The 60,948-nt window shown below is 43.6% G+C and overlaps 2 protein-coding genes across 2 annotated transcripts in view; one reads left to right on the forward strand and one right to left on the reverse strand.

Annotated features, from left to right (window-relative positions):
* LOC113406542 (excitatory amino acid transporter 5-like) overlaps positions 1 to 4,823 on the forward strand; it is an 88,960-nt gene extending 84,137 nt beyond the window's left edge. Inside the window, exons 10-11 of the mRNA XM_026651819.1 lie at positions 1,492 to 1,591; positions 4,587 to 4,823. Of these exons, the coding sequence (XP_026507604.1) occupies positions 1,492 to 1,591; positions 4,587 to 4,823 (337 nt within the window). The remainder of the gene's footprint in view (positions 1 to 1,491; positions 1,592 to 4,586) is intronic.
* A 19,078-nt stretch (positions 4,824 to 23,901) lies between these two features.
* LOC113406538 (podocan-like) lies at positions 23,902 to 60,678 on the reverse strand. The gene is given in 12 exon segments (XM_026651811.1): positions 23,902 to 24,615; positions 26,449 to 26,639; positions 32,158 to 32,306; positions 34,932 to 35,589; positions 37,427 to 37,542; positions 39,687 to 39,843; positions 42,805 to 42,914; positions 49,759 to 49,823; positions 51,384 to 51,477; positions 54,119 to 54,381; positions 60,575 to 60,642; positions 60,644 to 60,678. Coding segments are annotated over 11 exon segments (1,878 nt in total). The 3' UTR covers positions 23,902 to 24,615; positions 26,449 to 26,476.
* Positions 60,679 to 60,948: the final 270 nt, after the last annotated feature.

Below are 60,948 nucleotides of genomic sequence, written 5' to 3' on the forward strand. Positions count from 1 at the left end.
AAAGCAGTAAGTTAAGGCTAAGAGGGATAGACACATCTAGGTCCAGATTTTCAAGTGCAGTGGACCTGCAATTTTCATGTGTAGTTACTGTAACTGTAGATGTAATTTGGATAACTGCATGCAGGTGCATCTAATTAGGCATGCAAATACACTTGCAAATTAGGCATACAAATTAAGCATGCATAAAGTGTATGAAAAGTCTGGCCCATAGAGTTTAAATCCACTGTGTTCTATATGCTTTGAAATCTGAGTAGTATGATAGTGGACCTTCATTCACTTTTATAAGCCAAACATCTGAATGATTCTGAATCTCAGTTTTATTATACAAATTCATAAATTAAGTTACCAATATGATAAAGTTTTCAATGTATTTCACACACAAAAGGATACGGTTAGTTTGAAATACATGCACTGTAGTTGTAGTCATATTGGTCCCAGGATATAACCGAGACAAGGTGGGAGAAGTATTACCACACCTACCTTGTCTCTCTAACTTGAAACACACCTCTACCCCGATATAACGCTGTCCTCGGGAGCCAAAAAATCTTACCGTGTTATAGGTGAAACCACGTTATATCGAACTTGCTTTGATCCACCGGAGTGCGCAGCTCCCCCACCCCCCGGAGCACTGCTTTACCGCGTTATATCCGAATTCGTGTTATATCGGGTCGCGTTATATCAGGGTAGAGGTGTATTGTCACTTGGAAATAATGTATTAAAAGTAGTTTCAGATACTACCCTTGTCAGTGAGTCCCATCAATATTTGTGGTTTTACAATCCATTTTTAAAAAATATTTTTTTCTTAGCATTGCTGTGTTGTGAGAGACCTGTACAAACAGGGAGAAACAGATTGATTAACTGACTAAACAGGGAGAACACTGAAATTGATCCCAGGATATGAGAATCGCGAAATCTATTATACACAAGATGCTGTCAAATGCACAGAGTCAATAAACTGAAAATATTCTCTCTCATTTCTTTCTGTCCTAGTCTTAAGTGTTACTTGTAACAATAGCAGGTAAGGTGTATTCAGACAGGAGTGTGATATGAGTTGACTGTTTCCCGTTAGTTTGATATTGCTAGGAAAGCATTGTTATTTGGGTATGTTGTTCTGGAAGACAGTAAGAGGCAAATTGCAGACTGTACACACAGTGATCTCCTTATCCAGCATTCTGGGTGCTGTGATTCTTCATTTATCAGGGACCTGCAAGATATTGATTGCCCTCAACTCACTTGAGTTGAGGAACTTGGCATTTTGCAGGATCAGTCCCCAAATCAGACAATATTCTGAATTTTTAATATCTAAATACTCAAATACAATACTATTAATAGAGGCAAATAGCTCACAGATTGTGGAGAAAACAGCAATGCTTATACTTGAGTTGATTTTTTCTAAATATTTAAAGTGTTTAATCAGTATGTACCTGTTGCAGGTATGACTATTTCCAAGATGGAGCACCTGTCACCTAACACCACTGTTTTGTTTGTCAGAGACAGATTTAGAACAATGATCAATGTCTTGGGAGATGCCCTCGCTGCTGGAATCATGGCTCATGTCTGCAGAAAGGAGTTCACCAAGGATGGTGATGAGGTAAGAACAAGACAAAATGATTCAGTCTGGAGCAATGAACTCCTTGTCAGTATAAAAATATTTTAAACATCAACTTCTCACATTCATTTATTCTGGATTAAATTTATATTAATGGAAAGAACAAAATTAGGCTATGGATCAAAATGCAAAAGTAGGTAATATTTGTAGCATTCGTGTAAAGGATTTACCTTTTTTTTAGGAAAGTACAGAAGATACATTATGGAGTTTAAACAATTGATTGTTGCCCTTTAATGAGGGATGATATTTTAAACTCTGGAGGTGGGGAAAGGAAGTATCTCCAAATATAGGATAGCAGTTGGATTTCATCACTGTGCACCATCACCTAACTAAGCAGGTAGTGTCAGAGTCATGGCTTTTTAAAGTCATTCGCAAGAGTATGACCCTACAGTGCAAGGTATTTGTTTGAATACTGTACCACTAGAGAACCCAGAACACTATGTTGTGGGCTCTATAGCGCATTGCACAAAATGCCATGTGCCACATGTAGGACCCTCAGGAATATGTATATAAGAATTAAATGGGGCCAGGGGTGTAAATAGAGCTCTACAAAAGTCAGAAGTTTTTTCCATGAAATTTTATCCTTGACATTTCTCTTTCCATTTTGGGTGAGTTCACAACTCCCAACATTTTGCTTTCTTGTGAAGTTTTGGGACAATGCTTTTTAAAAAAAAAAAATCAGATCATGCAAAAAGCCACTCTGGCACAAAAAATCAGATTGTGAAATTATGACCAGAAGCAAGATGGCAACCATCTTTGTGCATGTGCAGAAAAGGGCAAATGAAGAGTATGTTCATGATCACAGTGAATATGGTAGAACTGCTCACAACACCCACTGCTAAAATAATCTTCCTCCCTCCACCACTGCGAACATGTTACTCCCTTCTAAAATCCCTCCACTGGCATCTTCACCCCTCCTACATCACATACAAGCCCCTGCTTACATCTCTGGTTTTCTTTCCTCTTACTTCTTCTCACAGTCCTTGTGCTCTACTCCCTTTGTTTTCTTCCCCCACTCTTCTCTTGGTGTTTTCTTCCATGCCTCTCCTTACACCTGGAACGCCCACTCCTGGTCCAAAAGGTGACCCCTGTTCATTCAAATCCCTTTCTAAATCAGATTTCTTCTACCAGCCCTACTGCTACTAGTCCACCTAAGTGTTAGTTCCCAATCACGTCTGTTAATTGGAGTGCCCCCAATAAACTTCCTCTGCTCAGCCAGGACAGCTTGTAACTGAGTGGTTCTCTCTCGCTCTTCATGGGGCAGGACTGTGTGTTTTTCTAGGTCTTGCATAGCATCCAGCTCATGCAGAGCTTAACTAAATAATACAAATAAGAATAGTAAATTATTATGGGATCAGTTCTCCCATTTTACTGCCTAATCTTTCTGGAGAATCCCATTGTCACTGCTTGATACAATGTGCTCAGAACATTCAAACTTTCATGTTTTGTTAGCTAGGGTCTTATACTGAGAGGTGCTGAGCACCCTCAACTCCCATTGATCACAGGATGGAGCCCTTAAAACCTTGGCTAAACTAGGAGCCTTTTTGAAGCATACAGACTAACAGAAACATATTTAATCCATTATAAGGCCAGAAACAAACATTATGATCATCTAGTCTCACCTTCTGACTAATACAGGACTCCTGACATTTTATTACAGTATTTAGTACTATTATTTTCCTTTGGAGGAAGGTTCTTAAAACTCTGTCCTGGAGCATCGTATTCCATTCAAATATATAACCCAATTCCCCTGAAGGATTGTAAACTTGTTTGCAGGGAGATTTATTTTCTACTTGGCACTCAATAACCATCTTAAAACATACCATTAGTCGTCTTTATGTTTTGGCTGCACATTTAGTGTAGTTAGTCATATATACCCAAAGGGCAGGTTGTCTCAGCTGCAAGCCCACCTCCTCCCTCTGCCAATATTTGCGTATTGTTTTCCCCATCAGACCATCTTGGTTTCTATTTTAAGGATATTTCAACACATTACTTGTGAAATCAATCAATAAAATCCTCTTTTCCTTTGAAACAGCACAGAGGGAAAAGCTTATGTTAGCTCAGAGGTCTAGTAGGTTGGTAACAGGGAGGCAAGGAGGTACCAAAGCATAGATAGACCAATGGTCTATTCAATCTGGTGTCTTGGCTCAGCAGTAGCCTCTACATTATACTTCAGAGAAAGACAAAACCCCTCATAGCATCAGTAGACAATAAGGAGGAGCCCCATGATAATGCAGTATTGTACATGACTCCATCTGGCCCAGACACATTAGGGTTTGTAACCCTTGTAAGTTGGTAGTCTAACTGTGGGCGTTTTCCCTACTCATCTCTTTTGAGGATCTTACTAAATTATTTGCATTGATCAAATCCTATGACAATGAACACTGATTGCCGGTTGATTATATGTTTCATAAGTAGTTTTTCCTTTTTTCTTCTTTGCATTTGTTTACATTTAAGTTTCTTAGCTGTCTCTCGTTCATGCAGGAAGGAATAGGGAGAGACAGATTTTTAAAGATATTTAGACACCTAAAGATGCTGGTAGAGCTTCTGAAAATCCCATTAGACATCTATCTGCATCTTTAGGTGCCTAAATATCTTTAAAAATCGGGCCCAGGGTGAATATAAATAGCCATTCACTTAGCCATTCATCCCTTTTCTAAGCAAAGGGACATATACTGCCTTGAAGAATGGTTGAACTTCCAGTGATAACAACAGTTCTGCTGATGGACCAAGGGCCAGATTTACTAAAGTATTTAGGTGCCTAAAGATGCAGATAGGCAACTAGGGGAGGGTTGGGGAAAAGTGCCTATGCAGGTTAGGCACCTAACTCCCATTGACTTTCACTGGGAATTAGGTGTCCAACCTGCATAGGCATTTTTTGCCAATTGCACTAGGTGCCTATCTGCATCATTAGGATGGGATTCATTGCCTGTGTTTAGCAGTGATAATATGCAGCATCTTGCTGTTTCCCACACAGGTGCCATTGATCTGTGAAACTAAACCCATCAGCATTCATCAAATCATGGCTTACCAGAGAAATGGTTGTGTGAAGAACATGAGTGAGTCTCATGGACCAGAAACAGTGAAAGCGTTTCAGCACCACATACCTATACAAGTGGAGCAAGAACTAAACCCAGCGGAGAACCACACAAAGAAATCCAACAGTAAAGACCACTGCGCTATTGAAATCAATGAACTGGAAACAAATGTGTAATTGCTACGTTTGATGGTATCTGTTACCCAGTGACCTGGTACCCAATCACTACCTCACAGCTGGAGGGAGGACTCTGTCTTATATGGAAAAAAATGTGGAGTTATGGTCAGCATGCTTGTACTGGAGCTAGGTGACTAGCTGTGATGAGAAAAGATACAAGGCTTGAAAGAGATAGGGGGCTTCTTTAGGGGGATGATTTTAATACTGGGAAATTAACCAATGGACAACTTTGGTTCTCCCTGGGCAAACTGATTTGATTCCAGTATAGTATCTGACACTCCTTTTTTGCTTTTTTTTTATTTAACCCCTTTTTAATTATTTCTGACAAAAGCCTTTTTTTGCATCTCACTAATTATGAACATGGTATTTATGTAGATGTATTGCTGCCAGAAACGAATTTACAAAACGTACTGAGAGTGTACTAATTTTGTCTTCTCTTCTACTCCTTAAACAAAGAGTTTACGCTTAGTTTTAGAATAGCACTAAGAAAATTGCACTGATCTCAAGAGGCAAATCTTTTGTAACTAATAATGCCACAAACTGAAAGCAAAGCAAAATATTTATCTTTGCAAGAAAACACATTTAAAAAGCTATTCTGTTATACACACTTCAAAGATAGGCATCAAACTGCAATATATGGTTCAAAGATGTCTAGATTCTTGCAAAGGACGGTTTGCCTTCTAAGTGCCAGATCCACACAGAATTTTGTAATAATCTATCTCTGCAGTAGAATCAGTACAATATACCTGCAATGGCAGAACCATGCAAGCCCTAACACATAAGCACTGGTGCTAAAGAGTGTTCACTGTTCTCTTTTCATTTATAGACTGTTTCACTGTATATGTATAAGCTCAATTCTCAAAGCTCTTGACAAATATGCTTCATTCCAAGGGCAGACTAAACACAGACTGGAATCCAATGCAGATGAGTAATATTTGGGTTTTGTAGGGAGTTTGCTGTGGAAACTGGCTTTTTATTTTTCATTATACCATGGGTTGGACTACACTGAATGTTGTCTCTTTTTTTAGCCATTACTGAATCTTTGGTTACAATAAATTCTGCTGGGTGTGTTACCAATGTTTGCAATGAAGAACATTTTAAAATAAACCTGACATTGTGAAAATAGGCTATCTGTGCACTTCTAGAATGAATGTATTCTTACTTCTCTGTTCAAAGCTGGGATGGGGGGGGCGGCATGACGTGCTCAGAACATTCAAACTTTCATGTTTTGTTAGGTAGGTCTGGGGGGGGGGAAGGATTTCTGGAAGGATACAGAACCAGGTAGGTACAAAGATCACAAACTATTTCCTGCCAAACACCTGTGTATTTTGTTATTGTTATGCCTGCCACATCAGTTCCTGAAAATCTTTAGCTGGTGCTATAAAATATTGCTGAATGTTGAGATGTCTTCTATGGGAAAAATTCTGAATTTACACAGTCTATTCAGAGAGGGCAATTTTTTCAGCACTTGCCAAAAGCAGGGGCATGCACAAGGGGCAGGGGGAAGCAAGGGCATGCCCCTCCCCCCAGGAATCGGCAGGGGCACAGAACTCCACTTCACAAATAATTAAAGAGTAGTTTCAAATATGCAAAGCAAACAATTCCTGAACAAGCCCTAGAATAGAACTGATTCATCCAAACTTATCAGAGAATGCCTATGTATTATGAATACATTTGCAGAAATCAGGATCAATTGAGGAATGGTTCACTAAACCAAAAATGACGCTAAATTGTAACAACCTTCCAGTTTGATTCTCCACTGCCTTGCTCCTTGTGTAGTCATTTATATCTGTGCAAGTGGCTGCAAAATCCTATCATTCTGAACTGGTAGCTTTTTACACCTACTTTGTACAGGTGTAAATGACTGCCAAAGGGGCAAGGCAGACCCAATGTTTGTAATGAATAGTTCAGTCATATGGTACCTACTTCTTAGACAAGTCTGCCCACACACCTTGATTCCAAGGTGCCCTGGAGTGCCAGCTAAAAAGTGCCATCAGGGTGCCAGCCAGCAAAGCCACATGCTACTTTTTGGCCTTGTCTACACAGTGCATTAGTGCGCGAGACACGCTGGCCTGCACTGGAATTTATACTGCAGCTCGTGTGTACTAATTGGCCCATGTGGACGCTGCCATTTCAAACTTCAAATTAAGTGCACGAGGGAACTTTTAGTGCACACCAGCAGGGTCCATGCAGGCTGGTTAGTGCATGATATGCTGATGCACAGTAGACTTTATACCCCAGCTAGTGTCCACTGACACACCATGTAGACAAGTCCTTAGTCAAATGGTAAGATCTATGAAGGACTGCAAACCCCCACTGCCTGCCCTGTGCCTTCTTTCCTAATCTATCTTCTAGGTATATATAGGACACCATGCATCATAATATCTAGGTGTAGTTTCTTACCCTGTGACGTCAGGATAGCTCTTGGACTATACACATGGTATATCACTCCACACCACTATATGGCTCCCATCATTAAGGCAGCTAGGTGCCTGATGCAAGTTTCCAAAAAAGATGTCCTAATTAGGATCCTACAGTTGCGAATTCAGCTCCCCAATTTTTTAAAAATATTGTTTTAAACCCTCCTTTGTTAAAATTACCAACACAAAAGTGGAAACAAGACTCAAGACTAGATGTCCTCTTGGTGGTCATAGGGCTTTGAAAGATGGGGCATCAATATCAGGCACACAAAGGAGATCGAACATTACTGCACTGCTGCTGGTTGATTTTATATGACCTTCATCTAACTTTTCTCTGTGCAGGAGATCCATCTTTTTCTTTCCTGGAACAGTCACATCAAATGTTAAGATCTTACCCTGAATGCCTCCATGAGTTCAGAGTCTAGTGAGGCCTCAAGAGACCCAAATCAATCCTAGCATTAGAAAATTGTATAATTTCCACAAAATACACCTCTCAAAAGGAAAAGCTTCCTCACTCAGAGGAAAAAGCCAGTGGTCCTCAGTGAGTCTTGCTTATCTAATGAATATCTTTAACCTACATAAAAAGAACAGGAGTACTTGTGGCACCTTAGAGACTAACAAATTTATTAGAGCATAAGCTTTCGTGGGCTACAACCCACTTCTTCGGATGCATATTGAGTGAAACATATCGAGGAGATATATATACACACATACAGAGAGCATGAACAGGTGGGAGTTGTCTTACCAACTCTGAGAGGCCAATTAAGTAAGAGAAAAAAAACTTTTGAAGTGATAATCAAGGTAGCCAAGTACAGACAGTTTGATAAGAAGCAAGTGTGAGAATACTTACAAGGGGAGATAGATTCAATGTTTGTAATAATGGTTTACCCTCTCTCACCATCTTTCAGTAGGTGGGGCATGGGAAAGTCTTAGGTATGAAATGGCAAAATGGAACATTTTTATTGGAAGGAAGGAAATGTACTTTAAAATGAATGCTCTGTTAGTCATATTGTGCATCTATACCCCATTGATAAATAGCTTAGACTTGGCTTTGAGAATATTAAATGTTATGTCAATGGTGCCATTAAAAACCTCAGCCATCACTGCGGCGCATGCCTTCTGTATGTGTGCTGTGACTACTGCCTATTACAGCGATCATAACTCACTGTTACTTTGTCTGTTTGTTGTATTCACTCGTAGTCTCTAATTTTATACTTTGATTGTACGTAAATTCTTTGGGACCAGGATTATCTTTTCTTTATGTTTGTCCAGTGCATCACTCAAATGGGACCTCTAGAAGTATGTCTGCCCTACATAGTAAACCCAGATCTGCATGACCCATGCCTGCAGACTCATTCTTTCCAAGCTTACACTTGAGCGTCCATACTGCATTGCTATGCAAGCCTCATAGCTGTGCTGACACCTCCATACTGCATTACGCAGACACGAGTTAGACACTGTGGCTTCTGGGGACATCTCCCAGGGTTCTTAGTGCCCATGCTAGCTGTGGCGGCACTCAGGCTTGGTTCATGGTGTACTATGGGAGAACTTGTCTGGTCATCCTGTGGCACAGCCTGGAAATGCTGTTAGCCCATTGGCCCATCCAGTTTAGCTATTTCCCTAGCAACATGGATCCACTGCCGGTGGAAGAACGTCTCCTGCTTGTGCTTTCACTCCTATTTCAGGAATCAGGCAGTGCATTTGTGAGATGCTGGTGGACTTTTTGGCAGCATGAAAGGTCCCTCTTGGAGGAGGGTACAGACATGGCATCTGCAAACCAGCTGATGCTGCTCATGCCTGTTGTCATAGCCATAGATTCCCCATGTAGAGCCTGGTGCTGTTGGAGCAGGACCACATGCACAGACTGGTGGGATCACATTCTCATTCAGACCTGAGATGACCAGCAGTGACTCCAGTACGTTTGCATAAAGAAGCAGACATTCCTGGAGCCGTCCAAACAGTTGGCCCTGACCCTCCAGCAACAGGACACAGGCATGAGGGGAGGCCATGCTGGTCCAGAAGCAGGTCGCTGTAGCCATCTGGAAGCTGGCTACCCCAGATTGCTACAGTTCTCTGGCTAATAAGTTTGGTGTTGGCAAGTCGATTTTGATGGGTCTATCAATGAGACTCGTGTGCCCATAGTTTGCCCTCCCAAGGAGCACATAAGTACATAAACTGGAAAGGGTACTACTTCATCAGTATGCAGGTCCTGATCGACCATTGGGGCAGATTCATGGTCACCAACATGGGATGTGCTAGCAAGGTGCATGATGCCAGGGTTTTCTGGAGATTGGGACTTTACCTTCATGGACAGGCTGGGACATTTTCCCTTCCAAATGACATTGTTATAAATGGAGTCTCTGCCCCCACTGTTATTCTAGGGGACCCCACGTATCCCCTCCTTCCATGGCTTATGAAACCGCACCCTGATCTCAGACGCCCTGGCAAAAGAAGGTTTGACTACATCAGTGGTTCCCAAACTGGGGTTCGTGAACCCCTGGGGGTTCACGAAATGTTACAGGGGGTTCTCAGGAAAAAATTCCCTAATGGCGGACAGAACTGTCCCTAGGGATCTTGGGCAGCACAGGGCCAGCAGCCCAGAGCTCCTGGACTTCCAAGAGCTAAGCAGCTCAAAACAAGCCTATCTATCACACTGAGGAGATTTAAACTTCAAGACTCCTTATAAGAAATGGAAAGGGAGGTGGATATTTTTTGATATTTTTAAAATTAAATAGGCAGCTAGTATTGTTTTTAAAATTATTATGAAGAACAAGTTTAAGCTTTGTTGTAACGTGCGTTGTTTGCCTGGACTGCTCAAGACCTGAATGCTTGTGTAGGAGGAACTCTTTGAGTTGGCTTCTTAAATACCTTCATGCTGTTTCACATCTGATACTCCTTGATGAAACATAGGAGCCTTGTCTTATAACAGGCTTATTCAAAGTGATACAAGTTACGAAAGTGAGATCTTGGAAGAGTGTTGCCATTTTCATAATGTAATAAAAAAACTGTAATGATAAATAATAATTAATAATGAATAGTGTGTAATAAACAGTGTCTCATAAAAACAAATTTTATATTACCAAGATCACTGCTTTTATAATTTATATTCAGGTAAAGGAGAAAATCCCTGGAAATATTCATTTTTTAGGAGGGGGTTCACGACACTTGACATTTTAGCGAAAGGGGTTCACAGGTTCTTAAAGTTTGGGAACCACTGGACTACATGCTCAGTAGCTGTTGGATGGTGGTGGAATGTGCATTTGGTAGAGTGATATCTAGCTAGCCGTGCCTTCAGGACCATTTGGATGCCAGTGTTGTCAGTGCTATCCATACTATCGTGGCCAGCTGTGCACTGCACAACATCTGCAAGGCCAAAGGTGATCCATTTTCCCAGGAGTAGACTCATACTGCTGCATTGCTGGCATGGAACACACAACCAGAAAGACCATCTATCATTACTGGGGCAGGCTCCACTTGCACAAGGGAAATCAGGGATGGTCTGTGCTCCCACATATTGGTTTTGCAGGGTGACATGGAGGAGGGGGAGTGACATAATGTAGTTATCCCATGCTTCAGCTTCAGGGCCTGGGTCAGCTTAAGAAGTTGATAAAAACTGTTCACGTATTTCCACATACAGTAAAGGACTTTTGCATAAGAAGGTTTTTTATTTATTTGGTTAGGAGTTTTATGAAAACAGTTAACGAACTGCAGCTCACAGCTTATGGATTGCAATGATGAAGTTTCTTTCTCCACTGAGGACATTGTCATGCAGCATTCTGGGCTCTGGGCTTGGCAAATTTCCCAGGACCCAACTGAATTCCTTGTAGAAGAGGAACATAGAAAGGGAGTTCCCTGAGGTGCAGTTATCATCCTGGGTTTGGAAATAGGCAGTTTTAAGGCACTTGATCACTCTTGCCATTGATTGTTGGCAGTCCGGTAGATCCTCTAGCATCTCTGAGATACTTTTGTGCACTCTTTCCAAAGTCAAGGTCTCACGTTATTGACTTGAACTGGGACCGTATAGAACATGGTTGCAACTAAGGTCCTGTAGTGGCACCAAACATTGTATAAGGGGGGTCAAATAAGGTGTCCAAGACAAGGTTATGGTTTGCTGGTTATGATTATGCTATCTGTATATGTGTATCATTTTTGTAGTTGAAGTTATGAATATTGGCTCTATACTGTCTGTATTTCAAACTTCTGCTATTCTTCTGGGTGCCATCCCAGACAAGTTGGTTTCAGCTCTGCCTAGCCTGCTTGATGGCCCATTAAAGACCATCAGCTATACAATTGACCCATTGAGATACGCCTTGTAACTCAGCAAAGTATGCAGGGACGTACCCATGTGACTCCAGGCTCCATTTTGCTGTAATTTTCCACAGTAAGGACAAAGAGGTGTTCTTACATCTGGAAAAGACTATAAAAGGCTAATGCCTCATCTCCATCTTGTCTTCAATCCTACTTCATACCTCTGGAGGAACTTTGCTACAAATGGAAGTTCTACACAAAGGACCCAGCGGGGGATGTACTCCAGAGACTTGATCTGAACCTGCAGTTTATTCTATCACTGCTATACAAGCCTGAACCAAGAATTTTGCCATTACTGTATGTAATTGATTACATTTAACCAATTCTAGCTCTCATCTATATCTTTTTCCTTTTATAAATAAACCTTTAGATTTTAGATTCTAAAGGGTTAGCAACAGCGTGATTTGTGGGTAAGATCTGATTTGTAGATTGACCTGGGTCTGGGGCTTGGTCCTTTGGGATCGAGAGAACCTTTTTTCTTTTACTGGGGCATTAGTTTTCATAACCATTCATCCCCATAACGAGTGGCACTGGTGGTGATACTGGGAAACTGGAGTGTCTGAGGGAATTGCTTGTGTGATTTGTGGTTGGCCAGTGGGGTGAGACCAAAGTCGTCTCTGTTTGGCTGGCTTGGTTTGTCTTGGTGTGCGTAGAAACCCCAGCCTTGGGCTGTAACTGCCCTGCTTTAAGCAATTTGTCCCGAATTGGCACTCTCAGTTGGGTCCCGCCAGAACCAGCATCGTTACACATGGGTCTTGTGCTCCTAACACCACAGTTGTAACAGAATCTGACTGTGTTCCTCTGACTCACTAACAGTACACTTGATATAAAGCTTCTTCTTATTGTTGGACATAGTTAACACACAATATGGTTAATTGTGTTTAAAGTTGAGCAGCTCCAGCTGGAGGTGTGGGCTCTGGGGTGGGGCCAGGGATGAGGGGTTTGGGGTGCAGGACATGGCTCCGGGCTGGAGCAGGAGGTTGAGGTATGGGCTCTGGGCTGGGGGGTACGGGGTCTGGGGTGGGGCTGGGGATGAGGGATTTGGGGTGCAGGAGGGGACTCCAGGCTGAGGCACGGGAAAGGGTTAGGGGTCCTGGTGACACTTACCGCAGCTCCCAGGAAGCGGGCACCAGGTCCCTGCAGCCCCTAGGTGCATGGGTGGCCAGGGAGGCTCCATGCGCTGCTCTCACACCCACAGGTGCTGCCTCTGCAGCTCCCATTGGTCATGGTTCCCAGCCAAGGGGAGCTGCAGAGCTGACGCTGGGGGCGGGGGCAGCACACGGAGCCTCCCTGGCTGCCCATGCGCCTAGGGGCTGCAGGGACCTGGAGGCCACTTCCGGGACCTGCGCAGAGCTAGGGCAGGCAAGAACCTGCCTTAGCCCCGTTCCCCTATTGTGCCGCTGACCAGACTTTTAATGGCCTGGTTGGTGGTGTCGACCAGAGCTGCCAGGGTCCCTTTTTGACCGGGCATTCTGGTCGAAAACCGGATGCCTGGCAACCTAGTTAAAATTCTAATGGAGATGAGGCATGGATAGTTTTTAACCTTGCTGTAGCTAGTCAAGGTCAACCCTAGGTGGTGGGTATAGGGTTGGCCTCCACTAGTTACATTAAGGTAAAAACTACAGGGCCTTGTCTCCACTAGGATTTTATATTGAGTTAGTGATGGACTGACTTGACTTAGGCACCTTAATCCAGGCGAGGGTTCACAGCTAACAATCCCAAGCAGCGACTCTACCCAAGCCTGTCAGTGAAGTGCCTAAGACTCAGATCAATGTTAGCCACTTATGGCCCAGATCCTCAAATGTACTTAAGTTCCTCTCCATTTTTCTCCTGGCTAATTTAGATGGCTCCCTGCTCAGTTCGCTGGCTTCTGAGAATCCCTTTTTAGGCACCTAACTCTCCCCCTACAATGCATGGGGCACCTGGGCTCCAATCTCAGGTCTGTGAATTCCACTGGGCAGCAGGGCATCTAGGATTTAGGCACTGCAACCCTGAGCATTGCAATGCCTGTGTCCCCTTTGTGAATCTAAACCTTAGTCTCTCTGTGTCTCAATTTCCCCATCCTGGTCGCCCGTCAGTCACCTTCTGCTGCCACCTGCCCCTCTGCTATGACCTCTGTAGGTCAGTCTCAGCAGTCTGAGCAGAAACACTGCCCCACCACAAGTGATTTCAGCGCTTATTGAGTACTTAAAATAACAAAAGGCTCCTAATGAAGCCTATTTAGCTCTATCTTTAAACAGAGGAACAGGTTAAACCAGAGCAGGGACCCGGAGGGAGAGTCCACATCTCCTGGCTGGAACACCTGTCCCCACCCCTCTTACTCTCACAGGAATCTGGCTTAGCAAGTTCATTTCAGCTGAGGGTGACCCCTCAATCGGGACAAGCTCAGCACAGTTCTACTCCCCTTTAATCATACAATGAAGATAACATTGATAGCAACATTTCACTACCCCTGCATTCAGTACTAAAGTGATTTGTAACCCAACACCAGCCAAAGCTGATCACTTGCAGCTACACAGCTCCTGTCTGCTAGATACCTATGCAGAGTAGGTGTGTTCATGTAAATACAGTTTGCTCTTGAAGTCTCTCCAGCCCCAAATAGCAGTCAGGGGAGAGTTCATTCAGACCCTGCTTGCAGGGACATTACATCTTTAGCATTTTTTCCCAGAGAAGGGTATTTTAATAAGATGGAAAAAGCAAGGGAAGCAGATTTAAAAATGTTTTATGTTCCATTGATATCTCACATTGCATCTACCACAAACACTGTAAGAGCTAGAAGAAAAAGCAAAAACAAAAAGAAAAAAATACCAATGTTGAAATGTTTCATTATGATTTCACTGGTTCTAGTGGTTTTATTGGTTTTTACTACTAGGCTATTAAAAACATGTGGAACTTACACAGAACCAAGTCAAACTAGACATTTTGAGCCCTAATCTGCCAATCTTCTGTTCCATTTAAATATGTCAAGTGTTTTTAATCTTTGGTGGCTTTATTTCTTGAAAACACAGTTAAACTCAAAATGCAGAGATTTGCCTAGTTTGCAGTTGATCAATAATTTACTCAGCAGGAATGCATTGTTTTAAAATGGACCTTGCCCCCCACTCAGGTTTTTATACAGGAATGACTATATCTACATCAAATTAATCATGACATGTAGATAATAAATAAACCGAATGAAGCACACAAATGTGTATTAGTGGAGAAAGGCCCTATTTACAAAGCTGACAGCCAAATGCTAACTGTCCCAAAACTTGGGGCAGGGGATTGGATCCATAATTGTGGTTGGGTACAGTTCAAGTTGTCATTATTTACACAGAAGATTCAGAACGCGATTTCTCAGGGTATGTTTTCACTCAGGTGATCAGTACATGAGTGTAAGTGCAAACAGTCCAGGTGCAAATAGCCACACTGCAAAGCCATACCAGAGTTACTGGGTCCTCACTGGTGTTGCACTCACCTGCGTGTGTCACTAACTGTGGGCATATCCCATTGTGCTACAGTAAACTGACCTGCTCTATGATTCTTTTAAAGAGAACTGTGGGAGAACTTGTTTGTCCTTCTTGGTACACAGCAGGAATTGTGGGAAGGCATTGGAGGACTATCAGCACTCAAGTGATTTAGCATATACTGCAAAGTAGGTGGGCTAACAGCCTCAGTGAAAGCTTCAAATAACTTTTAGCCCACAAACCCAGATGAGCCTTCTAGCCCAGGTTGAAAGTACCACTAAACTCGGTGAGAGAGTTTTGTGTGCGGATAAGAGTGGGATTAGGGACAACGCCCAAGTAAGAGCCTGAGTTAATTCTGCAGTGAAGACCTACCCACAGGTTTTTCTCTAAGGTTGCCAGGTTGTCAATATAGCATGCTACCACACCCAGGGTGACTCAAGCACGAGGCATACTAATTCCTTCATCTGTGGCTGACAGACTATTGCAAATTTAGTCTCATTTACCGATTCAAAGCAACATCCTTGACATTGCCATAATCTCACACTACAAATAGATTTTGGTATTTCCATCCGTTGTATAAAACAATTTGAAAACCTTAGCATCTGTTTTAAAAGCATTTAGAATGAGGACATTTTAGACACCGAATTTGGTGTTGGTCTGTTTAATGTTCTTGGACATTCAAATTGCATTTGAAGATTTTTTTTAGTGGAAACACTTTGTACGACTGATTGATTGTACGATACATTCAATATCCACTCCCTCCATATACAACTCCAGCTGGCTGACTTCATAAATGCATGACGATGAATCAGAGTTGCAATATAACACTAATATTTTCCTTAATAAAAACGCAGAATGCAAGGCTTCTGTAGGGAATTCACTCACTGTTACTTACACTAGTAATTGCTTTGTTATATTGCAATGGCTTCCATAAAATGAGTCCCATTCGGGAGAGAAACCGCATGAACAAAGCAGCCTGCATTTCATGAAGTCTCAAACTCAAGTTCTCTAAACTTATTTGAGTGTGCTCGCACTTATAAAGCAGCTATTCCCAGACCAAAACAAAAACAAAAAACCAGCGTGCTAATACAGAGTCCCCAGGCGAGCACAGCTGCAAGCAGAATGGGGTTGGGTCCGTTGGGAGCTGCGTTCCTCAGAGTCCTGCACTCTCAGCTCTGCCATGGACCAGGACAGCGGGCACGCAGCGGAGAACTGCAGGACTCTCAGGTGCATAGCTCCCTACCATACATCTGCTGCTACAGGTGCAGTGGGGTTGAGAGCCAAGTTCCTCACAACCTTTCAGCTTCCAACTGTCATCTCTGTCTTCACTCAAGCACCCAATGCAAGGCCGGCTCCAGGCACCAGCATTCCAAGCAGGTGCTTGGGGCGGCAATCTGCAAGGGGCGGCAGTCCGTGTGTTTTTGCCGCCCCAAGCAGCACACCGAATTGCCGCCGGGGACAGCGGGGGCAGTCCGTGTGCCGTTAGGGCGGCACGTGCGTTTCCACGGCGGCGGCAATTCAGCAGCAGCTTCTGTGTTTAGCTGCCCGCGGCGGCAATTCGGCGGCTTCTATCTTCCGGCTGAAGACAGAAGCTGCTGCCAAATTGCCGCCGCCGCGGAAATGCGCATGCCGCCCTAACGGCACACGGACTGCCCCCGCCGTCTGCGGCGGCAATTCGGCGCGCTGCTTGGGGCGGCAAAAACAGTAGAGCTGGCCCTGACCCTATGGATCATAGAAAGGGCAGCTGATAGCGTGACAAACACAGCTTCCAGTCCAGCTGTGTCTGCAGGGAGCTTTATTACTAATGCAGCAACCCCACCTCCTGAGGCAGCTTAGGGAACAAGCCCCCTCTCTCCTGCCTGCAAGGGGGCAGGGAGATGGGACTTGTCCTAAACACACCTCAGGAGTTGGCGTGACAGCCCAGCTCCTCAGGTGTCTGGGGGTGCTACAGGGTTCTCCTGTTGGCCCCAAACCACTTCCCCCTGCACCCTCCTAATGGGCGTCTGGGGGTATTTGCATTGGGGCCTGGGGGAAAGAGTCTCCAGGCTCTCCCAGCTGCTGTTCTTCCCCAGGAAAGGAGGGCTTGCAGTTCCTTCCCCCGGCACTGCTGCCGGATTGCGCAGGGGGGGAGGGGAGAACTTCACTCTCCCCCCCGCTTCCCCCAGCTATGTCCCTGGAGGGCCAGGAGGAAGGGCTCCCACAGAAATGATCCCCACTTATTCATTTAAGGGCTTGCCATAGAACTCCCTTGTGAAAAGGAAGGTTCTTTTGACAGGCCCCGTGATGGGTAAGGGACAGGACTGGTCAACATTTTTCCATCCAAACTTTTTGATGTTCTTTTTTCCTCCCCATAGAAAATTGGATTTTCAATTAAAACAAAATTTTCACCAAAGAAGTGTCTGCTTTCTTTGGAAAACTGATTTTTTTAACCAAAAGGGAATAGCCAAACCCCCAAATATTTCAATTCTGAAATAGCACTGTGGTGCCTCCTGGGCATTGTAATTCAGGTGTCACATGCTCCCATTCTCTGTGGGGCCAGGCTCGTCAGGTGGACTTTCTCTCTAATGATGCACCAACCTCCCTGCACCAAGAGGTGACCTCCAGCGGTCGTTAGAGGTGCCTGTGACCCACAGGAGTGGATGCAGGAGCTGTGTTTGTGCCTGCGTTTTACTAGCTGCTCCAGCCGCATTCCCCCACCATCATGCTTGGGGACGGGGAGAAGGGCAGCTGGAGCAGTTTATGGCAGAGAAGGAGCCACTGCAGCAGCTCTCACACCCCACCAACACATCCCCTTAACCAACTCTGAACCTCCCTCGCCCTACACAGCCCAGCTCCTCTTCCCCGGTCTCCTGGGCATTCCCCACAGCACTCACTGTGTGCAGTCTTCAGGCAGGGCAGTGGCCATTCTCCCTTCCTCTCCCATCAGCTTCTGGGGCTGCCTGACTGGGCTTTTCTCTTCAGCAGGCCCCTGCCCCCCTCTTCCAAGGGAGATCTTCAGGGTGCCCCCTCAGTCCATGAGGAGGCCCCATCTTCTGGACAGGGCTGTTTTGCCCCCACGCCTTTCAGAGCCTGGGCCCCACACAGCTCCAGTCTGTGCCTAATAGGCTGGGCCTAGAGAAGCCACATCCCCCAGTGTGAATGGGGTTGTCTGTCAGAGCTCTGTCTCACAGGGAAGCTGCACCTCTAGGGGGTGGGGCCATATCTTATATGGCAGGATCCTTCCTCACAGGGCCTCCCTGTCTGTAGGGGGTAGGCAGGCCTGGGCCTCGACATGAGGCTGCTCTGCCTCTGCAGACACCTCCCTATAGACTGGGGGAAGATGAGGGGCACATCCACTCCCAGAAGCAGCTTATGGTGGGGATGGGAGGGTGGAATCACCACTGCCCCCCCACTTCAGGCCCTGAAGTCTCCAAGGGTGAGTTATGGGGTCCAGCAGGAGGACAGGGGAGCCGCGCTGGAGAGCGGTGGTGGGGTTTGAACATGGGGGGGGGGAAAACACCAGGAATAGAGGAGTCAGTGCATTGGGAGCTGGGTGTAAGAGCAATGCGGGGGGAGTGAGAGTGGGGGCAGCACACTATCGGTTAAAGAGAGTGAGGGGACTGGCAGGAAGAGGATGTGGGGTGCAGAGCGGGAAGATGGGAGGCGGATCTGAGACAGGAATGGGAGCATGTGGAGAGGAGGAGCGGAATTGGGAGTGGTTGCATTGATGTGGGTGGTGATGGAGCTGAGCCAGGAGTGGGGAAGTGAGGAGGCAAAGCTGAAATGGGAGAGTGGGGGAGATTTAAAGGGGGGGGCTGAACTGAGTCAGGAGTGGGTGGGGGCAATGGACAGTATCAGATCTGAAACAAGAGGGGTAGGAGGGCAGGTTGGTTGGCAGTAAGGAGGTGTGTAGTGGCAGCAGTTGCAGGAAGAACAGAGCTGAGATCTGGACTGTGGAGCATGGGGGGTGCAAGGGACTTGGAGATCGGGACAGTACTGATGATTGCTAGGAAGAGGAAGCTCCTGTGCTTTGTAGATTGTCAATTTTTAAGTGCAGGAACTGCTGCCGAGGCTAGATCCACAAAGGGATTTAGATGCTTAACTGCCACTTTAGGCACCTAAATCCAAAACCCCCACTCAGTTGCCACCAAACCCTTTGGGCATGTAAATTCCCTAGGCACCTAAGTGTCTGTCAGTAAAGTCCCCATGGCACCTACATTTCTGATAGCAGGCATGTGCAAAGTCACCTCAGTTCTGACACCTGGTGTCTAGCTTATGCCAGCCCCAGCTAGATCTTCAAACTAGCTGATTCCCTACCTAGCTCACCTCTAGGTACAGATCTGGTAGGACCACACTCAATGTCTTCCGTTGAAACTGTTCCACTTTGTATAAAATACTTAAATATTTATTAGGCCAGTGACCAAGAGCATGAGAAGGATTCTACAGCCCTGGGGTTAAGTATTTTATATAAAGCTTTCTCAGGAGAGACAGAGACACCCACCCCAATCACCCAGATGCTAGGCACTTACCTGGGAAGAGAGAGAACTGGGTTCAAGTTCTTACTCTGCATCGGAGTGGGTCTCCCACGGCCTGATTGCTGTGACTACTGGGTTTAAGGGCTCTTCTTTGTTTGAAATGACTGACCTGACTTAGGCACCTAACAACAAGAGAGGTTGGGCAGCAGTGGATCCCAAGAAGAGGACGGTGCCTCCCATTAGGCACCTAACTCCTTTTGTTGGGCAGGTTTTAGGCTCCACCCCTCTCCTTAACATTTCCCATTGCCTAGTTTAGGCACTGCAAAGCCTAAGGCCCCTTTGTGGATCTAGCCCTATGAATCTGTAGAATGGGTAGCACAATGGGGCCCTAACTGCAATTGTGGCCTGTAGGCACTTCTGTAATATAAATAATAGAGTAGACAAAATTTTAGAAAATATACTGTAGGGATGAATCCTGCCCTAACTGGATTAGGGCTGGCTAGCCCAACAGGACATTTCCCTCTCTACCTATTATATGTGAGATGTTGTCTTTGGCTCATACTCTGATGGCAAGAATGAGTCTGTTCTCCCGTCGTTAATGAGAAGTTGTTAGACACTTGGCAGAGCAGTATATAGAAGTTTCTCTGGGAGAATGGGGCTCTGCATCCCATAAGGAAAGAGGGACATACACACACTCACTTGTTTGTTTTAAATCTCACAATAAACTACTAACCTTGTTCCTCTTCAATAGTTGCAGCGTCAGGAAGAATCAGAATCCCTCCGAAGGTTTCAGTTTGAAGGAAAGTGATAAAAGATTGAGTCTTGCTGGTGAGAACTTACCAATGGGATAATTAGGTAAGTCAGGTTTTTTGGGGCTAACATCCATGACAATGTTCTTCTAAATCCACAAAAAGGTAATGACAGTGCAAGCTTCCCTCACTCTGAATTGGAGGGCTAACTCCAGTTGTCTGAGGGTTAGTTTCAATGCCCATTCAATCCTTTGCCTTACAGGTACTTACACTGGCTTGGTGCCACTGTAAGAACTTCAATAGGTAGCTAGAGAGATTCTACATAGGGCCGACTGCAACACAGCACTGGACCAAAGTCCACTAACTCATTTCACCTAGGCTAACGCAGGCTCAGACATTAACTTTCACTCGCTACTCTCATAGCACCAACCAGGGAGCAGAAAGGGGATTGGTAATAGGATAGGAAACCTCACACAAACTAAGGCTTGGTCTACACTTACCCCCCAAGTCGAAGTAAGGTACGCAAATTCAGCTACGTGAATAACGTAGCTGAATTCGACATACCTTACTTCGAACTTACCGCGGTTCAGACGCGGTCCACACGCGGCAGGCAGGCTCCCCGTCGACTCCGCGGTACTCCTCTCGTTGAGCTGGAGTACCGCAGTCGACGGGGATCACTTCCTGGTTCGATTTATCGCGTCCAGACCAGACGCGATAAATCGAACTCGGAACTTCGATCCCCAGCCGCCGAACTAGCGCGGCAGTGTAGACCAGCCCTAAGTCATTTCCAATATTACACTCCCAGCAACTACAAGGGTCTCAATCCATAACTGTACTGAAATAGAGAGTTGTGTCTAGGGTGGGTTTCAAAATTGGTCAAGGTTAGTACAGTGTTCTAAAATGCAAGGAGTATTTTAGGGAGGGATTTTAAAAAGCACCTAACTCTGAAGCATTTTCAAAAATCTCACCTTAAACAATATATTTCTCCTAACACTGCTTTACTTTTTCAAAGATTTTGGTTTAAGAGCCTATAGCACTTGATTTTTGGGGTATTTGTACAGTCTCTCTCAAAAACGTTTACTATAACGGTTGGTGAGCTGGTGGTATTGCAAACCATTACACATCTACAATACCACGGAACTGACTGGTGTGTGCATGGCCTTGTGCTGTACAATTTTATTTGCATCTTCACTATATGAACCAGATCTCGTCAAAAATATTTGCGCAGTTGCTGCAGTGAAGAATTTTGTCCAAGCTCAGAAAAATCTTTTCTTTCTTTTTTTCAGACTTGTGCATTGTCTCCATAGTATGGAAAATGGGTTTTAAGAAAAAAATTAAATTGAGGCCTTCATTTGTATACACACTCATACAGGCCATGCAAACATATTGTGCGTTGAAATGCAAGCTCAGTAAAATGCTTCTAGGACAGATGTTCCAGATCTGTGCGTTTCACTACCAACAACATGCATATCAACTTCAAGGAACATCCGTTCTTTCTTCTCAAAGCCTGAGCAACTCACAGGAGAAGACAAAGTCATACCCTATGGTGGTTATGTTGGTCTCTTTTATTGGTGCAGTATTGTAAGTTAAGCAGATAGGCTGATTTCCAAGCTGTCCTCATTTTTGTCACAGGGAAAAAAACAGAGGCCCTGATCTTTGGGTCCCTTAATACTCAGAGCTTCAGGGGCTGGTTAAGACCCTGGGACAAATCCTTCAATAGGTCTTTGCACCAGCTGGGGCTCTCTATAATGCAAAAGGACTCCAACCGTACCCCCTGCCCCAGCCACATCCTTCCAACAGGGACAAATATGCTGGCTCTACACCAACCAGGGAATCCCCAGCTGGCTGGTAATCCTGGCTTTCTAGCCCTTCTGAGCTGGCAGGGTAGAGCACACTTAGCTGGAATAGAGCCAGGGATCTGCCTCCCACTCCCTCCTCGTTTGTAGAGTCATTTAGATCTGTGCAAACTGAGTTGCAAACCCTACTATTTTGGTTTGATAGAATTTTATGTCTATTGTGCACAGGCAGAAATGATATATGAAATGAGGAATCAGACCTATAGTTCTTTTTTGAGCAGCAAAGTAGTTTAGCTTGCGATGGACAAAATACGTTTTTTGGGTTGTATTTTTATTGAGGAGACAGTGGCTTCTTTAAGCCTAAAACCAGATTGTGGTTTTAGTTATGCTGGTATAAAGCCAGAGCAGTTTTGTTTTTTTATTTCAGTCAAGTTATTCCAGATTTACACTGATGTAAAAGAAAGCAGACTCTGGCCCTTAGACTGAAGTTAGACCTTCCTTAGCAAATGCTAATACTTGCCCTAGGGGGCCCAATCCTGGAAAGTGTTGAATATCCTCAATTCTTATTGATTTCAGAGGCAGATGAGGGCACTCAGCCCCTTCCCAGGAGCACTCAAATGAAATGGAAAGTTTAATGGGAATCAAAAGGTGCTCAGTGACTCCCTGGAAAAAAATCAGGTGACTGTCTGTTTTTGGTGGTGGTGGGGAGAAATAAGTTGTTAGATGGACCCCATCTTTACCACCATTGCATTCCAATAGTAATGGGTAGAGAGAAACTTTCAACGGTTTGAGGATTCTGAAGAGCATTGTCACTTCTACATAAGGTAACTTAAATATCGGCCAGGGCTGCAAAGAGAGGGGTTGTAGGTTTGAGACAACTTTGTAAAATATATTCAGCTTTTTAAACCATGCTTTCTCTTGTTACTCTGCTTACATCTTTAGAGGGTGCTGCCTACGGTCTCATGGCAACTCTGATATCTGTATGTTACCTCAGAAATATTCTCAGTAGTTTGGGGGTGCTGTAAGTTGATCTGTTTTGTGGGGTGACAGTCTGAGTGAGCCGTTATTCAGAGTGATCCATATACATCGCTACGTGGAAATCTATTCCAGAAATCAGTTGGCAGTTGTTTTTTTTGCCTCAAACACATACTTAAAGCTCATGTTTGTATTGCTTGTTCACATTTAATGTTTGATTTTTGTTTTTTCTTTGTTCTGGAAGTAATTTTTTGCTTTTTTTTTTTCCCCTTCTGTGACTTGTCCCCATTGAGAACTGGCAAGGCCGTGGAATAACTCATGTGTTAGAGAAATCAAAAGGGAGAATGTATAACTAGACCCCTTCTCCAGTAGGGAAAACAGCTGGTGTAGAAACAAGCCAACACAACACCTGCAAATAAATCCTAGGAGCACATTCTGCAAACAACATGTGCTCAACCAGAAACCCTCACTGCATCAACAACTTCCTTGCACTGATTAGATAGCTCAGATGAAGGACATTACAAGCCGATTAGAACCTCACAGCCCTTAAGCTTTGATTCTTATTTTTTCAGGTCTGTTCCATGATTTCAATAGGAACTGAGGGCACTCAGGATATTACAGGAGGGGTCTTAAAAGTGAGAGCAGTTTTAAGGGCCCAAGGTCCTGCAAGGGTTGGGTCCCAGTCTAGCACTCTGATGAGAAACCCCTCCCCTAGCTGTCCTTAATGACATCTTAGGGTCTGCTTATGAGAGGTTCTGAGTACCCACGACTCTCACTGGCTTTGGTGGTCACAGGATCAGGCCCTTAAGTATGTATGCTATACAATATGCATCTAGTTGAGAATGTGTGCTGCTGTACAGTTCCTAAATATTATTTGGTCCATTCACCTGGTCACGATTCAGGGATATTTGTACAAATGCTAATGGACAAAAAGCAGCACGGCAGAAACTTTGACAAGGACTATAATGTAAAAATGCATTTCTTTTTTATATATGTACAAGAGTTGTTGATTTGTTTTTAAAACCTTTCTAACACGGGCATATACTGCAGGCTTTGATAGTAGGGATAAGTTACTATGGGATCCAGCCTTAATTTGCTTTTCTCATCCAAATATACATATTGTACTAACAGAGGAATGGATTCATCCAGTCTGGTTGTTCTTATTGCTGTTTGGTGATGAAGATGCCTCATATACTGCTCCACAAATGAAGCTACTGTAAATACCCATCCCTCTTGATCAACTATCAATCTGTTCGGGGTGAGAGAAAAGAGACAAAACGTATATATGGTTCATTTAAAATGGAGTGACAAAAACAGCATCTGAAGGCATGTGTTCAAAACAGTCCCATATTGTTATTATAGATGGAAATGGCAGGGGAAGAGAAATAGAAGAAACAAAAGCCAGCTTTTGCGAGTTCCAGAGCAATTCCTTATGATCCAGAGTCTTGTATAAGATGAATTGGAAGCTTTGGGATGGCATTCAGGGTCTCTCCCAGATTAAGGCACTATAACAGGCTATCTTCATCAAGCCTGGCCCAGTGCCACAACAAATAGTCTGGGTGTAATTCACCGCACGTTTCGCTAAGTGCGCTCAGTATATCTATATATAGATACAGGAATATATGTCATTTTCCATATGTTTTCCTGCAAAACATAAGGAAGGCAAAAAGAGTTACATAACTTTGGAGCTTGTGATTCAAAACACAGTAAGCTTAATGCATGCTGACAGAAGTCAGATGTGTCCCAGCCCAAAGCAGAGATGTACTTCTTAGAAGGTTAAATGTACCTTGAGTTATTAAGTGTAAACTATTTTCCTAGGAGATTAGTTTGACCACAAGTTCTCTTGTACTTTTATGGATAGCACAGGCATGGGTCTAATATTTGGCTTTCCCAGTAGCTCCTGCCCTGTTCCAACGCTGGTATCTCAAGTAGACAATCGCCAGTACTGAATTGTTCCATACTCTAAGATGAAAACATTTACCAAGGTGGAGACCACATTTGTTTTCACATCTAACCAAATCCAAATTTGAGCTTGGGTCTCCAGTGGCAAAAGGCTAGTATGTACCTTGACCCCTGCCACCTTCCCACCTATAAAAGTCTTTTTTTAAGAGTAGTGCACTGCACAGCAAACAATAAGAAGAACATAAAAATGGCCATATTGGGTCAGACCAATGCTCCATCTAGCCCAGTATCCCATCTTCTGACAGGGACCGGTGCCAGATGCTTCAGAGGGACTGAACAGGGCAATTATCAAGAGATCCATCACCTGTCGTCCAGTCCCAGCTTCTGACAGTAAGAGGTTTAGAGAGACCTAGAACTTGAGGTTGCATCCCTGACCATCGCCATTAAGGGATCTGTCCTACATGAACTTATCTAATTCTTTTTTGAACCCCATTATACTTTTAAATAATCAATGGTCTCCAAACACTGCTGCTCCTCCACCTTATCGTGAACAATAGAAGAGAGAAAAAAGTTCAAATAGAGGAATTAATTGGCTGATCAGATTGGTAATGAGATACAGAGCTCTTCATCTCTAGGTCACCAGCTCAAAATCAGCCCAGGTCGGTAGTGACCTGGACTTGTCATGATCTGGAGGCTCTTCATTGAACCTATGTGAAATAAAATATAAAAAATATATGGAGATATACCTATCTCATAGAGCTGGAAGGGACCCTGAAAGGTCATCAAGTCCAGCCCCCTGCCTTCACTAGACAGGACCAAGTACTGATTTTTTCCCCCTCAAGAATTGAACTCACAACCCTGGGTTTAGCAGGCCAATGCTCAAACCACTGAGCTATCCCCCCGTAATGGTTTCAGTACAGCCCACAATGGACAGTGCTAACTATACAAATACCACCCCCACTACAACTGGGACTCTTGTTTCAGCCTTGGAAGGGGTGGTGATGGTTTGGATGTGAATATGTAACAGTGACCCTATGGATGGGTCATTATATCTGGATCTAAAAACATAAGCCTCGAGCTACAGGACCAGGACCATTAGCTCACAGACATTAGCAGACAGAAGCCTCTAAATGCAGTCCAGCTACTTGAGTGGATCAAAGAGCCACACTGGTATCAATGTGGGTTGCAAGTGGGCATGGAGACTTTGTCATCCCAAGAGGCCATTCCTCCAGGCCATACCTGAGACATATCATGGGGGCAAATTGGAAAGGCAAGTGCTCCTGCTTCCACTGCTGTACCTGCTGTGTGGATAATCAGAGGCTGCTAGAGTCTGTCCAGTATTTTTGATAAACACCAGATACACAATGATTTTTTAAGAGAAATTTTCCAACCAGCTTTGACTGCCATCTCTGTCCCATTATATTTTAGGATGGGCCTTTGAGTCCAATACCCCAACTCTTACCCAGGATGAGTAATTCCATTTACTTCAATTGCACAACTCTTGTGAATTAAGATTACTTACGTAAGGGTTTCAGGATTGGACCCTTGAGTAGATATAGTAGGATGGTTACCTACCACATGATGTGCTTGAGTCTGTTCATAGTTATCTTGATTCTTCCTCTTCTTCCTCCTCCTCCTCTTCTGAATTATCCCTGTTCTTTGAAGTATCACTGAATTCAAAGTTCCCTTCAATATCCAGCACCTGTAAATGCTTTAGGCTTTGGAATGTACTTTCCTTCACTGCTCCAACTGCTATCTTATTATACCTTCAAAACAAAAGTGTGACCACTGTGTTTAAAATAATGGTTCTCTGCAGTGTGCTACATTCTAATTTTGAACTTTGCCTTTCTGTTAGCATCTACAGAGATTATATATTGTAAGTACAGTACACCTCCTACCAACACAGGAGTGTTTGGAGATTAGAAGGTAGCCTGGGTACAAACTTGCCATAACTTCATCCTGGCACACATATCACTCCAAGAAGTACTGTTCCAGCCTAAAAAAGTAGCATTGTTCAAAGTGCAAATGCTGATTGCCCTGACTCTAGGATGACACTTCTGAGAGCAGGGCCTTTTAAAGGTGGACATTTTTTAAAAATCTCAGGTTCAACAGCCTGGATGGCAAAATGCAAGGGCCAAATCCTGAAGTCCATAAGTGGACTTTACTCAGACAAACTCCCATTGATTAAACTGAGACTTCTGGCTGAGGACTGAGTAAAACCAGAGGACTTGGCCCTTCTGGATGGGTAGAGGAAGAGATGGAATGTAATGATCTGTGAACAGCCTAGCTATTTATATACCCTGATTATTTTTAACTATACCGGAGTGGACAAAGGACTTTTACAGCAGGGAAACCCTGAAAATGTGAGTGATACGCAGAGTAACTGCTCACTGGGATTCCAATTGATCTGGCTGTCAGAGAAACAGTTGTTCCAGATTCCATCTATTACCCTGCCCCTAACCTCTACAGCTATACACAGCAGAGAAAAATCACAGTATTGGAAAGTCTCCCCTATGTATTCTTTATCCCAGCACCCAGTACTTTCCTTCCCATAGGGAAATGATACCAGCTGCATGTCCTAAGTTTCAAAGTATAGTGTGTTTGCAGTGTTGTTGTAGTTGTGTTGGTCCCAGAATATGAGAGAGACAAGGTAGGTGAGATAATCTTTCTCAACCTTTTTGATTCCAGGGACTGGCTTGCTGCCTTCCTACATTGTGTGAGGGAGATCTCAGGGACTGGCGCCAGACCACAGATTGGTCGTTGAGAAACACTGCTATAGGAGACCACATAAAACGAAATGGGCAACTGAAGGTTAGAAGGCAGTGGGGTGTTTTACAGATAGTTGTAATGAGCCATAAAACCAGTGTCTCTGAGTCCATAGTTTTTCACATCAAGCAGAGTTATGAAGTTAAGTTCCCAGGCTTGCTTTTGAAGATGTTGTGCAGAAGCAAGTTCCCCACAGACCAGGACACACCAAACTGAAGTGGCACCAGACCCTGCCAGAGCACCAGACCCTGCCAGAACAACAGATGCAAAACCTGCAGACATATCTCCTCTGCTACAATGATCAAAATCCCACACAACACACCTTTCAAGATTCATCTGTCTTACACACCTATCACAACATGTGGCTGTGTGCATTATCCAGTGCATCAAATGCCCCAACATTAACTATGTGGATGAAACCAGACAATCACTACACTCTCAAATGAACTCACGCAGACAAAAATACCATGTCACCTGTGGACGAACACTTTTCACAAAGCGATCACTCTTGTATCTGACCTCTCAGTACTCGTCCTGCAAAGGAAACCTGCACAACAGCTTCAAAAGATGAGCCTGGCAACTTAGATTCATAACTCTGCTGGACACTAAACACCACGGACTCGGAAACACTGGTTTTATGGCTCATTACAACAATTTGTAACACACAACACTGCCTAACCCTAAATTGCCCAGTTCATTTTAAGTGATCTCCTACAGGGTGAGTAAACCCTTGTGCTTAACAACCCATCCCAATTTGTATTTAGCTCAGACACTCTGGTTTCCTTCCCCAAACCTGAAGAAGAGCTCTATGAAGCTTGAAAGCTTGTACTTTCCACCAACAGAAACTGGTCCAATAAAAGATACTATCTCACCTACTATGTCTCTCTCAAAGTATAGTGTGCTTGTCTATGAGACTCAATGACATCTGTTGATAGTTTTAGATTTCCCCCCCTTAAATATTGAATCAAAGGCTCCCTGCAGAAACACAACAAAGTGCAACAATTGTTAATCTGTAAACAATGTAAACATACAATATGTATTTTTAAGGCTCCTTCATGTCTATTTTGTGGCCCATCACTCTGGAATGTGGTCACTGTTGTATTCTCTTAAATATTCCCAGATGCACATGCTATTGTTTTACAATGGTATGATGACTAACGGCTTCTTGTTGACAAATATATCTTAGGCTGACAAGGCCTTCTACTAAATACTATCGCAAGACATTTTAGTGTATTTGTTTTATATACACACACTTTTATATAAATTTGGTTTTTGAGCTGCATCCAAGTTCTCACTAAATTCTCAGAACCCTGAGCAGCTGGATTCACAGACAGCAAGCTTTTAAATTATTGCATAGTAAGCAAATAAAATTATCCAGGAAGGAATTATTCAGATCTGTAGGTTACACAAAGCAATTTAATTGCATATAAAGGAATAAGATCAGACCGTATAAAGCTCACTATGCCATGCATATCCCAGGCTTTTGAACACATTACTGCAGGGATAAAATATCAGATTAATCAAATATTCCATACCATCTAGGGGTTTTATAAATCCTGTCTGAGCAGTATTGCTAACGTCAGTCTCTCAGAATAATAAAAATACATACATTTACTGGCCCCAAAACTGATTTCACTTGCACTGGTGTAAATCCTGAGTAACTCCATTTAAGTTAGTCACCACAGTTTGGATTTATGCTGAGTATAGATGAGATGAGTATGTGGCCCATTACACCTACCAAGTACATAGTTAAAAAACAAACTCCTCGTCTGGTGGAGTTTCTAGTTCAATGCTATTTAATCTAAATTGCATCCTGGATAGACATCAGTATCTAAAGGTTTGCAGTGGTTTACAAAGCAAAGAAGCAATCTTTTCCTGAGCCAAAAGGATGGGAAAATATTAAGTCTCTGTCAGCGCCGTGGGAAACTGAGACCTCTTGGTTTGTAGAGCTTTTCATGCTCATGAGTTTTGAATTTGAACAGAGCTCAGGAAACACAATCAATTGTCCCAGGCAAGTATGAAACTTACTCATTGAAAAGTTTATAGAAGTGAGTGAACTTGGCCCAAGTTCCTGGATGAGTTTCACTTTTCATTTTGAAAGTTTCACCCAGTTCTAGTCTCTGTCCTTAATTAAACTTGAAATTCTGAATATAAGGCCATGAACTAGTTTGAAAAACTTTGGATTTCTATCCCTACATTCCAGGTCACTCTTCTGCAGGCAAGTTCTGTTCAGTGCAGGACAATGGTAGGGGGGGATATGTCTGCATGGCCCTGTCACTTGTGTGTGATCTGGACCATTTGTGCCGCCTGAACTGTGTAAAGTGGCCATAGCACACTTGAGAATGTGGCACCGCATGTTTCGCACAAAGTGCACTAACGGCCACGTTGAAAAGATTTGCTGTAATATTGCTGATTGTTACCAATGGTAAGAGATCTTGTCTCCTCCCCACCTCTGTAGCAACGATAATGACTGGAGCCAGGAGCTGAACAAATGTATGGTATTATGTGTTTCCTCTGCACTGTAGATTCTTTAGACTCATGGAAGATATTAGAAACCGGAGAGGCACGGTGGGTGAGGTAACTTTTACTGGACCATCTTCTGTTGGTGATAGGGTTGCCAGGTGCCCAGTTTTTGACCAGAAAGTCTGGTCGAAAAGGAGACCTGGCAGTGTCCAGTCAGATGTACTGACCAGACACCAAAAGTCCAGTTACCGAGGGGAGGGAGGAGGCGTGGGGTCAACAACTGACACTAGCCCCTGCTCAGCCAGGGCCACCTTGTACCTGTAGGCGGGCTTCTTGTCAGGCTGCAGCAGCTCTCATCCCAGCCCCAGATGGGAAGGGAAGATGGAGGATGGAGACAATCCAGCGAGCGACAGGAGTGCGGTTTTGGGGGGGGAAGGGTGGAGCAGGGGGTGGGGCCTCAGGGGTCCGGTTACCTGCCATTGGAAAGGTAGCAACCCTAGTTGGTATAAAGAACAGGAGTACTTGTGGCACCTTAGAGACTAACAAATTTATTAGAGCATAAGCTTTCGTGGGCTACAACCCATTTCTTCGGTATGAGACACAAACTTTCAAGCTACACAGAGCTCTTCCTCAGATCTGGGCTGAAGAAGAGCTCTGTGTAAGCTTGAAAACTTGTCTCTGTCACCAACAGAAGTTGGTCCAATAAAAGATATTTCCTCATCCATCTTGTTTCTCTAATAATCTGGGACCAACATAGCTACACCACCATATAATAGAAATCAGATTCAGTTTTTTGGCACAGGATTGAAAATGCTCCTTTCCAAAAGATCTGCAGGGCATTTTCAAATGGTTATTGAAAATCAATTATTACACAACATCAGGACTAGAACGATCAGTCTGCAATACTACAGAGATCAATTGTCAAACTGTCAGCCACTCCCAAGTTGCCTCCTGGTGGCCAGGGGTGCCTCTGCAAAAGTCTGCCTCAATTTCCCCTTCGCTCAGGGCCCCTTTAAAAGTCCACATGGTCCATATATTCAAAACATTCTCCTTCTGGGGTCCAATTCATTAAGTGCTGCACAAAGTCATTCAAAATAGAACTCACACCTACAAAGTCTTCATCCCAGTTTCAGCTGGGCCCAGCCCCTCCTCTCTGTGGGTCTGTCCTCTCTTTACAGTTTATTTCTTTTACCCCAGTGCTAAACTGGTCACATAGTCCCTTCTCCCTGTGGGTCTCTGTCTTCCTGCTCTCTCAGCACCCCATACCTGGAGCATGGCCTTCTCCACAGACCTTCCCCACTCATGTTTTCCCATTGCTCACATAGGGCCCTGCAGGAGCCTTTGTAATCCCTGCAGTGTCTGCAGGAATCTGCCAAACCCACAGCTGTCTCCCACTTTATAAGGCCAAGATATCTCCCCTTAAGTTCAACCGGGCAGCAGGTAATCAGTCCAGGTTCACTGGATCCCACTCCCTCTAAGAGGGCCAGACCAATCGCCCTATGCCACCCATGATCATACAAGCATCATAATCATATCATGGGCTCACCCCTTCCCCACAAAACTACCAATGCAACACACACACACACACACACACACATACATTATGCAAAGCTATAGTCATGCATGCCCCCAAACCACTAACAAGCTTCTAGTTGCTATACTATAGAAATTCAGGACTGAAAATCAGTGGCAAGGCTGACTGAGTTAAAATTAGACCTTCCAAACTTTTAGTTCCTGGCTATATCTGGGCACATGACAAACACGTACATTGACATCCTACAGTCTCTCTAATCCGTCTGCCTGACCCATTGTTATCAACACTGAAATTTAAAAGGATGCAGCACTCAAAGCCGAGTGAGTGTATGCGGTGCACACATGACCTCTCATTGCATATAAACCTAGCTGCACCCTGGATTACAGTACGATCAAGTTGCTCATAGGAGAAGCTAGGATTTTAAATGCCTCCCCTTCCTCCCACCCCCGAAGCAAGCAATCACAAAACAGAAAAAAAGCAGAACATCCTGTGTGCAGACTCAACGTAGAAAGTGCCCTTACCTGAGGAAAATTCCCTTTATGTTGGGTGTGGATTCAAAGGCATTCTCGGATACCATGGTGATTTTGTTGTTCTGGAGATATAGATATTCTAGGGATCCTGGCAGGTCCGATGGAATAGAGATCAGCTGATTGCCACCCATATCTAATAGCTGAAAGGAAGAGTCATAAAATCAGGGGCTAACTGAAGAGATGAGTGTAGACAGCAGCAGCACCAAGCATATTTCATTACTGGTGAACCAGATCATGATGTGTGAATCTCAAAAGGATGGGTACTGGTAACTATCACTATGGGGAACCATCCAGAAGTTAGGTACATGTGCAATACCTATCCCGGATTACTGGGTCTGAATATCTGAGTAGGAAATCACCTGAAAAAAGGCTCTTTTTTTGGTGTGTGTTTGTGTTTGTGTGAGAGAAACTGAGCATTTTCAACCCTGTAAAAAGGTTCAGGTTCAGTTCAAGGTGGAGGGATTTTTATGTTTTCAAACCTCGTTTCACGTCAAGATCAATGTGGCCAGGAGGATTCTGGCCAGCCAAAGCTGTAGGGGCGCCTGTCCTCCCATAATGCTATTTAATCTAGCAGTATCACATCAAAGATCATGCTGCTTTCTTTAAGGGCACCTACATTTCTCTATCCCTATCCTCATGTGTTAGTCCAGGCCTGTTTGTAAATGAATGAAAAAGATACTGGGTTTCAATTATGCATAGAACTCCTTGGACGATATTCTCCCAAACACTTCATTGATTAAAGTTACTTTTCAAATGTCACTTTCAAAGTTAGCTAACATATTGGTCTGAAAAGTATTAGCTAGGGCCTGATGCCACAACCCTTACTCACATGTGTAGTCTTACAGAAAGAAATGGGCCGAATATTTCTCCAACTCCCTATCTAAGATATATTTGTGTAGCACCAATCGCCATAATATCTGGCCACTGCTCTGTTACACATTACTGCAAATCTGGAATTCCAGTGACTTCAGTACATTCATTCTGGATTTAGGCCCCCAACTTGCAAACATTTATGCAAATGCTTAACTTTGCACATGCAGGTAGTTTCATTGACTTCAGTGGGAATAGTCACATGTGCAAAGCATGTGGATAAGTATTTGCAGGATCGGGGCCTTACTCAGCTACAATTTGTCAAACCTACCACAATAGGACTACTCATGTAAGAACTGCAAGGTCAACCCCTTAATGAAGGATAAATTACTGTATTCTGTAAGAGAAATAACTAAGTAATAAAGCCACTCAAAAAATGCAACGTGCCAAATGCAACCTTAAGCAGTGTCCTTAGAGGCTACTTGAAGAAAAAAAATGGGCCTGTTATAGTAATGTCATTTTTCTTGAACAGAGTTTACAATGTAGTAGGGTACAGCTGGACTCAAGGGGTTCTGCATTACTCTGGCTTGACACTAATTTCAGTGGTGTGACAGTGGCCTAAAACCAGAGTTATGTAGTAGTGAATCAGACCCCTAGATAACAGAAGCTTATGTCTTCTTAATAATTAAAGCTTCCAAGAACTTAAGAGCATTTGGTTTGGTTTGAAAACAGATGGGTTAGGATGGATAAATGTCTTTAGTAGTACAGTGAAACAATCCCACCATCTGTAATCTTCATTGGTAACATCATCCTTCGAAACTAAATTCCATCTTTGAACGAACCAGCTTTGAAATACAAACATACAGTGAGTCACACTTTAGTTTATCTGCCTTCATTAAAAGCACCAAGTTGACAAGAAAATTAAAAAGGTATGATAAAAATCATGGGCCAGAGCCTCACCTAGTATAAATTGACATTGCTCCATTAATTTCAATGGAGTTATGCCAATTTATACCACCTGAAATCTGATGCACCATTTTCTCCATAGACTTCAAGAGCAGAACTAACATGAGATGAACTGCTGTACAAATCAAAATTCTTGGCATGTCTGAAGCCCTTATGCTGATAACCAGCATCACATATGCTCTGCATCTCTTATCCCTGCGGTGCTTTCAGATACAAAAGCTCCCTCCTTACAGTGCACTAATGTAGGTACAATGGATGGTTGCCATATGACAAGGGCAATACCTTTTAATGCAGGGAATGGGGCTCTTGCCTAAAAGGAAATGCAGACAAATCCTTCAGCTACTGACAACTGCAAGATCATTTTGCATAGCACAAATGTGATTGTTCCTGCCTGCCTTATGTTTCTATTCAACTGTCCCTAACAATTAACCAAAGGACAGGCAGTTGATTGAATCCAGGCCTCCTAACTGCTATCCAGGTGCCTTACCCAGCTGAGCTGCTAAATCTTACAGCTTGGCTTGTCTGACTGTAAGCTGCTATGAATGTTTTGTGCATTAACAGCTTGTTTTATTTATGCACTCCTTGCCTCCCAACGTCCCTCCCTTCAGAACTCTACACAATAAAGCTTATTTAAAACCCTTGCGGGTGGGGAGTGGCATTTGTATGGCGGCATATGGAATTTTAGCTGCATGAGTCATTAATATCTAGTTGAAAATATAACACAGCTTCAGAGTCCAGGACCAAAGAAATCCTTATGTTTCCTCTGATAACAGTACAATGGCATCTGTCTTTCTATTTAGGAGGACAACTCTGCCACAAGTCTTTTAAAATCAGATAATGTCCCCTTTCTATACTGTCCTGCACTTAATGTGCAGGCCTAGAAAATAAGGACCAATCTGAATCTACCACTAATGCCCACTGAACTGGACCAAGCAAATAAGGAAGGGACATCCATATTATCAATACAATAGAGAAGGTGGTGTTTCTACCTGGAGACTGCTGAGTTCCTGCCATGCTGCCCTGTGAATGGAATTGACTTTCAGTTTATTATTGTTCAGGTAGAGCTCCTGCAGCTTTGTCATTCCTGCCAGGGCTCTTCTTGGAATGGTGCTTATGTCATTCTCCTTCAGTTTCAGAATCTGCAAGTTCTTTGGAAAGCCAAAGGGCAGCGTGTGGAGGTTGTTCCCAGAAAGATCCAAGGACTTTAGCAGTCTCAGCTTGCGGAAGGCCTCCCGATGGATATGAGGACTTGTGATCTTATTGTAACTTAAGTTTAGCTCCTCCAGTAAGTAAGTGGTAGCAAAGTCATTCCTGTTAATCTCAGAGATCTGGTTGTGAAGGATCATAAGTGTCTTCACTCGCCGCGGTAGCCCGCTGGGAATCCTTTCCAGCATATTGTTGTACAAGTGGACAGTATGCAGCTTCTTCAAGCCCTGGAAGGCTAGCGGGTGGATCCCTCGGGCTTTTAATTTGTTGTTGTGAAGTAGAAGGTACTCAAGGTTTCTAATTTGGATCAAGACGTCCCTGCCAATCGTCTTAATTGCATTCTTCTCCAGGTGAAGGAGGACGATGTTTCGAGGTAAGCCACTCGGGATTTGTGAAAGGTTATTGCTGGACAAATCTAGATATTCAAGGCTGGATAGTTTCCTTGGAAAAGCAGGAAAGAAAACATTCTCTATTTACCTACTGCCAAGTGAAACAATAATCTGTTTCCCTGGGGGATTTACCCCCTTTTTAAAAGACTTTCTCCCCCCCCATCATGGCTACCCTGCTACTTCCCTTACTGTCCTTGATGTTGTATCCCTGGTCGGGACAGCAGAATATGTAGTTCCTCACTGGCCACTAGGGGATATCCAGTGCCATCAAGCACCAGCTACACTTGCAGGAGAGCTGGCTGGATTCCATAAGCATCTGCCAGGGAGCTGAGATCTGCCTTTCAGCTTGGTAGTTCTCTCTGTTAACACCACATATAAAATACTACAGCCGAATGATCAAAGTTATTGCATGCCACCAGAAAGACCGGTAGAGATGCAGTAGAAAGACCATTAACATTTAAAAGTTCTGCTGTCAGTTTAAAATGACTACATCACAATCGACACTAACTCCTGTCTCTCATTTCAAATAAAAGGGTATTTTTCACACTAAAAACACAAGTTTTGACTTTGAGATGATGCTGAGTTGTTCTCACCAAAGGGGGAAACATAAGCTCAGAGGCCTATGCCAAGATTATGAACTTCTCGTGACCTCCTAGTATTATGGAAGTGATTCAAGGCCAGATCTGCTTTGTGTAAACTATTCAAACTAGATTCTAAGGACTCCGTTGTAGCTAAAGCAAATCTTCAGTCTAGCCACTTATACCAACTGGAGGCAGATAAGTGGTATTATTTCCCAGCTCAGTGTTTCAAGGCAGACGTTTCTGGAACTGGATAGCTTCTCAAGTCAAACAGTGTACTCTACCCAGGAAATATGGATTTATGTAGTGCAACCTTCATTGACCACTGAGTGGAAAAGATCAAACCCCATCCCCACTGCGAAAGGTGATCTGTGGCTTAGCCGGAGTGATTGTGCTGTGCTCATCCAACCCTTATCAGAAATGTTACACACAACATTATTCTGGAGATAAAAATAGCAAACCCACAGATAAATTACTATGCAATTGTGAGGATGCTAAATAGTAGCGGGAAGAATAAAGGGGTTGTTGCATTTTCCTTTCTTCATAATCTGACAGGTTCATAGAGCACATAGCAAGTTGTGTGCAGGACAGGTACTGCGAGTCAGATCCTCAGGTACAGCCAGTCAAGTACTCCACACAACTGGGAAGGCAAAGGTAGCTTTCTGACACACGGATCCCAAGAGTCTCAGTTTACCCATGGCACAGCACAGAGAAGCCAAAAGGCTATTTTAAATTGCACCAGCTTGTAAAAAACCCTTAGGGGCCATTTTACTTCTGGGAAGTGTCAAAGCACAGCATTCTCCAGCTTTCCTCCTACACTGGGGTAGCCCCAGGCCAGGGTAATCCTGAACTGCAGAATTAGGGCAGTTTTCAAGTCCGTTTTGCACTGTGAGAGCAGCACAAAGGAGAATCAGCAGAGCTGAAGATCTAGCCTTAATGTCCAGAAAACTGCACTTGGATCTGATCGTGAAAAGTGCTGAGTGATCTCACTTTGGTTTCAACAGGAGTGGAGCCCTAACCTTTTACTGACTTCAGCATGACTCTAGGCCTCTCCCAATAGGCACCTGGGATTTTGCATGATTGGGCCAGTAGCTACCAGGGAGCTAGGATCATTGGTGTCCTTTGTTTAAATACACTGTCTGATACCAGTTCAAACGGTTCACCAATATGTTTGCATTTGGGTGGCAGCACCGGAATCTAGGCCTTTTCATATAGACCCAGTAAATAAAATGGCACATTTTATAATAGAAACCTTGTACCTTCTTGTACATGTAAAGAAAAAATAGCCAAATTTAAAGAGCAGAGTCTCACCAGAAGGTTTCATTGTCCATCCCTTCATTAGTCAAGTAGTTGTTCTGCAAATACAGCTCTCGAAGGCCCACAAGTTCATTGAAGGCTCCTTTGGGAATCTTTTCCAGTTTGTTGTTCTATAGACACAGAAAGCACATTATTAGTCTGAGAATATCCGAGTCTAGAGAATCATCAGGCACAACTCTGAGCAGCTAGCATCATAGGCCTCATGTCCATGGGCATAAGAAGCAATGAAAAATCAGTAGGACTAGCATATGATATATTACATGGGGCTGTTATCAGGCTGTGAGAGAAATATATCCAAACAGTAGGCCAAATCCTGCAGTCCTTTCTCACTCACTCTTCTAGCACGATTCCCCAAGCGTTTTGACTGAAGACAGGGTAAGAGAATTGCAGGATTTGGCCCATTAACAGGCCCTACTTACTGTACAGGTTCCTATTCCTTCCCCCCAAGAAATCTATGCACATATCAATCAACCCTGGCCAAAGAATCTAGACTCAGCAAACCAGATTCCACTATAAAGTGGACCAACCAATTCTACAATCCTAACAATATTCCTTATCTACCAAAAAGTACAGTTCCTAAGAGTTAGATTCCAGAAAGCTACCTTCTCCCCTTAATGTGGCTTCTGAGTGGCCAACAGGCAGCAAAAGATAAACCTTTGCTGTTGCCTGAGCCAACATTAAAAATGTTGTGTTCGTTGGTGCATTTCATTTACAAGCAGGAATTATAAGTGGGCCCCCACACTTTTAGAATATATAAAGGCACTAATGTTGAATTTAGCAGATGCAAAACAGTTCAAGTATATGAAGAATGCACCAGACGCTGGGACAGCTTCATGTCTTATACAACATCTCAATCAATGGGACTACACCAGTGTCGAAGTGATCAGAGAGAGGAAAGAGACAACATGATTGTGTCACATCAAAACTAACCCTGTCTCTCCCCTTTCAACTCCCAGCGGCTATCCCTCATTTATTGTTGCTCTCCCATTGGCTGGTCAAAACAACAGGTTCATGTGTCGCTACCAGCAGATGACGCTTTTTGGAAACAAAGCTCATATGACGCTTTTTGGAAACAAAGCTCATATTTCCCTCTCCAGTCCTCCTCTTTTCCCCCACAGGGCCCAAGACTGCCATTCTCACAGCTGACTGAGGAAAGACAGTTAAAGTCCAGTACTGGGCAAACTCTGTGTCTTGATTGTGCACGGGGCTGAGTACCCACATGTCCCATTAAAGTCAATGGGATTAGCGAGCACTCAACATCTTGCAGGAGTCCAGCAATTCAGAAGATTAGGCCCTTTGTTTTTACCTTTCTCTAAACTGGAGACCTTAGTTCCTAAAAAGTGTTGCATGAGAGTCAACGGTGAAACCTTCAAAGGAGAGGAAAGCAGGGCAGGCAACAAAGGACTGCATAGCTTAGGGAGATGATAATAGGCTAAAGGCCCTCTTCATCTCCCAGGGATTGTCAGCACTAAGCACAACTGGATCCAGAATTCTCCACCATCGCAGCTCCTCCATGTTAGCTATGGTGAGAGCTCTAGTGCAAATGGGCGACACGTGATTTTAATCACGATTAGATGACACGGAGATAATACCAGAGCACAGCTACACTACAACGTCCACCAATGCCTCTGCCAGGGTTAGCTGCAGCCATGGAAAATTACTGGTCCAAATATTCCAGTTGCCAGTTCAGTAGAGACCAAAAGTCATTGCTACTTGAAGGTGATACAGCCTATGTGAAATAATCTGGTGAGCAAAGACAGTGGATAAGCAGCTATGTCAGAAAAAAATACCATCACACATGGCGGGCTCAAAGAGGACAAAGACCGAATGGCCTTAGAAACTTATCTGCCCTCTCATCTCATCCCTTATCTGCCCTCTGTGTGATTCCAACACATGAGGACAGCATGACAAAATGTGCACTCTCTCTGTCCAAGGACTGCCTGGTGTTTGGCTACACTCAGGATTGAGACATGCAAGGCTGCCAGCCAGCCACCAGCAATAAATTCCCTTGGAAAGAGAAAAAAAGGAATTTTGATCTAGGCAAACAGCTTGTTGCGCTGCAAAACAGCCATCACTTCTCATGCCAGTAAACTTGTATGTACAGGGGAGATTGGCTACTCTCTGGCTTGCTTTTAGTTCAGCCCAAACCTAGCAGGCACAATCTAACAATGGGCCTGCCTCGGCAGCTTAAATCTCAGACACACACAGAACTGCATCCCAGATGTAAGAGAATACATAAAGTTGGTTCCATTACCTTTAAGTGTAGTTTATATAGTGCTGGAGGCAGGTTCTTCGGAACATACTTCAGGAAATTGCTGGACATGATCAATATCTCCACGTTATTAGAGCCATTGAATATATTATCAGGTAACCCAGCATCTGAAAGTTTATTGTTGTGAAGATATACAGATCTACCAGAAAGAAAAAGACTGAATTAGGCAGTATGGTCTGCTTTCCTCTCTTACCCAATACAGGCTTCTGAAATCTACACCTCAGTCTATCTTCTTCCTTGTCTTAAGATACATATGTTCATTTTTTAATGTATCACTTATTCTGCCAAGTATAAAACAGATGTGCCCAAACCACAATACTGGCCCCAAGCAGTCTCTGAGTGGTGGAATGTTCAAAATCCAAACCTGGATCTGGATCTGTATTTTATGAATCGCCCACATCTTTAACAGGCTGAGACAAAGTAGGGATAGCTCAGTGATTTGAGCATTGGCCTGCTAAACCCAGGGTTGTGAGTTCAATCCTTGAGGGGCCGTTTAGGGAACTGGCGTAAAAATCTGTCTGGGGATTGGTCCTGCTTTGAGCAGGGGGTTGGACTAGATGACCTCCTGAGGTCCCGTCCAACCCTGATATTCTATGAAAGCCTGGAATCTGTACATGGCAAGACTTGGGTATGTTTGAAATCTGGATCTGAATTTAGCAGCTTGAGCCCAGCTCACTGTTTGGCCACAAGGCAAAGAGAAGCTATTGGAGCGATAGGCAAACCTCAGAAACGTTTAGAGTTTGGATTTAGTTCAGAGACATACCCAATGTTTGGGTTCTAATCTAAACCAGTGGTTCTCAACCAGGGGTTCAGGGCCCCCTGGGGGGGCCACGAGCAGGTTTCAGGGGGTCTGCCAAGCATAGCCGGTGTTAGACTCGCTGGGGCCCAAGGCAGAAAGCTGAAGTCTTGCCACACAGGGCTGCAGCTCCGGGCACCAAGCCCCACCACCTGGGGCTGAAGTTAAAGCTTGAGCAACTTAGCTTCACAGTGCCCCCTGTGGTGTGGGGCTCCACACAACGGCCCTGCTTGCTACCCTCTAACGCAGGCCCTGGCTATTATATGCAGAAAAACAGTTGTTGTGGCACAGCTGGGCCGTGGAGTTTTTATAACATGTTGGACAGTGGCCTCAGACAGAAAAAGGTTGAGAACCCCTGGTTTAAAGCACATCCCAACCTTGAGTTTGCAAAGTTGGGCTATAAATCTCTTGAGGATTGGTCATCTCGGGAGATTTCCATTCTTTCTGCTTCCACGAAGGTGGGAAATAATACAAGAATAGCGTCTATGTTGCTATTTCAGAATTTTTGCTTCTAGAACTCAGGAGTGCAGAGACCACTATGCAGATAAAAGAATAGGCTTAACCAGTCTGTAAGACTTTTAAACTTAAGGTGAAGGTTTGGGGAAATATGTTTATTTCCCTCTGCACCAGTTAGCCCCATCCCTAGGTAAATTCCTCCCAGGAAGTCCTTATCAGATAAGGGGAAACAGTTCTATCTCAGAGCGAGGGGAAAAGGAAAGAGAGCCTTAACCTCCTTTCTTAAACAGTTTTTATAGCTGTGCAATGACAGTGATGTCAATGGAGCCACTCCCGATTTACACCTATGCAAGTCGGAGGAGAATCAAGTCCAAACCGTCTTCCCTTTGTTTTTACAAAAACCCACTGTCATAAACAATGGGTGGCGACTCCCACTTCTATAGTCCCGTTGTTTCTGCATGTGCTGCAGGAGGCACTGTGGCTAAAGTCCTGGTGGCAGATTAACAGTATGAGAGGGAACCACTTCCAAAGCGGGGATTGAAAAGGCTGCATTTTCTAACTTGTTTTAGGATTTTGTTGTGATTGTGGAGATGATCTGGGGGGATTTTTTGGACTCAACATAGAAACACAACAGCTCCACGAGCAGAGAACCACAGGGAAGGATATGATTCACTCTGTATGGTCAGCTATGCTTTTAACTGACAAATATTTGCCTTTCTAAAAACCTCTCGTTCCAAGTCAGCAGAGCCTGAAAGTACATACTTTACTGGGGCGGGGGGAAAAGTACAGCAACTGAATTTCTGAGTTAAGATCTTGTATCCGTCCAGCTCAGGAAACAACGGGCTGCTATTCTGTATTAAACAATGGTTGCTATGGGAGAACTTGTGAAACTCACTTCAGAAAGAGCCCAACTACTTAATGTGATACAGGAACTCAGCAGCTTCTGTCATTCAGGTTGGAAGGAAGACACATGCATAAGCTCAGGTGCAGTCATGATGAAATATCACTCAAGATGAGTGACTGACCCAACCTTTTCAGATGACTGTAACGGAGCCGAGAAGGTACTGAGCTAACGCAACTCCCCCTGAAGTCAATGGAAATTGAGGGCTCCCCGCATATTGCAGGATTAGACCCTGCGGGCTCAACTGTGCCAGCCAGTGCTAGGCACTTACAATTCAAATGTGCACGTTGTAACCAGCAGTGGAGCTCGGGATGCTCTTGCAATGGTTACTGCAGTAATGGAGTCTGTATCGATAGATTAGGTAAAACTTCTGTGGAGCAGACCACATTTCACAGCAGGCTTGTGAAATGAGGGTGGTCTGTGGCACTGCACTGGGGTCCAGCCTAGAAAATCATCGCTAAAGAATAGCGGTGGCGCCTAGAGAATCAGCCACCCAAGGTTGAAGTACTGATGGGGGTTGGTAAGTACTGTTGAATCCAATACTGTTGCATCATTAGCAACAGCATTACAGTCTCAGCTTGATTGCAGCCTTTCATTGAAGGAACTAAAATGGAGTTGGGAATATTTGACCAGTTAGTCACTGATTTGATTAATCAGTGTTGCTCCTTGCCACTCATAACAGATAAACACAAACAAGATTTAGAAGACGTGTTTATTAAAAATGTTGTGTGTATATTTGTGTGATGTCCAACAAAAGCCACTAGAATGCATTCATCCGAGAGTGGTTTCGGTCCCCTCGGTAACATAAACAATCCGCCTCCTCCAAAAGTTATCTGCGGGCCAAAAATGGTTTTGGTAAACAATCTAAATAATCAGTTCTTCCCACCAACCCATTTGCACTAAGCAGTGACAGAACATACTCCTCCTTTCACTTCTCGATCCCTTACCTCAGGTTTGGCTTCTGTCCGAACGTGAGCCCATAAATCTTTGTGATGGAATTGGCTGCAAAATCTGCACTGATCAAGGTATTTGGTAGGAATTTCGGGGCCAGAGTTAGCTGAAAAACAAATATTGGGGGGGTGGGGGAGAGAGAGGAAGCCAGTTAGATGCAATGAATGCTTTAACCACCAGTATTGGGTTAGCAACAGAATATTTGCAGGCTATTTACTTTGAAGAAGCAACAGTAAATGACAGAGTCCACGTGGTCTCATTAAAAACAGTGAGGATTTCTGTCCTTACTAAATAATCTCTACAGGAAGGAGCTAGACTTTTGCTTCAGAATGTTTGGATGGGTTTTGTTTTGATTGGAAGAAATCAAGGGTTCAGAGAGTAAATACATTTCATGTTATGGTCATAATTCCGGTGAAATACTATGCCAAAATTTAAAAAAAGCAGCATAATGCCCTCACTGCCAGAGTCTCATGTGAAAGTAACTCACGTGGGTGGTTACTCCACACTTTAGTTCCAAAGTCCCATGCATGTTTGACAATCTCTTCAAAACAGGATGCAGGTTATCAGGGGTGTTTTTTTCCAAACAACACAGCAGAATATAATATTGGCACAAAAGCAAATATCTGATGTGTATTAAGAGTTACATCTTATTTGTTAAACACAGACAGTGTATTGGAAACACAATACAGTGTTCTTGTCCCAAAGATCTTATAATCCAAACAAGACAGATACAGGGCTTGAGTCTCTTCTTGGCCCAGCGCTATTCAATATCTTTATCAATTATCTGGAAAAAAACGTTGCTGGTAACGTTTGCAGATGACAAAAATTGGTGGAGTGGTAAAATATTAGGACAAGTCAGTTCTACTGAGTGATCTGGATCATGTGGTAAAATGACTTTACTGAATAATAGCTAAAGTCAAGGTCATACAATTAGGAACCAATAATACAGGTCACACTTTTAGGGTGGAGGTCTGTATTTTGGAAAGCAGCAACTCAAAATAACGTAGGGTTCAAGGTGACAAGATAACTCAAGACACGATCGCCTAGAGCAGTGCTGTGGTTAAGAGAACAAATGCAATCTTTGGATGTATAAGCAGGGGAATAACTAGTAAAAATAGGAAGATGTTTTCAGTACTGTATGCATCATTAGAGAGATAATTACTGGAATACTGGGCCAGTTAATTTTTAAAAAGGATATTGACAAATTGGAAAGGGTTCAGGAAAGAGCTACAAGAATGATTCCAGGTCTAGATAACCTGTTTTACAAGGAGAGACTGAAGTACCTCAATCTATCTTAGTTTATCCAAGAGAAGGCTAAGAGGTGACTTCATCACAGTCTGTAAGTACTTGTATGATGAAAATATTTCTGATAGTAGAGGGCTCTTTAATCTAGCTGACAAAGGTATAACAAGATCCAATGGCTGGAAGCTGAAGCTAAACAATTCAGATCAGAAATCAGGTGCACATTTTTTAAGTGAAGGTAATTAATCATTAGAACAATTTACCTGGAGTGTGACAGATTCTCTGTCACCTTTAATCAAGATTGGACTTCTTTCTAAAAAGATATGTTCCGGAGAATACAACTAGAAGTTGTGGACTAGATACAGACATCACGTGGTGAAATTCTACGGCCTGCATTATGCAGGAGGTCAGACTACCTGATTATAATGGTCTCTTCTGGCCTTAAATACTTTGAATCTATAAATCCTCCTCTCACATAAGTTTTACAACAGTGTTACTCCATGAACTTCAATGGTCCTACTCATGATTTAAGTGATGTCAGTGAAGGGAGAGTCAGGCCTATAGAGCAGGCAAGACACAATGAGACTGCACATGAAGGAATGTCAGTAATTCTTTTTTAAGTCATTACTCCTATTATTATTATTATTAACACTTCATTATTATTATCACCTTGGGGAAGAACAGAGATTTTAATGGGGAATAGCTTGGCCTAACTTCTTAAATAAATGAATAGCTGAAGAGTATCAAGCTTCTCTTTCTGCTGGTATGTCAAGCATGCACTTGGCAGAGTAGTGTTTCTATCACCTTGTAGTTCACCAGACATGTAACTCAGACTTTTATTTTTAAACCGAAAATAAGTTTGTTTCGTTTATTTGTCTCTTTCTCTCCTGTGTCAGTAATTCCCTCCTTAGGCTGCCTGAAAATGTCTGATGGACCCAAATCAAGCAACAAGAGCCATTTCCCCAAATCAATTATCCCCTGTGAAGCTTACTCAGCACCAGAAATAATGGGTAGAAATTAGAGGCATTTTACCAAGACCAGCACTGATACCACATTGCCTTTAGCTTTAGATGTACTCATGGGTACATGCTGTACTTGCTGACCTGGGAGATGTAATCTCATGGGAGTGGATTAATGCTAACAAGCCTGGTCAAGAAGCTCTGGAAACGTGTCATAAGGCAACATTCTCTACCATGGCATAATACACAGAAATCAGACACAGGAAATCACTCATAGATGCAATTAATCACTTCCATCCAGGTTCAAGCTTTCCTGTCTGCATACATTGTCACCTGGATCAAAGCAGATATATGAAACACACAACAGCCCTGTACGACACTCAGAGAAACAACAGAATCACTGAAAACCACAGAGAAAGAAAATAGAGAGGAGGTGTTTCGCTCTAAGAAAGAAAGAGATTGATTGATTCAAGCTGCTCAGATCCTTTTCTCGGCATCTCTTCCTCTTCCAGGACCAGTTCGCACCAACTATCTGGGGTTCGACAGCTGCTGCTGGCCAGGCAGATTTCAGATGTAAGAAGGCATGGTCAGATTTAGCAGAGAGAAGCAGACAGCTCTTTCTTAATCTGTTTCACAGCTAGGTAGCAGGAGCTGAAGGAAGGGGTACAATAATGATAGAACTGACACAACAACTGTCCCAGTGTTAGAACTTTCACTCATTGGCTTTTATAACTGGATGAACTGTTTTGTGTGTGTGTGTGAGAGAGCCAAGAGATGGTTGAAGAGCACCAGGATCTTTGTGTAGGTTTCCAGGAACTCCATTGCACAGAAGTGTCAATATCAGATTTACCTTCTCATCACCCCTCTGCCTTCCATCCTCTTGATATGAGGCAGACATCAGAAAAACATGGCTGCTCTCAAAAGCCTATAAACCAGTTACTCTGATGTTTGGCAAGTTATACTTTCATCCACCTCAGGTGGGTAGAAGCCTGTTGAAAATTACAGAACACATCTCCGAAGGGAAATCCCATTCTCTTACTAGAAATGGTAATGTGACCAGCTGAGGGAACATCACTGTCCTTTCTCTCACCTGCCATGACAGGTCTAACAAATGTTCAATCCAAGTGTCAGAGTAGCAGCCGTGTTAGTCTGTATCCGCAAAAATAACAGGAGTACTTGTGGCACCTTAGTCTCTAAGGTGCCACAAGTACTCCTGTTATCAATCCAAGTGTGTGTTTTGCATTTGAGGTATTGCCAACTGGGGGGGGTGGGGGAAAGACACTCCCTGCAGGGACCTCAATTATCCGACAATAGCAAGTTTGTCTTGAGAGCTATTTGCTGTATCTGCTCCTGCAGAGAATGACGAATTTTCCAAACTTGTGCTGCTTCTAATGCAGTACACAGGATGGATGGCGTACTGAATGCCCTATTCTAGGGTAATACCTATAGTACTGAATGATGATTTTCATTAGTTGGCTCTTTGGAGAATTTATGCTGGGTTTTCATAGTTGTTAGAGTTAAAGTAGATTCAGTGGCTGGGAACTCTCCCATCATTATTGTCTAACAGCAATCTAGTGACTTCAACTAATGCGATTTTCTCTGCAGCCTTGTTCCTGCCGTCCCCCGCCCATCTCCATATTGCAGGTTTCTTTCCTCCATGGCTAACTGGTAGATTAACCAATTACAGTGCTGCCATAAAAGCTATTTTCTCCTTGCCTGCTGCAGACCCTGACACAAACAGAAAAGCCTTGGATCCAGTGAATCCCATATCACTACGGGAATATTGAGAAATCTCAAGACTCCCTGACCCAAAGGGCTGATAATGTAAAGTAATCAATACAGCAGCTCAGTGCCCTGCCCTCCATTTCAGCAGGTGAGGTTTTTGTTAAAAATGAGGCATGCTGTGGCTCCCCATAGGCTGTGTGACCAAGGCTTCTGGTGGGTGTTCTTGCGGAATTTAAACAAGAAGCGACAATATAAGTTATTTACTTATGGTGACTGATACACCTGCAATACAGCAGGGTTATGTATTAGCCTAGTTATGCTAATTAAAAAAGCCACCCTGCCAATTTACCTGTCTGCGAAGTAATCAGAACTGCCACTAACTAAAACATCAAGACAAGCCTCCTTCCATAAAATGAGAGGAGTAAACTACCAGCAAACCCCTGCCCTCCTCCAAACACCACAGTTGCCTGAGCTGTAGCACTTCCCTTTGAAGCATGGATGCATAACAAAGCCAATCTGGTTTGTCCTGGCTCGTGATTTCTGAAGACGTGTTATTTTTGTGGGTCCACAACTTCTCACTGTAACTGCTTCTGACAATTTGCTGATGTTTGCATTTTTATCTTGGATGTGTGTCTCTCTCTGCAACAGTGTCAGGAAAAGCCAAACACTTTGTTTTGTCACACAGGGAAAAGTTGGACTGCAAAGTTCTGGAATATTAGTCACAGCCTGGCTTGTTCTTCTCTTTTATGGATCTACTTGCTGCCAAGACCATTACATGGAAATGTGGCTTGAAAAAGTAGAAAATGTGATATAGCTGTACTAAGGAGCAAATTCTGAGCTCAGGCACACCAGGGGAAATCCATGAAGTTATTATGGATTTGTCCTGGCAGGACACTTAGACCAAAATCTGGCCACTTGGTGTATAATCTAAAGGCCAAAGGATCACAGACATTAAAAAAATAAAAGTGTGGTTAAACAGATAGAGAATTACATTTTTTTCTGTCTGAAAGGGGCTCCCTGCTTGCACAGCTGAGCTTTCCCCACTGACCTGTGCCTGGTGCTTTAAGCCATACTTTTCTGTGGCATCACATTTCCTTCCATAGCAAATAATTGTGGGGGTTCATTAAAAATATTATTCCACTGCAGAACCAAGCAGGAGTAAGGTGATATCAGAGAGGGCATTTCCATCCCTGTTGAGATAGCATAACCTTTTCATCAAGGCTTGGGGTATCTGTTGTGACTCCTACCATGGGTCATCAGCAGGGACCTGGGACCTTAACCACTAGAAGTATGCGCTCCAACCATTTGAGCTAAAGAGGTAACTTGATTAGCTGCTAGCAACAGTAGGCACTTAGTCTCTTATGTGGACCAGACACTAGTGTGGGGGACAGCACACAATACATGGGGGGGGGGGAAAGGGGGTTACACTTTCATCATGTCCCAAAACCTCAGTAGCACTAGCTCCTCTCTAACATCTACTTCCACTCATTCCACAGTTCTCCTAATCCATAGAACCCACATTTGGCGGGCAGTTGTCTCTACTATGCATGTGTATAGCTCCTGTAGACATGATGGGAATGGGCTCCATGGAGAATGTTGTGGCATTTTCAGTTCCTGACTGTTCATTATGAGAGTCACACATCAAACTGTTAGGACCTGTTTTTTCCAATGAGGCTTAACCCAGCCTCTTCTAGTGTGTGTGCAGCTTTGTATACCTGCACTCACAATTTATGTGCACTATCATTTCTGTGTGCAGGTGAAAAAGTCCATCAACTAGGGCCTGATCCAAAGCCCATAGAATCATAGAACGCAGAGCTGGAAGGGACTTCAAGAGGTCACTTGGTCCTGCCTCAGTGCATTGGGTTGAACTAAGTATAGCTAGATCATAACTGACAGGTGTTTATCTAACCTGTTCTTTAAAATCTCCAATGATGGGGATTCCACAACCTCCTTTTGAAGCCTATTCCATACTTAACTATCCTTATAGTTAGAAAGTTTTTCCTAATATTGAACTTAAAACTCCCTAGCTGCAGATTAAACCTATTATTGCTTGTCCTATAGTGGACCTGGAAAACAAGGGCAGTTGCAAAGAGGACAGTGATCAATTAACATATTTGAAGACATTTTTCAGGGCCTCCCTTAATCTCCTTTTCTCAAAACTAAACACTCCCAGTTTTTTTAACCTTTCCTCATAGGTCAGGTTTTCTAAATCTTTTATCATTTTTGTTGCGCTTCTCTGGACAGTCTCCAGTTTATTGACATTTTTTTTTTTTAAGTGGCACCCAAAACTGGAGACAGTACTCCAGCTGTGGCCTCACCAGTGCCAAGTAGAGCATAATGATTACCTCCTGTGTCTTACATCAGAGTCATACAGTGTTACTGCCTAGTCAGTAATTCCCCAGTTTATATTTGCGCATTTGATTTTCCCTTCTAAATGAGGTGTAGTACTTTGAACTTGTCATTATTGAATGTCATCTTGAAGTCAGTGGGAGTCTCTCTCTTGACTTAGTGGGCTTTGGATCAGGTCCCCAGTGAGTGCAGGTTCTAGACGTTACGTGTTCAAACACCACACAACACCAAACGTGGTCAAATGAGCTTGTGCGTGAAAACTCTTTTGCCTGTATAAACGTGAAGTAATGGATTTAAATCACCTGCACTGAGGCAATTGTGCACAAAAGTGCCCACAGATTCCAGATGGCGCTAGACTCTGTGTGCACAGGTGAGAGCTCTATTTTGAATGATTAATTTCTACCTCTCTCTTATCTATTGATGCACTCTTCAAACGAACATCTTCACACAACACCTTATTAGCAACTCCATAAATAGCCCTTCTGTGTTAACAGTTTTGCAGCATGATGGAAGTTTTAATTGTAGATAGCCTTAGATGAGCCCCCATTGGAATTACACACCTCAGCACAACATTACAGGCATGGAGAACATAAATGTATTTTTTAAATCATCATTATCGTTTAACTTTATGAATAACATCAGAAGGCATCTCCAAAAACCATTTCCCCCTCTTACCTTATTGTTTGCAAGGTACAGATAATTCAGGTTCTCCAGCTGTTCAAATGCCTCCTCTGGAAGCCCTTCAAACAACAGGAATGATTTACAGTCAACACCCTTTGTGAATGAGAATGCTAGAAGGGCTTTCCCCCCCCCCCAAAGGGTATCTATAATGTAAGTTTTAAATATTTTTCAGAAACAACCTGACTCATGCTTTTTGTTGTTGTTTCATTTTCTATAATTATAAAGGCTATAGAAATTCATAAAAAGCTCTAGCTGAACAAAGCACATTGTTTAGCCTGTAGTAATTCGCGTGATGATCAGAAGATGTAAAAGAGTGCACCAGATTTAAGGTCGCTTGCTATGAGATATATATTACTAACTGCACAGAGCATCCATGCTGCCTGGGAAGAAAGGACAGGAATCAGATGTGGATTTTCTTCCCTCCCCTCCCCTGCTACATCTTTTGGTTAATTTCTTTTTATGAACTTGTAGAAAATTCTTCTCATAAGGACATAGTCTAAATCAAAGCATATTTGAAACTTACGGCTCAATCATGCGCACACTGAAGTTAATGGAAGAAGTTTCTCTTAACTGAAAAGGGAACAAGACCAGGTCCTGAATCTATACTTTTTGTTTTGCTGTACAATGGTCCTGTGCTTCCAATCAAGTCTACTTGTACCCCCTGAAATAGGAGGCTGCTCCTGTTATCCATATGAGTAGTAGGGTGCATCTCACAGACAGGGTCACACCTGAGCGTGTTGACAGTAGTACCATTTCTGAATCACACACCTTCCCCCTTTATTATCATGTGCCTCGTCCCCAGCCTCTATTTTCTTCCTCTTTCAGAATCTGGCCTTTTCCTTATTAATTAAATAGCAATGTTCTATAGAATCATAGAAAGCAGGGTTGGGAGGGACCTCAGGAGGTCATCTAGGCCAACCCCCTGCTCAAAGCAGGACCAAGCCCCAGACAGATTTTTGCCCCCGATCCCTAAATGGCCCCCTCAAGGATTGAACTCACAACCCTGGGTATAGCAGGACAATGCTTAAACCACTGAGCTATCCCTCCCCCCATAGCGAGTGCTTGATGTATCCAGCAAAACTTTCCTGAAGCAATCAAAGTGGGTTAACAGAAAGGGTGGGAGTGGTGTTATTTTTAATGCTTATGGTTTGGTTCCAAAGGTTTTGAGTAATTTAGACATCAAATTAACTGAATTGAACTGAAGGAGTGAATTAAGATGCAGGCTCTGTCATAGGGAATTTGTTCAGCATGCAGATATTTCTGGATCCAATTTGGATTGCTCTGATGTGCTCTAGAGGGACTGGAGGGAGTTTCCTGGACAAGCGTGCGCTATGCCACAGTACGCAATATAGCTGCCATGTCTCTTCATTTGGTACAAGGAGGACTGCATTTTTATGCACTGAGCATTATTTTTCAGATGATGAAGTGCCTCCGCGTCTTCTGTGCTGGCCAAAGGAGTGACGCTGATTAGCCAACCATTCTAATCATTTAACATTTGAGCACACATACCATTCCTCACGCCTTCCATCTGTGACCACTGACTGGCTTGTTGCATAAACTCATGTTGCAGAGCTTGTCAGTGGCTCTCGATACTCTGATGCTTGGCTTTTCCAGCTTACCTTTCGAAGTGAGCCTGTTGTTCTGTAAATTGAGCGTTTCTAGTCTGTAAAGACGTGCAAGCTCTTCTGGAAAGATTTCTTCTATCTGGTTATTCTAAGGAAAAGGAGAATAGGAATCATCAGCTAAGTAATCAGAGAAGGACCCTAGCTCTGAACTTTTGGAAAGTTTGGATCTGAATGTCAAAAATAGACCCCTGGCCCCAAACTCAGATCCCAAATCTGACAAACTCAAAGTTAGCAGAGTTTGAAATCTTGCAAAGCCAAGTTCTGCAGCTTGGGATTATCCCTAAAAATATCCAGGTCCTGTACTTTATGAGGAACAGGTTCTAGTAAAGCCTATAATGTCCTCAGCCAGAGGCAAACCCTCTGTACAGCTGGCAGGTAATTAAAGCACAGCTTTACTTTGAAAAAGGACTATATAAGACTGGTATAGTGGGGTCCCAGGTTTATTTTCTGTCAGTGATTTTATTTTATTAAATCAAACGTGATTGGTAGAATGAAAGATTTTTTTCTAACTGCAAACTCATCATGAGATCTGAAAGTCAAGCTGGGTTCTATTTCAGACATGCCACCGCTAATAAAGAATCTGCCATCAGACTTTAGTTAACAATTCTTTGATAGTGCACAAGGCTGAATAGTGTTCATATTAGTATTAAACATGTATATTATGGTAGCATCTAGAGGCTTCAACCAGGTCAGGGGCTAAGAGCTATATACAGAAAATTACAGCCTCTTCGCCAAAGAGCTGACAGCATGGAATCCTGTCCAGTCTCCCATAGCCCATCTAGTGGGCTAACAGGAGTTAAACTTTTGTTTTGACAGTAAAATAGCTCTAACTGAAACACACCTGGAGCAGATCTGTTGAGAAATAAGGTGTCATTTTACATTACAACTTTTCTGACTACAGCTGTGCATTGATTGACAACTCTGAATTTTCCATTGCAAAACTGTGCACTCTATCAATTTATCAAATGTGATAAATACCAAAAAGACACTAATTAGGGACCACAGGACACATTCTATACAAGTGGCAATCTGCAAGTCACTGCATTGACTGTGGAGTTATTTGGGATTCACACTGTTTTAACTAAGAGCACAATCTGGCTCACGTACTCCAGTAAAAAAGAATAGCAAGCAAGGAACTGGAATGGCTTAATTTTAAGGACTTTCAGTGAGACTTGATAAACACCAACATTAATTATCTTGTCTTGAACACAACTGCCCTGCTCTACCAGAGGCCTCAGACAATAGATCAAAGGGAGGGAAAATATGCCTTTAATTAAATTGAAACTTACTAAACTTGTACAAAGAACCCTGCTTGGCAAATGAAGCTACTGACAGCACATTGTTAGTTGATTCTTCTAAGGACCTGTCTACATGGGAAAATTAGACTTGTATAACTTAAGGCATTAATTTAAACCAGTATAGTTACAGTAGTATAATCCCCCAGGAGAGCACTAACATCAGCTCGAGGGCCTTTATTACATTTAGTTTGTGTCACTTGGGAAGAGGTTTAAGATAAACTAAAAAAAAAAAGGCCACCCTCCAGAATGAGAGTCCACACAGAGGGTTATGTTGGTAACACTTTCCCATGTAGACAAGGCCTAAGAAGTTTAGAACATATATCCTCACACACACACACACGCTTGCCCTGAACAACCACCACTCAGCCTCAATAAACATAACCATTTAGGGAAGTGAACTTATGCCTACAGCCTTCTATTTAAAAACAACCCACCAGGATCATCTTGCTGAACTTGGCCTGGATGAGGTCAGCACCAGCTGAGTGCAAGGGCCTCATCTATGGAATTTCCTCCCTGAGGGTTCCCAATGAGGTTGCAAGATGGCTCTTTTCAGCCCTTGTAAGTTCTTCTTGTTTGGGTGATTTTGCTCATTATGACCATTTAACTTCCCATGTTTCTGTATAGATGGGAGTCTGGGGGATGTTTGGCACTGGGGATAGAGGAATGCATCTGGGCCAGTGGATCCTGATTAGGATATTTCAATTAATAAGTGATACCAGGAAACTTCTTGGCAGCTGCTGCAGTTACACCAGGGAAGAATTAAGCCCAGGTTTTCCAAAGGGAGAGCAGAATTAAGAAAGGTTATACACTGAAGGCTCTTATTTGAGGAAAAATTCACCTCTGAGCCACAAGGAAGGTCTCAACTCTGATCATTTGCTTCCCTTACACAACCAGATCTCAGGGAGGACTAATACCAGAGTTAAAGTTCTCCCATACCCGTCTGAGAGGAAAAAAACATTTTAAAATAAAGGAATATAAAGTTCAATGTAATTAATATTTGTCAGGCACAGAATCTTTCTGCTGATCAGATCGCTGACCTCTGAGCCAGGAGGGTGAAAGAAGAAACAGAAAGGAGAGCGAGGGAAAATCAGAGCCAGAGATGCAAGCAGCCTTTGGAGCTAGGGGTAGGGAATCTTCTGGGGGCTAGTCCGTGGGCAGCCAGGGCACCAGGTGGCCCCAGCCTAGCCATCAGGGCTGCTCTACCTTGTGCTCCCCACTGTCTTAGACCACCTGGGCTTTATGGCAGTGAGAAACAACTGAGGGTAGGGATGCCCTGCCACCCATCTTCTCTACCCTCAGCCAGTCCCAGCACACCCCAGCTCTGAGTCAGGTGGATAGGCCCCCTGCACTGGTGCTATTCAAAGGAGCCATGGGACAGCGCTGAATCAGGCCTGCTGTTTTGGTGAACAATCCTGTTGTGTTTTATTTTACCTGCAAGGAAAGGTGGTTTGTTGACTCTGGTAAATCTATGGGAAATTCTTTCAGATCGATCCCTCCACAATCCACAACTCCTTCCTGGGTGCAGGTGCAGTCTCTAGGGCAGTCTGGAGCCAGGAAATTAGGGTCTGGATTCAGTAATTCGGATGAATTTTCCAGAAACTCATTGTCTTCATCATTGTGACCATGGATCATTTTGTAGCTAAATACCAAAAGCCACAGCACCAGCAGGGATCTGCTGCTTGGAAGCATTTCCACTGAAACCAAACAAACATCACGGTAAGTTGGGAGTTAGTATTTTTGCAGGCTAAGTACTATTTCTGTTTTAAAGCCCAACACAAACTGCAAGTGGAAGGTAAAGGACCTAATCATGTGGGGTTGACTGCCACGTAGCAGGCGATTTAAACAGTAAAAATCACACCAAATAGCAGTATGGGTCTAATTGCTGTGCGGGCAACCAAACTAACTTCTCAGCATCAGTGTTGTCAACCCCACAGAGTCAAAAATCCTGAGTCAGCCTCCCAACAATAAAGCGATTGGCAAAAAATCATGAGATTTTTTTTTTTTATGAAGTTTATATTGTGCTTTTCTCTTTTCTTTTCACTCCTAAATTGGTTCAAGTGATTTGGGCTCCCATTGCAGGAGCTCTCACCCCAACATCGGCCTGTCCCCCTGCCCAGCAACTAATTCTGCCCCCTCAATTCCCCATCAGCACTGCCCCTCCAGCTTCACTTCTGCTCCTTCTGCAGCTCCTGGACTCTTTCACCTCCCTCACCCAGGCCTGGCAAGGACCTGCAGCAGGATTCCCTCTTCCCCTTGCCAGGCTAGGGCTGGGAACAGCTCCAGGAGTTTTTTACCCTCCATTGTCCCTTCCCAGTCTGGGAGGGGAGGGGAGGGGAGGAGCCGTCCCTTTGCTCACAGGAAGAGAGGGAGGGAGCAGAGCTGCCCTGAGCTCTTTCTGCTTCCTTCCTCCCACACTCTCCTATTGAGAAGGGTGTCAGGTTGCAAGGAAGAGAGGTAGAGAGAACTCAGCCTGCATCTGCCCTGGATTGGCTGCCCTTCCCCAGGAGCCAGCGAAGCAAGGAAAGCAGCCAATCCGAAGGAGGTTCCCCCCTCCGGGCAAAATTCAGGAATGGACTCAAGTTTCTCGCATCATTACCGGACTGACTCCAGGCCCAGTGGAAACTGAGATTGGCAAGACTGCAGCATATTTCAATTAGCCAACCCAGCTGTGGAAACCTGCCACCTGTCTGGATTATTGCCAGATGGCATTACGACAGTTCACGTTTAATTTGTTCCTCATAATGGTTTGCCACAGAGCCTAGCAGATCTGCCCTTTTAAGCACACAGAAGTATCTGGGTAAAGTAGGAATTCTGGAGTAAGTGTATAAAAGAGGCTAAAGGACCAGGGGCGCAGAGGGTGGCTATTAAGAGCTCCATCTAAAGAGGAAGCCCTATGCAGTGCACAACACTGCATTTTATTGGTCCTGCAGAACTCAGAAGTATGCTACATATTCTGAGCCCCACCTGCTGGACTTCATTAACTATTTACGCGTAGCACAGCAATCTCACTTACAGAGCAGTGGCGCTGGTGATTCAACAGAGAACTCTTCAGAGATACTGACGCACTGTTCCCTCCTATTGGTGATCACATATTATCCCTGTGATGATTATACTAGTTGTCACATGGAACATTAGGAAAGCATTTCATCTGTCCAGCTAAGGTACATACTGGGTCAGACCAAAGATCCATCTAGCCCAGTATCCTGTCTTCCGACAGTGGCCAATGCCAGGTGCCCCAGAGAGAATGAACAGAACAGGTAATCATCAAGTGATCCATCCCCTGTTGCCCATTCCCAAATTCTGGCAAACAGAGGCTAGGGACACCATCCGTGCCCATCCTGGCTAATAGCCATTGATGGACCTATCCTCCATGAATTTATCTAGTTCTTTGTTTAACCCTGTTATAGTCTTGGCCTTCACAGCATCCTCTGGCAGAGTTCCACAGGTTGACTGTGCATTGTGTGAAGAAGTACTTCCTTTTGTTTGTTTTAAACCTGCTGCCTATTAATTTCACTTGGTGACCCCTGGTTCTTGTGTTATGAGAAGGAGTAAATAACATTTCCTTATTTACTTTCTCCACACCAGTCATGATTTTATAGACCTCTATTATATCCCCCCCCTTAGTTGTCTTTTCCAAGCTGAAGAGTCCAAATCTTATTAATCTCTCCTCATACGGAAGCTGTTCCATGTCCCTAATCAGTTTTGTGGCCCTTTACTGAACCTTTTCCAATTCCAATATATCTTTTTTGAGATGGGGAGACCACATCTGCACACAGTATTCAAGATGTGGGCGTACAATGGATTTATATAGAGGCAATATGATATTTTCTGTCTTCTTATCTATCCCTTTCTTGATGATTCCCAGCATTCTGTTAGCTTTTTTGACTGCCGCTGCACATTGAGTGGACGTTTTCAGACAACTATCCACAATGACTCCAAGATCTCTTTCTTGAGTGATAACACTAATTTAGACCCCATCATTTTCTCTATATGACCCACATAACCATAGTATCTGAGTACCTCACGGTCTTTATTCTTTTTATCCTTACAGTGCCCCCAATGAGCTAGAGCCCTGGTATTATCCCCATAGGGGGAATTAAGGCACAGAGAGACTTGCACAAGGTTACACAGAAGTTTGTGGCAAAGCTAGGACTTGAGCCTTGAGCTCCCCAGCCCCAGACTAGCACCCTAACCACTAGCCCATTCTTACTCTCCCTTTATGTATTTTCAGTTTCTTTTAAAGCAATTTAGGAGCTGGAAACAAGGAGAGGAATAAAGACCATGTGACTGGGCAGTGCCATACCCACTACAGTTTGAGAACCACTGCATTATTGTTTCAACTTGTCTCAAGAATGGAGACCCCAGGCCCCCTGTGGCTGCAGGCATAGCAGCCTCAGCTGAACTAGCCCTGGCTACTGAAGTAAGTTATTCCTTTTCTCAAACTGAGAAACGCCAGGTGCTTGGAGTGATTTATGTATGAGGTTATGCAATGTTCTTCTTATGCAACTGTTGATCATAATGTTCCACAGAGTTTTGCATATGGAAATAAATTCCCATCATTACACACTACCCTGGTTAATGTAAACAAGGTGTGCTGGAAAATAGTGACTCATGCTGTCAGGATGGGCCTCCACGAGGTCTGTTTTATATGCATTGAACAGTAATGAAATCTTGAGCTACTGCAGTAAAATATGGTCTGGACCGTCTATTGATTTTGGACAGCAACATTTATCTGAACCTTAGAGCCTTGGCTATTATTCAACCGCTATCTTTCTGGCTGCAGGTTAGAATAATCTAAACAGAAGTTAAATATCTGCCGAATCAGCCAGCTGGCCCAGGCCCAGCTCCCTCTGTTTCATTCTTAGCACCTCTCAGGTTTCATAGATGATGATTTGCCGTAAGAGCTGGTAGTGGCTTTTATTTTATCCTTTCTTCTTTTTTTAATCCTGCAGAGGATTCAGCATTGGAGACAATGTGATCTAGGGTCTATTGCATGCTCCACCCAGTTCCAAACAGGAGAGGTCATGGAACAGCCTTTCTGGGACAGCTAGCTCGTCTGGATACTGCTCCTTCAAGATCCAAACATGATGGGTTGTTGCCCTTAATACGACATAATTACTCCATTCAGCTCTGACAATCAATGCTTCTCTTTTGAGTTCAGAAACAAGAATCTCTCAGAGCCAGGTTTTCAGATGGTGTGAACTGGGAGAACCAGCTGTTTTCAAGCAAGTGAGAATCTGGCCCTCAGACGCATTGGGTTTGTCTCTGTTGCAATTAAACACCCGTGGCTGGCCCGGGTCAGCTGTCTAAAGATCTATCTACGCTGCAATGAAACACCTGCAGCTCTGCGGCTGGCCCCAGTTCAGCTGACTTGAGCTTGTGGGGCTCAAGTTCTGGGGCTGTGGAATTGAAGCGTAGGCCTTTGGGCTCAGGCTGGAGCCTGAGCTCTGGGCACCTCCTCCCTTACAGGGCCCTAGACTCTGAGCTCCAGCCAGAGCCTATGTGTCTACGTCAGAATTTTACAGCCCCGTAGCCCAAGCATGAAGCAACACACACAGGCCAGCCCCAGGTGTTTAATTCCCAGGTAGGTCTTAGTTTTTACAAAACTTTAGACACTCCAGATGTAACTGGGCCAGCTTTCTGTTGAGATTTACACCAATATAACTGGCAAGTAAATTCGTGGATTTGAATGGAGTTACTCTAGATGTCCACTTGTGAGATCAAAATGTAGCGCAGTGCGGCAGGTAGAACTCTAGAGTATTTAGTACCAGACCTGACCTCAGAAACCTGACACAGCTAATTGGCTTACTGCAATCCATCTTTGTTCCCGAATCTTGACTGATGTCTTTTGAATGTATTGAAAAGCTAGAAAACTACAATTTCTGGGTTTTTTAAATCCTATATTGATTTGTTCTTATAGTTGATGACAAAAAGGACTAATTAAAATATTTTAAACATCAACCAGAGGCAGCCCTGGTGTAACTACATTGAAGTCAATGTAGTAGAACCAACTTACAACCGGGCTATAGTTGAGCTGACCGTTTTTGGACTAAAACGAGTGCTTTTTGACACTTTTACATAGACAGCGGTTGACTAAAGCGAGATGAGTGTAAAATCTGACATCATGTTCTAATAGGTGAGAGGAAGTCTCCCACTGCTGTCATCAATATGTCCTTTTCTGCTACAATGCCTTTGAAGTGATAGTTGCTATGGTGCCACAGAGTGACACTTTGGATAAGGAACATCTGCTTGCTTCCAGAGTTCAGGAAGTAAATATGGGCATGGATTTTGATTTCTCTTAGTTCAAAGAAAGCTTGAAGAGACTAACTCTGTTAAGATCACTAAGAGCATAATCCAAAACCCATTCGTTTACTAAGGGCCTGATCCAAAGCCCATTGAAGTCAATGGAAAGACCTCAGTGAACTTGGGATCAGGCCCTGTGCCTCAGAACAAAATTGCAATTGTATTGGAAGTCAGTACAGGTTTCTTCGGGGTTGTGGCTGCACCTTCTGATTTCATTGCACACTGTCCCATATAGAACCAAAAATTACTCCATCACATTGCAGCTACCATCATCCACTGCAGTACCAGCAGCCCAGTGCTTCAGCAATCAGTCTCAAGCAGCAAGGGAAGTTGCAGAGTCAGTACACACTGTACAGATGATCTGAACAAACAGCATAAGCCTGTTCTCTATATTTTACCATCATGTCTACAGCTCTCCACGTTCAGCCTTACAAGACAGTCTCAATTTTAAAAAACATGATCTTCATTTGTTTTTAAGATCAGCAGGTCATGTGTATTTGTTATTTTCATTACATGTCTTTTCTAAAGGCTGTAGCTACAAGGCAGGCTTGTTCAATGCTCTCAGTGTACCAGACTGTAACAAAAGAAAGTGCTAAAACAACTCACCGTTGTTGACAGAGATCAACGGAAGGGAGAAAAGCGTTTCTCTTGCCCCCAAAGACTCCCCTTAGTTCATGCCATGTCAGTTACACACACAGAGCTCAGAAAGATATTTTCCCTTTCCCAAGTCAGATCCTTTCCAGATGTGAGCAGCAAAACTAGAGCGAGAAATAGGCAACCGTCTCCCAAAGAGAATTTCCTGTCCTTTGCAGTGAAATCGGAGAGGAATTTTCCAAACTTACCATATGGGAAAATGTGAGCAGAGATAAGGGGGGAAGCAGCTGTAGTCTGAACATAAAGACTTGGGCAAGGAACAACCTCCAGTCTCTCGTCAGCACACTTTGCGAGACCAGCAAGAGATGCCAAAAAGAGGAGCAATTTAAAGAACTGATGGAAGGGAAGCAGAGGCTGTACATGCTTAACATTTCACTGCATGAGATTTGCATTGTCAGTGCAAATGTATTTATTGATTTATTTATTTACGGAGCATGCCAAATTCTGGATCTCCCACCCACCCTGCTGTTGGGAAGAATTTGTTAATTTCATCCAGCCCCATCTTTTCCTCTCTAGCTCTCCTTGGTTTTCACTCCATCAGCAGATCTTCAGGGACTAGAGAAAGTCTGCAAAATCCCAGAAACCTCAGGATAGAGTTCCAGAATCTGAGACAAACCAAAAATCCTTCCTTCTACCCCAGTCCATCTTCCTCCCCTCCACTCCACTCCCCACACCCCAGCATTTCACTCACCTCCTCCCCCTCCCCCCAACAATCTGTTTTGGGCAGGATCAGTGCATTTCCTGTTCACTCTCCACTTTGCAGGAGGAAGATGAGCGGCTCTTTATCACATAATTAGCTCTGAGTGCAGTAGCATTTCCAGGCAATGTGATGGGTTTTTGACACTAGGAGTGGGTTATTCCAGTAAGAGGTGGCATACTGTAAAGAAAACACTCTGTTGCATGAATGGCCTGCTGTGCCCTGTACTGTACCTGTAAGAAATCTGCAGGCAAGATCTCCCTGCTCGGAAAAAGGCCTTCCTGGTCCTTGCTGTGCTCCAGAAAAAGATTCTTCCTTTCAGACTCCAGCTGAACATTTAGTTAACACCAATTCAGTTGTTTTGTCCCCTCTTCTTCCAGGCTTGTATAATCAACTGGAACCGATCCAACCCAGACCATGAGCAGGTTCCCAAAAGTCAGTGTGGGAAGTGTGTGTTTTTATTTAAAAAAAAAAAAAAATTTTTTGGCTGCTGTGTTTTAAAATGATTCAGAGATTTAGGATTTATTCTGCACTTCCCACCCTCCTCTCCGCCATAGTCCCCATTGTGTGACCCCCCCACCCCTGGACCACACACAACAAAGGCAAC

The sequence above is a fragment of the Terrapene carolina genome, unplaced genomic scaffold (assembly GCF_002925995.2).
Source record: "Terrapene carolina triunguis isolate 2854851 unplaced genomic scaffold, T_m_triunguis-2.0 Scaffold103, whole genome shotgun sequence".
NCBI classification, from domain to species: Eukaryota; Metazoa; Chordata; order Testudines; family Emydidae; genus Terrapene; species Terrapene triunguis.